This window comes from Hibiscus syriacus, unplaced genomic scaffold, assembly GCF_006381635.1.
Source record: "Hibiscus syriacus cultivar Baekdansim isolate YM2019G1 unplaced genomic scaffold, ASM638163v2 tig00010050_pilon, whole genome shotgun sequence".
Classification (NCBI taxonomy): Eukaryota; Viridiplantae; Streptophyta; class Magnoliopsida; order Malvales; family Malvaceae; genus Hibiscus; species Hibiscus syriacus.
This window is the reverse complement of record NW_024062206.1, coordinates 265,825-337,913: the sequence shown is the minus strand read 5'-3', so window position 1 is coordinate 337,913 and position 72,089 is coordinate 265,825. Positions and strand designations below refer to the sequence as shown.

Here is a 72,089-nt window from a genome sequence, read left to right as displayed (position 1 = left end):
CAAATGAATGTCTAATAAGTGATAACAACTGAACATATCATAGCAATGTTCAAACTCAAGTTACTAATACATGCCTAACTGAAAATGTTAAAAGTGCACACATAAAATACACATAATACAACGTTTGCATTTAAAAATCACCTAAGTTAACAGTCCCAAAATGTGAAGCCGGTTGTGATTGGGATTTTGAAGATGATTGTGATTTTCAGAATCTCGTTGCGAAAGTCAGAATCTCGTTGCGATTTTGTATTATCTCGTTGCGATAGTCAGTATCGCATTGCGATTTTCCAAATTCGCATTGCGATTTACTTATTCGCATTGCGAATTAGGAAAATCGTAACGCGATACTTACTTTCGCAACGAGATAATACAGAATCGCAATGCGATTTTCAAAGTTCGCAATAGGTTTTAGTTTCGCAACATAAATTTTTTGTGTATATATCTACGCAGAAACAACAACTCATAACCTAAATCCCTAAATCGCAACTCATTCCATCTCCATCTATCACTCTCTCCGGCGACATCCGTTCCTATATCCGTTCCTACATCCTTCCCCATCCGGCAACAGGTCTTAGTTTCGCAGCTCGTTTGTTTAGTAAATTAATTTACAACCATGAAATCATCTAATATTGATCATGTTTGGATAGATTTGTGTTTTGGAGGGTCATGGGAGAATGTTCATGGTGTTTTACAATATATGCCTTTACCCATGAATCTTCAACTAAAAATGTCATTAAAAAAGTTAACTTATGAAACTCTAATGTTACGTGTTTCAAAGAAATTGAATTTAGAGCCCCTAAGTGGATTTAGGCTATCTTATCAGAGGAATGATAAAGTTTATTTGTTAACCGACAATGAAGATGTTGAACGATTCATTGCTTACATTAGCGTTTCAAGTGATGATGTTACATTATATGTTGTTGAACCTAGAAGTAGTATTGTTGGGTCAGTAGCGGGTAGTAATCAACTAAGTTTTTCTCAAAACCCACAACCTTTCTCTAATCCAAATCCCAATCAACTTTCAGCACCAAATTCCGGTTTTCGTATTGACCAATTAGACGATGATGAGCCAAGAGAAAAAATTATGAGTACTAGTCAATATTCGAAATTTGATCTTGGTCAATACCCGGACTTTGATATTGGTCAATACTCAGATTTTGATGATGTTTCAGAAGAAGAAACAGACCATGCGTGTAATGATTTTGATATTGGTCAATACCCAAATTTTGATGATGAAACAACCGTTGCCGAGGAAGATGTTGTTGATGATAATGAGGAGGAAGTGGAGGCTGTGAATGAACATGTTGAACATCCATTCTGTAATTCATATAATCCTGAAGAAGAAAAAGAAGAAGAAAAAGAAGAAGAAAAAGTCCCCGAAGAAAAGAAAATGCCACGGGAGTATAACTGGAATATGCCAGAATTACTTCAGATACCGGAAGAAGAGTTGGTAAAGAAAGCAGTTGATTATTACACAAAAGTTATTCGTATCAAGAAAGATGATTGTTTTGATACAAAGGAAGACTTGAAGATAGCTTTGTATACGAAATGTGTGGAAGATGGCTATCAACTAAAAGTTAACAAATCAAGCTAAGATCGTTTCGAAACAAGGTGTATGATTGACAAAAACTGTACGTGGCGTATGATTGCAAAGAGGATAAAAGATTGCGAAATGTTTCAAGTTAGGACTTTTATTGATAAACATACATGTTCAAGAACCCAAGTTTTTCCTAACCATAGACAGGCAAACAAAAAGGTGTTGGGTGGTTTTCTGGCTGAGTTAATGTTTTTGAATGGCAGGGTATATCGGGGACATGAAATTTTGACTGACATGAATGCTCGGTTCAAGATTAGTATATCATATTCTCAAGCTTGGAGAGCCAAATGTTATGCCTTGGAATTGTTGAGGGGGTCGCCAGAAGCATCGTTTGCCCAACTGCCGGCTTATTGTCACAATTTAAAGCTGAAAAATCCTGGGTGGGTAACTCATATCAAAACAGATAGAGATGAACGCTTTGAGTTGCTGTTTATCGCCATTGGTGCTGCGGTTAGTAAATCAATATAATTCTGTTGACTTATTTCTGTTAGTTACATGCATTTCACATTTAAATGATTATATTTCTTGTGTATATTATTTTGTAGATTCGTTCGTTTATTACTTGCATGCGCCCAGTTATTATAGTTGACGGAGCACATTTGAAAGGTCGATACCTTGGAGTAAACTTATTAGCAGTAGCCATGGATGCTAACAATGGGATATTGCCAATAGCTTACGGGGTTGGCAAATCTGAAACCTCTGATTCATGGACATGGTTTATGGGGCATCTTAGGGATTGCATAGGTCCTATTAGCAATCTGACAATCATATCCGATAAGGAAAACTCAATTGACAACGCTGTTAGAAGGTGTTTCCCAGATGCTTTTCATGGACTTTGTGGTGTTCATTTGTATAGAAATCTAAAATCAAGGTCTGCTGGTATAAAAAAACACAAATGGACATACTGGAAGGCTGTAAAAGCTTATCGGGAAGTGGATTTCAATAAGCATATAAACTGTTTAAGACGTGTTTTGCCTCAGTGTGCTCAAACACTAGAAGATGTCGGGTTTGAAAGATGGTCAAGAGTACATCAACTTGGAGCAAGATATGGTTTCATGACGTCTAATAGTGCAGAATCAATCAACGCTCTAAGTCGTCATTCCCGGAAATTACCCATTACTATGTTAATGGAGTTTTTTTGAGCCTCTATTCAACAATGGTACTACAAGAAAAGAAACCATGCAGGTATTATTTCTTTGAATTCATAACTTATCATATATTTTACTAAGTATTATTTATTTAAATTTACAGGAACATTGGAACATCGTGTTACACCATGGACTGAAAAAAAGATAACGAAATATGTTGTGAAGTCAACGTCATGGAGAGTTGAACCATGTTCAAACACTTTGTTTGAAATACTGGATAATAACTTAAATGGGCTTGTCGATCTAAATGCAAGGACGTGTAGTTGTATGAAATGGAAAACATCTGGTTATCCATGTGGCCATGTTATAAAAGTTGCTCTTCATCTAAACCAAGATGATTCAAGCACATACGCTATGGATTGCTACACTACAGAAGTATATCGACAGACTTATGCCGAGATTGTCTACTCCACATCCTTCTGAGTGGGACATACCAGATGACTTACAAACAGTTTTGCCACCAGCCATGGACAGAAGGCTACCTGGCCGACCAAAAAGTCACGATCGTATACCGTCTAAGGGTGAAGAGAAGAAGAGATCGACATGTAGTCGGTGCAAGGAAAGTGGTCATACAAGGTTGACATGTGGATCACCAGTGCCATCACAATCATCTTTTCCTCTACCAAAATATGGATCATCATCAAAATCCAAAGCTCATATGGTGTCAAGAAAAAGGCAATCAAAATCGCAATCATCTTTAAAATCCCAATCACAACTGGCTTCACCTTTTGAGACTGTTAACTTAGGTGATTTTTAAATGCAAACGTTGTATTATGTAGATTTTATGTGTGAACTTTTAACATTTTCAGTTAGGCATGTATTAGTAACTTGAGTTTGAAAATTGCTATGATCTGTTCAGTTGTTATCACTTAATAGGCAATCATCTTAATGTCTATCGCAACGCGAAAATTACTATCGCAATGCGAAATGAAAATCGAAACGAGAGAATCGCAATGCGAAATGAAAATCGCAACGCGATTTTCATTTCGCGTTGCGATTCTCTCGTTGCGATTTTCATTTCGCATTGCGATAGTACTTTTTGCCTTCAACATAATGCAGATTGAAATCAACAAAATCAACCATTACATTTCAATCAATTAAACAAGCACAAATAAGAATTATGTTAACATCAATTAAACAAATCAACTTCTACAAATCACCTTTTACAAATCAATTAAACAATCAAAAAATAAGCAATAATTATTAGAGAAAATAACACTTCGACTATTAAATCAACTTTTGCAGCCATACATCATTTTCACGCAGCTCACTTCTGAGATTAACCTGCATAAACCAAACATTTTCTCAAACAACACTTTCTACACATCTAAAACCTACAAACATCAAATTATTGAATTCTAGGTACTTAACCAAACATTTTCAAACCACAAGCCTATAAACATACCAATTGTTTATGGATATTTTTATAACGCGGATGCAGGTAGGCAGCGTCTCGTATATATCGATCTAGCCATATAATGTCGAAACCACAAGCCTACTGCAGCTCTATCTATATCGGTGGGAGGTAGATACTTTATACTTCCTGTGATTAAACGGTCCAACGCCAAGCATACGAGAGGACCACAATCCCCTCTGGGTCCTTTCGTTTGTTGTGGTGCGGTCTCGCCTCTGCTAACTGTAATATTGAGCTTCTTTGGCTTCTTGTTTCCAGAATGAGTCCAATAATTTATCGCATCCAAGAATTTAGCCAAATAAGAGCTCCATCCCTTAATAATATCTCTTAAATCAGCCAATGATATGTAATTTATCATGCTGTCATATACTATTGCCTTAAGGGATAGGATCTGAAGCTCGACGAGAAGCCAATGGTTACGTTCCAAAACAGGGATAAACACCTGCAATCATAAGTAATAATTCATTCATTTGCGCACTTATTTATGAATACCTTTAAACTCAATCTAAAATAAACACTAACCTTATCGACCTCCCACCATGCAGGATAAAGTTTAGCTTGTCCATTGCCCAACGCAAATGATTCATCTCGTTGATTATTCAAGTGAACGGCGTTAAAAGACGTCGGCATAATTGTATATCGTGTATTTCTTTTATTTTCCTTAAGTTTCCTAATTATTAGAAGACGTGACACCCACGCATCAATATGCTGTTTTACAAAAAAAGACATATATTAGTAACTTACATAAATTTACAAAAAAAAATAATCAAATTAAAATATAAGAAAAATATAAGACTTACCCCTCCATCGAAATAGCCATTGTCTTCAACCCCTAATAATACGCCCCACCAAGACCGATCAAGCAACAAATATATATCATCATTGAGCTTGCATATGTCAGTGAAACACCCCTGGCTTCGCTCATGTAGATAAAAATCAACTGCGGTCTTAGCCCAAAGGGTGTTATCCAGAATTGTGTCCGGTAGTTGTTTCCTCTCCACTTCAGATACCGGTATGGTACTGTCCGGTAACTCATACGAGAGCCAACTTGAATCCATCATGTCCGGCACGTCAGAGGGTTTCTCAAGAATCCTACATATGACGCCATGTGAATCGGGCTCTTGAATGGTGGGAGGGACCTCTTCAACGATGACAGTGGCCTCTTGAACGGTGGGAGGGGACTCTCGAGGAATGATAGGGGCCTCTTCAACGATAGGAGTGGACTCTTGAGGGATGACAGTGGCCTCTTGAACGGTGGGAGGGGACTCTCGAGGAATGATAGGGGCCTCTTCAACGATAGGAGTGGACTCTTGAGGGATGGCAGGCGAGTCGGGCTTCTTCTTGCGGTGTCTTTGCACTATTGGGGTATACGGAGACTTAATAGCACGTGCACGTCGTCTGATGCGTGAACTCTATCGTGCAAGAAAAACCCAACGTAAAGCATCCACCTTATCGGTCCGCTAAATAATTAAATACAAATATCAGTAAATAAACAGACATGATATTTAAACAGTGAAAACAAAGACAAATATATTTCAAACTTTCAACCAAAAGACAAAACAAAGAGAAATACTAACTTCACAGTGTTAAAGAATACACAGTTTAGCAGAATTGGCAGCAACCGAATAAATTTACTTCAACCAAAAGACAAAACAAAAAGACAAATACTAACTTCACAGTGTTAATAAACAGTTTAGCAGTATTGGCAGCAACCGAATAAATTTACTAAGCAATCTAAGTGAAATGGTTAATTTAAGTGAAATTACGAGTAAATTTATCATCAAGTTAAATATGGAAAATCTTAAACTTACCTCGTTGCGTAGAGTATGAACCTCATTCTGCAACGATACTGCCATCTCACGTAGAGCGACAACCTCACCACGTAAAGTAGACACCTCCACACACCATGCACCATCGTTATCGAGTAGAGTACCGATCTCCTCACGCAAGGCATTGACCTCATCACGTAACTCTCTTGACTCATCCCGTGGAGGTGGAGGTGGAGAACAGGGAGATAGAAGTCGTGGCATCTTTGCCAGTCGCCTATCATGAGGTGATGGTGGAGAAGAGGCTCGATGATGTGACGGGATAGGTGCTGGTTCTCGTTGTAGAGGTGTATAGTCGGGTCGATCAGGTGATGGCTCTGGGTGAGGTGATGGCTCTCGAAGTGGAGGAAGTGGAGGCTGCTCATCATTCGTGCCATCAAGAAAACGCTGACCAGCTTGCCACCAATCAGTGGCAAGCTCAGCCTCCGTGGGTGTCAGTTTAATTAATGGAATGTTGGCCTCCTAAAAATATAAAAACTCAAACAAAGTTAAACGTCTACTATTAATAACTTGTTTATATATGATAGTATTTGTGTTAACTTACATTATTTATTGTCGCATATGGTATTAAGTCTTCCCAATCCAACAGACGTTTCCTCTTCCAGGAAATAGCCCTGGGAATATCATTTGAAGTTTTTATTGCATATGTCTTCATGGCGGGAAAGGCCTCGAATATCCAAATCTACAAACAATATAATAACAAACATTAGTAATTGTTAAATAATTAATTATAATTTTGAAAAAATTATATAGAAATTCTTACCTTAAAGGTCCAAACAAAGCCTGACAAAGTATATTTCGACCCATCGCCCCGCAAACTTTTGCGGTCATCAAAGGCAGACGACAACTTAGTCCAGGTAGTTTTCCATATATACGAACCCCACGGAAATAGATTCCATGCATTTAGGTCCTCTACCAATAATATTAGCTCCTGAGGAATAGGTTGGCTGGCCTCTCTGCCTAAAAAGCCGGCATACAAAAGTAGTAGAAGGCATACTCGGACAACATCGACGTCATTCATCCGAGTAAAACCATCTTTCTTATTAAACAATTTCTTAATGTCGTCGACGTGTAAGTTCGGCTTCTCTATTGACTCATCAGGAAAAACCCTGGATAACCATGATGGGCGGGTGATATGACGAGTGTACCGGCCTACATCATCGTGTCCGAATCGTAGACCAGTGATTAAGTAGAACTCCTTCCGCCCAAAACAAGTATACGCCGGTGAAAAATGAAACCATATCTCTTCCTCACCACGTTGTATACTGTCGGGTAGATCGCTAGTCATGGTCTGAAGCCACAAATGGGTCAAATTAGCATCTCCACCTGGATGTTGTACTCTCAGCCATGGCCCGAAGCAGGTTTCTTCAAACAATTTTCTTTGTGCAGGTGAAAGCTTCGAAGCAATTGTAGTGGCTAGGCTAACTTTATTCCTTAATGTCAATGAATCCGAAAAAAATTTCTACAAAAACAATAAACATACCAAGTTAGATATACCAAAAACTACACTGTCAAGATATACCAAAAAAATAAACATAAATAGTAGTTTATTCTTGAAACTAAAATTTGCAACACTGTTTTGTCTTTTGGTTGAAATGAAAATCGCAACGAGATAATGAGAATCGCAACGCGGAAATGACTATCGCAACGAGAGAATCGCAACGCAAAATGACTATCGCGACGAGAGAATCGCAACCCGAAATGAAAATCGCAACGCGAAATGAAAATCGCAATGCGATTTTGGTTTCGCGTGCGATTTTTATTTCGCGTTGCGATTCTCTTGTTGCGATAGTTATTTCCGCGTTGCGATTTTCATTCTCGAAACTATTCTTCTTCTGCATTACTTCAACCAAAAGACAAAACAAAGACAAATACTAACTTCACAGGCTAAACAGTTTAGCAGTATTGGCAGCAATCGAATGAATTTAATAAGAAATCTAAGTGAAATGGTTAATCTATTATTGAAATTACCAGTAAACTTATCATCAATCTCAATATGAAAAACCTAAAATAATGAAAAAATTTCAAAATAAAAATAAAAAAAAACTAACCCTCGGAGGTTGATTTTCCATTTCTGAATGATTGTGAGGGATTTTTGACTGTGAATGGTTGTGAGGGATTTCGCCGGCGATAGGGACGGAAATCTTCGGAGATGGGGACGGATTTCGCCGTAGAGAGTGAGAGATGGAGATGGGACTGAGTGTTGTGATTTTGGGTTTGAGGTTATGAGTTGCGATTACTGTGGACGGTTCAGTTTCCGATTTATTAAGAAAAAATTCGTGTTTGGAATTTGAAAAAAAAATACGCGTTAATACGAATGTCGCTATGTAAATCGCGTTGCGAAAGTCAGAATCACGTTGCGAAAGTCAGTATCTCGTTGCGATTTTGTATTATCGCATTGCGATAGTAAGTATCGCATTGCGATAGTCAGTATCGCATTGCGATTTTCCCAATTCGCGTTGCGATTTACTTATTCGCATTGCGAATTGGGAAAATCGCAACGACACTGTAGACCATCGCAACGTGATTTCCAACTATCGCAACGCGAAATGCAACGCGAATTTGCGATAATGGAGATCGCGTTGCGAATTAGCGATCGCTTTGCGATTTTGTTGGTCATTTTGGCAAATCCGGAAAAAGTTGGTTAAAATCGTATATTATAAGGCATTTTTGGTCACTGAGGCGATTTTCTCTTACTATAAAAGGACAACGAACGAGAAATGATAGGCTCTTTAAGAGGAAGTAGTTAATTGTGAGAAGGGATGAGAAGATTTTAAGATGCCGACACGATATGCAATCTTATAGGCTCTTCGTTTGAAAGTCTTTCATGAGTGGCCAAGGTAGGGTCTAATAACAGTGGAATAATCATTAATTTGGTGAATAAAAGAAGCCTGATATTTAGGGTGTTCATTTTTTTCCAGTTTTAACTGCTGATCATATTAAATTAGTTTGGTTAATTCAGTCGGTCATTAAATTAGTTCGATCGGAGAACGATTAATATTTTTTTAATATTCGGGGTATCGGTTAATTCAGTTTGATATCGGTTAATTAATCGAACTAACTGAAATTATTAAATATGAAATATATTATATATATTAAATACATATTTTAGGCTCAAAGTCATTAAGAATTAAGACTCAATTATTTTTTAACCACACTAAACTCATTAAATTATTAATACCTAATTAAAATTTTAACCCAAATAAAAAATATTTTTATTATAGTCAAATTAATCTAATTAAATAAATTATAAAAAATTTCGGTTAATTCGGTTAACCGACCGAAATAACCGAACTTTGTTTGGTTCGGTTAATATTTAAAAAAGTTTGGTTCAGTTAACGGTTAAATAAAAAAAAGTTCGATTTGATTAATGGTTAAAAAAAAATTCAATTAAATCGGTTAATAAAAATTTGGTTTGGTCGATGGCCGAATTAACCGTTTGAACAACCCTATTGATATATGTAAGAAGCTATCTGGACTTAGAACTGATTCAGTTAATAATGCCAGTTTAGGAGTTATTTGTGCCACAATTGGCAGAGGTAGCTGACTATGAGCATGACTATACTCACTTAAAAATGAATCAAAACACTTCAACTTTTAGGTCTGGCTGTACATAAAGCTCTGACATAGTAATTTCAGTGTAAGCTACAAATATCAGTAACTTGTTAAATAGCTTTTTTCTTTCGAAAGAGAGAGCTAGTTGTACTCTAAAGCAACGTTTGGTATATAAAAAAGAAGATAAATATGAGATATGAACTAAAAATTGTAACATAATCATTATGTAATGTATGTGTTGAAAAATCGGGTAAAGAAACAAAAAGAACACAAGAATTTTAACGAGGTTAAACAATGTGCTTACGTCCTCGGTGCCCTAGGCGGCGCTAGAATTTTTTATTCAATGTCTCATAGGTTTTTGTTACATCTCATTTTATAATAAATAAACTCTGGTATATATTTACAAAAATAACCATGTACCGTACCGCGGGGCTACGCCCCTGCACCCTCAACCCACATAATCGTAACCCCCACTACGAGACTTTCTTTGTAAGGACATATGATGTTCGCTTCGCTCACTCCGCTCCATCCTATATCCTCTTTTCCGATATATTTATGAGTCATACCTAACAAATCTCTACCTTGGCGAATATCATGCCCCTTAGGAAACATTCAATGTGGGTTGGATTACCTTATTTCTTTAACAACTCGAAACATTGAACAAGTCCAAGCAATGCATGAACTTGTTTGTCGTAATTGGCTTGGTGAACATATCAGCGGTATTCTCATCAGTATGTACCTTCTGAAACAAAATATCTCCAGATGCAACCAACTCTATGATCTTGTGAAACCTTACATCAATATGCTTAGTTCTAGCATGATATACCTGATTCTTAGCCAAGTGAATAGTACTTTGATTGTCACAAAGCAACTGAACTCCACCTTGTTGAACACCCAACTCTTTCACTAAACCAGTAAGCCATAAAGCTTCTTTTGCAGCTTCAACCGCTGTCATGTATCTAGCTTCAGTTGTAGATAATGCCACAACAGATTGAACAGTAGACTTCCAACAAATAGGCCCTTCACCAAGAGTAAATACATACCCTATCGTAGATCTTCTATTATCCAAATCACCATCATAGTTTGAATCCACATATCCTACAACCAAAGGATTATCCCGCTGATTACCAAAAATAATTAAATGTCCCATAGTACCCTTTAAGTACCTAAAGATCCACTTGACTGCTTCCCAATGTTGTTTAGCAGGTTTAGACATGTACTTACAAACTTGAATAACAATATGAGCTAAATCAGGATGAGTACATACCATTGCATACATCAAGCAACCAACAACATTAGAATACGGAACCTTTGCCATATCTTCAGCTTCCTTACCTGTCTTAGGGCATTGTTCTAATGAAAACTTAAAGTGATTCGCCAATGGAGTGCTCACTGGTTTTGCGCTGCTCATCGCAAACATTTCTAGCATTTTCTCAACATAACCCCGTTGAGATAGCCACCGTTTCCTTGAGTCTCTATCCCTGTAAATTTCCATTCCAATAATTTTCTTTGCAGCACCTAAATCTTTCATGTCAAATTCCTGACTCAATAAAGTTTTCAAACCGATAACATCATCCATGTTATTTGCACCAATTAACATATCACCAACATACAATAATAGAAAAATAAAAGAACCATCATCAAGGCTCTTAACATAGACACAACAATCATACTCACATCGCTTGTAGCCAATCTTGATCATATAGGAGTCAAACCGTTTGTACCAATGTCTCGGAGACTGTTTCACAAAGATTTCTTCAATCTGCAAACTAAATGCTTGTTTCCAGGTTGAGTGAAACCTTCAGGCTGCTGCATGTAGATATGCTCCTCTAAATCACCATGCAAAAAAGCAATTTTAACATCCATCTGCTATAAATGCAAATCCCAACTAGCCACCAATGAAAGTACTGCTCGGATTAAAGTGTGTCTGACCACAGGAGAAAAAATTTCATCATAATTAACTCCTTTCTGCTATAAAAACCCTTTGCTACCAAACAAGCCTTGAACTTATCTCACTCTTTTTCTGTTACAGCTAGTTTTTTCTTATACACTCATTTGCAACCAATAGGCTTCTTACCATCAAGAAGGCGAACTAACTCCCATGTACGATTGTGATTCAAATACTCTATCTCCTCAACCATGACAGCCATCCACTTGTTGTTTTTCGGACTAGTAACAGCACCATGAAAAGTAACTGGATCATCACTGCTACAGTAAGTGCAAAAGAGACCAAGTCTTCAAAACCCAATCTGTTCGAAGGCTTTATATTCGTCCGTCTCACTCTGTCTCTAGAGAGACTATAATCCTACAAATCAACCGTAGCGGAACCACCAGAAGTTGGTTGAGAAGTTTCTGTTTTTTCAACTGGAAACTGTTCGAAATCCACCACTGTTGTGTCTTTCTTCTGCTGCAACATGGGATGTTCATCAAAAATAACATCTCTACTGATCACAATTTTCTTCGCAACTGGATCCCAGAACTTAAATCCTTTGACACCTGCCTTGTAACCCAGAAAAATGAACTCCTTCAATTTTACATCAAGTTTGGATCTCTCATCAGCAGGTACATGCACATAAGCAGGACAACCAAAAATCTGTAAGTGATCAAAAGTAACATCATGACTTATCCATACCTCTTCTGCAACTTTCCCAGCCAATGATGCCCTTTGCGATCTATTGATAAGATAACACGCCATATTAACAGCCTCAGCTCAGAAGTGTTTAAGAATCACCTCATTCAACCATAAACATCTGGCTCTTTCATTCAACGACCTGTTCATCTGTTCCGCAACACCATTCTGTTTTGGTGTCTTGTGCACTGTAAAATATCTCTTAATCTCATGAACCTTACAGAAGTTTAGAAACTGTGAATCTATGCACTTTGTACCATTGTCAGACCGCAAACACTTGATTTTTTGTCGTGTTTTATTTTCTACCTTAGCTTTCCACAGCTTGAACTTCTCAAAAACCTCAGACTTTTGTTTCAAAAAATACACCCAAACTTTCAGTGAAAAATCGTCAATAAAAGTAACATAATACCTAGATCCACCCAAAGACGATGTCGTGGAAGGCCCCCATACATCATAATACACATAATCAAGAATCCCTTCAGTTGTGTGCTTCTCAGTCTTGAAACAAACTTTAGTCTGTTTACTAAGAACACAATACTTGCAAAAATCGAACTTACAACTTTTAACACCATGCAACAAATTTCTTTTATTTAATTCAACCATACCACGTTCATTAAGATGAGCAAGACGTATATGCCACAGTTTGGTAGTATCATCACAGGACTCAACAGAATGAACTCCACCTACAACGGTACTCTCTAACAATCTGTAAATATTCCTTGTAGTCATCTTTCCTTTCATCACAATCAAAGCTCATTTAACAATCCGAATGGTGTCCCTATCCTCATCAGCCTTAGGGATAAAACCATTCTTGTGCAAAGTGCCCAAAGAAATCAAATTCTTCTTCAAATCTGGGATATGTCGAACACCACACAACGTCCAAACAAAACTATCATACATATGAATTCTGACATCACCAATACCAACAATATTGCAATATCGATCATCAGCCAAATAAACAGAACCATAATTAACCGACTTGTATGTCGAAAACCATTCCCTATTTGGCGTGGTGTGATAAGAACATCCATAATCAAGAATCCAAGCATCCGTCAATTGAGTCGTTGAAAGAGAGAGCATATCACCCTCACTACAATCAGAATTGTCATCGAGACTTGGATGAGTCATCACGATTCTCATCAGTCTACTTTTTCAACTTCGGACGGTCTCGCTTCATATGTCCCACCTCCTTGCACTTGTAACAGTGAATTATTTTCTTATCCCTTGATTTGGATCTAAAATTCAGCTTCCCAGACCTTGCCTTCTTTGGCTTCCGTCCACGGTCTCGATTACCTTGACATATAAGCTATCAACTTGAGAGCTTCCCCTGCATTCTACTTCCGCTAGTTGTAAGCCAACAAGGCTGCAATAATCTTCTCAACTTTGATAGTCTCTTTCCCATATGTAAGAGTAATCACCATGTGTTCGTAAGAGGGATGCAACGAACATAATAGAATCATCGCTTTGTCTTCATCCTCAATTTTCACATCAAGCCGAGCCAAATCAGAAACGATTTGATTGAAGATATTCACGTGTTGCGTCAAATCATGATCATCCTTTTATGTAGAACTTTATAACTTTCATTATAAAAATCTATAAACAAAATTCATTTACAACTTATAAGGAGACGGGAAAAGTATGATATTTTAGCATTCCTTGTAACCCCATAACCTGGTCTAAGAGTTACAACATGTGTTTTAAAGTATAAACATGTATCGATACCAAACATATATATTAGGATCAACAGGTAAGTATAACAACAGAGCAGATAAGTAAATTAGTAGGTATAATCGCCCATCACCTGAACATCATAACAAGATGTTTCTAAAACCTCACGTCTCCTTACAACCATACGAGACGAAAATCTTACTTTCTAAAGAGAAATTTGGGACCTTCAAAGAAAGATTCCTAAAAGAAAAAACATGATGAAAACTAATATTCTCAAGTGGAGCCCGAAGGTTATTAACCTTCGTAGAGGAACTCAAAACAGTAAACATGACGGAGACAAACCCTCGGAAGAGTAGTTTGAGTTAACCTTCATAGATGAACTCAAAATAGTAAACAAGAGTTATTTTATTGCTAAAATACCAAGAACACCAATGATGCAGAAACAACCAATTACAATAATAAAAAAAACCTAAACAAGAAACCTAGGACCCATACAACCAAACAACCAAAATTAGCCTATCCCTGACTTGGCAAACGCATCGGCTTCCCAATTTTCGGATCTCTTAATATGCCTAACAGTAATACCCTTATCTACCACAATCGAAACTCTCTCTTTCACCACTGACTCAAACAACATAGTACATGAACCAAGGTTTTTAATCCACTCCAAAGCCACAGAACAGTCCAATTTTAAAATAAGCCTTCCCCTTGACGCCCTATTCGACTCCAAAAAGAGCAGAAAACCCCTTCTGATGGCCAACAATTCTGCTAAAATAGAAGGACCGGACCCAATCCTCTCTGAAAAGTATCCCAACACCATTCCAGTCTCTTCCCTAAGCAAACTACCAATACCACCTCTTTGCCACTTATTATCCATAGCACTATCCATATTTACTTTAACAAAACCCGGATGAGGAGGAGGAGACCAGCTCTCAGGGACAGTAGAAGCTCTTTTTGAACACTGAACACCATCTGCTAAAGTTAGATCTCCCACAAGGCTATTAAACAGAATTGACAAATTCAAAAATTTGGAATAAAACCACGATGCCACCCTATACGTAGTGAGAAACAATAACAAAGCAGGATCGAACTTCCCTTTGTTCAAAACAATTTCATTTCTCATCTTCCAAACCAACCACAAAAGAGCGGGGGAATAAACCTCTAAATAATCGACCTTGACACAAGATCACTCCAAGCAGATAATACAGCGGCTGGGCTCTCAGGAACGACAAAAGAAACTTTCCATAATCTCATAAAGCTCACCCATAGACCCCACAAAACCTTACAAGATACAAACAAATGATAAACTGATTTCGAAAATAAACCACAAAATGAACAATCCAAATCTTCTATCCCTGAAACCCCGCATTTAATCAACTTCACTTTAACAGCCACCTGCCAGTCAAACGATTCCCTCCCAAGGGGGAGCCACACCAATCCACACATTCTTTAACCACAGATAATCGACCTCGAACTTGCTGAACATAAGACTTAGAAAAGACTTAACCGAGAAGCACCCATCCCCTTCACCTGTCCAAACAAAGCTATCTCCAAGACCATGAGATGAAGTAAAACTATACAGCATCAAATTAAGATTAAACCATTTTTCTATTTCCCAATCAGCTAAATTCTTTCTCATTGGAATGTTCCAAAACCATCCTAAAGAATTCGACTTTTTGAAATATGCGATCTTGCTTTATGAGACAATGGTTTCTCTATGTCTAATTATTTTAGCATCAAATTAAGATTAAACCATTGTTCCATTTATTAGTCGACAGAATGAATAATCTTGGAAAATTTGTGGCATGTCTAATTGTTTTGTTTGGATGGATATGAGGTTAAACACTTATTCCAACCATGCTTCTCTATGTCTCTTTCGCTTCTCTCTGTTGCTATAACACGAATTTTGTGTTTAGCAGTACTGGATGGATGAATCCGAGAATTCAATTGATTCGGTTTTAAAGCATAAACCTCTATGGGCTAGTTACAACTCGAAATTTGGCAAGGATAAGAAAAGGAAAAATAGAAGAAAAAAGGGGATATGTACCCAACTTATGAAACTAGAGTTATTCCCGTGTGAGTAGACCAACTCGTCTAGCATTTTTATATTGCCATCATGCCAAAGTTGCTTGATAAGATATTTCAATACTGGAAACATGCATCACAAACTGAGTTTGGAAGGCATGGATAATCATTTATAACATCAATAAAATTGTGGCCTTATGGTTAACGGTGATGATTTTAATTGTTATTTCTTCATGATTTAATGAAGGATTGTTAACTGGAACATTGATGGTGGAATATTTTAACTCCACAAGTAGGGTTAACAGATAGTCGTGCTTCATTTATTTTTAAAAGAGAAAATAACCTCAGTGACCAAAAATCCTATATAATATACGATTTTAACCAACTTTTTCCGGATTTGCCAAAATGACCAACAAAATCGCAATGCGATCGCTAATTCGCAACGCGATCTCCATTATCGCAAATCAGTTTCCAGATTCGCAACGCGATTATTACTATCGCAATGCGATTTTCCAATTTTACGTTGCGATTTTCCCAATTCGCAATACGAATAAGTAAATCGCAATGCGAATTTGGAAAATTGCAATGCGATACTGACTATCGCAATGCAATTTTCCTAATTCGCATTGCGATTTACGTATTCGCGTTGCGATTTTCATAATTCGCAATGCGAATACGTAAATCGCAACGCGATTAAGTAAATCGCAATGCGAATTAGGAAAATCGCAATGCGAATACGTAAATCGCAATGCAAATCTGACTATCACAATGCGAATCTGACTATCGCAATGCGATTTACATAGCGCCATTCGTATTAACGCGTATTTTTTTTTCAAATTCCAAACACGAATTTTTTCTTAATATATCGGAAACTGAACCGTCCACAGTAATCGCAACTCATAACCTCAAACCTAAAATCACAACACTCAGTCCCATCTCTATCTCTCACTCTCTACGGCGAAATCTGTCCCCATCTCCGAAGATTTTCGTCCCCATCGCCGGCGAAATCCCTCACAACCATTCACGGTCAGAAATCCCTCACAATCATTCAGAAATGGAAAATCAACATCCGAGGGTTAGTTTTTTAATTATTTTTTATTTTGAAATTTTTGCATTATTTTAGGTTTTTCATATTGAAATTGATGATAAGTTTACTGGTAATTTCAATAATAGATTAACCATTTCACTTAGATTTCTTATTAAATTCATTCGATTGTTGCCAATACTGCTAAACTGTTTAGTATTTAACCCTGTGAAGTTAGTATTTGTCTTTGTTTTGCCTTTTGGTTGAAGTAATGCAGAAGAAGAATAGTTTTGAGAATGAAAATCGCAACGCGGAAATGACTATCGCAACGAGAGAATCGCAACGAGATAATCGCAACGCGAAACCAAAATCGCATTGCGATTTTCATTTCTCATTGCGATTTTCATTTCGCGTTGCGATTCTCTCGTTGCGATTTTCATTTCGCATTGCGATTCTCTCGTTGCGATAGTCATTTCCGCGTTGCGATTTTCATTTCAACCAAAAGACAAAACAGTGTTGCAAATTTTAGTTTCAAGAATAAACTACTATTATGTTATTGTTTTTGGTATATCTTCACAGTGTAGTTTTTGGTATATCTAACTTGGTATGTTATTGTTTTTGTAGAAATTTTTTCGGCTTCATTGACATTAAGGAATAAAGTTAGCCTAGCCACTACAATTGCTTCGAAGCTTTCACCTGCACAAAGAAAATTGTTTAAGGAAACCTGCTTCGGGCCATGGCTGAGAGTACAACATCCGGGTGGAGATGCTAATTTGACCCATTTGTGGCTTCAGACCATGACTAGCGATCTACCCGACAGTATACAACGTGGTGAGGAAGAGATATGGTTTCATTTTCCACCGGCGTATACTTGTTTTGGGCGGAAGGAGTTCTGCTTAATCACTGGTCTACGATTCAGACACGATGATGTAGGCCGGTACACTCGTCATATCACCCGCCCATCATGGTTATCCAGGGTTTTTCCTGATGAGTCAATAGAGAAGCCGAACTTACACGTCGACGACATGAAGAAATTGTTTAATAAGAAAGATGGTTTTACTCGGATGAATGACGTCGATGTTGTTCGAGTATGCTTTCTACTACTTTCGTATGCCGGCTTTTTAGGCAGAGAGGCCAGACAACCTATTCCTCAGGAGCTAATATTATTGGTAGAGGACCTAAATGCATGGAATCTGTTTCCGTGGGGTTCGTATATATGGAAAGCTACCTGGACTAAGTTGTCGTCTGCCTTTGATGACCGCAAAAGTTTGCGGGGTGATGGGTCGAAATACACTTTGTCAGGCTTTGTTTGGGCCTTTAAGGTAAGAATTTCTATATAATGTTTTCAAAATTATAATTAATTATTTAACAATTACTAATGTTTGTTATTATATTGTTTGTAGATTTGGATATTCGAGGCTTTCCCCAGCATGCGGACATATGCATTAAAAACCTCAAATGATATTCCTAGGGCTATTTCCTAGAAGAGGAAACGTCTGTTGGATTGGGAAGACTTAATACCATATGCGACAATAAATAATGTAAGTTAACACAAATACTATCATATATAAACAAGTTATTAATAGTAGACGTTTAACATTGTTTGAGTTTTTATATTTTTAGGAGGCCAACACTCCATTAATGAGACTGACACCCACGGAGGCTGAGCTTGCCACTGATTGGTGGCAAGCTAGTCAGCGTTTTCTTGATGGCACGAATGATGAGCAGCCTCCACTTCCTCCACTTCGAGAGCCATCACCTCACCCAGGGCCATCACCTGATCGACCCTACTATACACCTCTACAACGAGAGCCATCACCTATCCCGTCACATCATCGAGCCTCTTCTCCACCATCACCTCATGATAGGCGACCGACAAAGATGCCACGACTTCTATCTCCCTGTTCTCCACCTCCACGGGATGAGTCAAGGGAGTTACGTGATGAGGTCAATGCCTTGCGTGAGGAGATCGGTACTCTACGCGATAACGATGGTGCATGGCGTGTGGAGGTGTCTACTTTACGTGGTGAGGTTACCGCTCTACGTGAGATGGTAGTATCGTTGCAGAATGAGGTTCATACTCTACGCAACGAGGTAAGTTTAAGATTTTCCATATTTAACTTGATGATAAATTTACTCGTAATTTCACTTATATTAACCATTTCACTTAGATTGCTTAGTAAATTTATTCGGTTGCTGCCAATACTGCTAAACTGTTTATTAACACTGTGAAGTTAGTATTTGTCTTTTGTTTTGTCTTTTGGTTGAAGTAAATTTATTCGGTTGCTGTCAATTCTGCTAAACTGTGTATTCTTTAACACTGTGAAGTTTGTATTTGTCTTTGTTTTGTCTTTTGGTTGAAAGTAAATTTATTCGGTTGCTGCCAATTCTGCTAAACTGTGTATTCTTTAACACTGTGAAGTTAGTATTTGTCTTTGTTTTGTCTTTTGGTTGAAAGTAAATTTGTTCGTTTGCTGCCAATTGAAACTATTCTTCTTCTGCAAATTGAAACTTGAATGAATTGCATTACTTCAACCAATAGACAAAGACAAATACTAAGTTGACAGTGTTGCAAGTTTGAAACATATTTGCCTTTGTTATCTGATGCATTTTGTGAACTATGATAGAATAATGACTTGGGTGAATTCAATGCAAGTTTGAAACATATTTGTCTTTGTTTTCACTATTTAAATATCATGTCTGTTTATTTACTGATATTTGTATTTAATTATTTAGCGGACCGATAAGGTGGATGCTTTAGGTCGGGTTTTTCTTGTACGACAGAGTTCACACATCAGACGGCGTGCACATGCTATTAAGTCTCCGTACACCCCAATAGTGCGAAGACACCGCAAGAAGAAGCCCGACTCGCCTGTCATCCCTCAAGAGTCCACTCCTATCGTTGAAGAGGCCCCTATCATTCCTCGAGAGTCCCCTCCCACCGTTCAAGAGGCCACTGTCATCGTTGAAGAGGTCCCTCCCACCATTCAAGAGCCTGATTCACATTGCGTCGTATGTAGGATTCTTGAGAAACCCTCTGACGTGCCGGACATGATGGATTCAAGTTGGCTCTCGTATGAGTTACCGGACAGTACCATACCGGTATCTGAAGTGGAGAGGAAACAACTACCGGACACAATTCTGGATAACACCCTTTGGGCTAAGACCGCAGTTGATTTTTATCTACATGAGCGAAGCCAGGGGTGTTTCACTGACATATGCAAGCTCAATGATGATATATATTTGTTGCTTGATCGGTCTTGGTGGGGCGTATTATTAGGGGTCGAAGACAATGGCTATTTAGATGGAGGGGTAAGTCTTATATTTTTCTTATATTTTAATTTGATTATTTTTTTTTGTAAATTTATGTAAGTTACTAATATATGTCTTTTTTTGTAAAATAGCATATCGATGCGTGGGTGTCACGTCTTCTAATAATTAGGAAACTTAAGGAAAATAAAAGAAATACACGATATACAATTATGCCGACGTCTTTTAACGTCGTTCACTTGAAGAATCAACGAGATGAATCATTTGCGTTGGGCAATGGACAAGCTAAACTTTATCCTGCATGGTGGGAGGTCGATAAGGTTAGTGTTTATTTTAGATTGAGTTTAAAGGTATTCATAAATAAGTGCGCAAATGAATGAATTATTACTTATGATTGCAGGTGTTTATCCCTGTTTTGGAACGTAACCATTGGCTTCTCGTCGAGCTTCAGATCCCATCCCTTAAGGCAATAGTATATGACAGCATGATAAATTACATATCATTGGCTGATTTAAGAGATATTATTAAGGGATGGAGCTCTTATTTGGCTAAATTCTTGGATGCGATAAATTATTGGACTCGTTCTGAAAACAAGAAGCCAAAGAAGCTCAATATTACAGTTAGCAGAGGCGAGACCGCACCACAACAAACGAAAGGACCCAGAGGGGATTGTGGTCCTCTCGTATGCTTGGCGTTGGACCGTTTGATCACAGGAAGTATAAAGTATCTACCTCCCACCGATATAGATAGAGCTGCAGTAGGCTTGTGGTTTCGACATTATATGGCTAGATCGATATATACGAGACACTGCCTACCTGCATCCGCGTTATAAAAATATCCATAAACAATTGGTAAGTTTATAGGCTTGTGATTTGAAAATGTTTGGTTAAGTACCTAGAATTCAATAATTTGTTGTTTGTAGGTTTTAGATGTGTAGAAAGTGTTGTTTGAGTAAATGTTTGGTTTATGCAGGTTAATCTCAGAAGTGAGCTGCGTGAAAATGATGTATGGCTGCAAAATTTGATTCAATAGTAGATGAGGAAATAAGAATTATTGCTTATTTTTTGATTGTTTAATTGATTTGTAAAAGATGATTTGTAAAAGTTGATTTGTTTAATTGATGTGAACATAATTCTTATTTGTGCTTGTTTAATTGATTGAAATGTAATGGTTGATTTTGTTGATTTCAATCTGCATTATGTTGAAGGCAAAAATGACTATCGCAATGCGAAATGAAAATAGCAACGAGCGAATCGCAACGCGAAACGAAAATCGCAACGCGAAACTAAATTCGCGTTACAATTTTCATTTCGCTTTGTGATTCCCTCGTTACGATTTTCATTTCGCATTGCGATTCTCTCGTTGCGATTTTCATTTCGCATTGCGATAGTCATTTCCGCGTTGCGATAGACATTAAGATGATTGCGAACGTCATTTCCGTGTTGCGATAGTCAAATGATTGCCTAATAAGTGATAACAACTGAACAGGTCATAGCAATTTTCAAACTCAAGTTACTAATACATGCCTAACTGAAAATGTTAAAAGTTCACACATAAAATCTACATAATACAACGTTTGCATTTAAAAATCACCTAAGTTAACAGTCCCAAAAGGTGAAGCCAGTTGTGATTGGGATTTTAAAGATGATTGCGATTTTGATTTCCTTTTTCTTGACACCATATGAGCTTTGGATTTTGATGAGGATCCATATTTTGGTAGAGGAAAAGATGATTGTGATGGCACTGGTGATCCACATGTCAACCTTGTATGACCACTTTCCTTGCACTGACTACATGTCGATCTCTTCTTCTCTTCACCCTTAGACGGTATACGATCGTGACTTTTTGGTCGGTCAGGTAGCCTTCTGTCCATGGCTGATGGCAAAACTGTTTGTAAGTCATCTGGTATGTCCCACTCAGAAGGATGTGGAATAGGGTAGACAATCTCGCCATAAGTCTGTCGATATACTTCTGTAGTGTAGCAATCCATAGCGTATGTGCTTGAATCATCTTGGTTTAGATGAAGAGAAACTTTTATAACATGGCCACACGGATAACCAAATGTTTTCCATTTCATACAACTACACGTCTTTTCATTTAGATCGACAAGCCCATTTAAGTTATTATCCAGTACTTCAAACAAAGTGTTTGAACATGGTTCAACTCTCCATGACGTTGACTTCACAACACGTTTCGTTATCTTTTTTTCTGTCCATGGTGTAACACGATGTTCCAATGTTCCTGTAAATTTAAATAAATAATACTTAGTAAAATATATGATAAGTTAAGAATTTAAAGAAATAATACTTGCATGGTTTCTTTTCTTGTAGTACCACTGTTGAATAGAGGCTCGAAAAAACTCCATTAACATAGTAATGGGTAATTTCCGGGAATGACGACTTAGAGCGTTGATTGATTCTGCACTATTAGACGTCATGAAACCATATCTTGCTCCAAGTTAATGTACTCTTGACCATCTTTCAAACCCGACATCTTCTAGTGTTTGAGCACACTGAGGCAAAACACGTCTTAAACAGTTTATATGCTTATTAAAATCCACTTCCCGATAAGCTTTTACAGCCTTCCAGTATGTCCATTTGTGATTTTTTATACAAGCAGACCTTGATTTTAGATTTCTATACAAATGAACACCACAAAGTCCATGAAAAACATCTGGGAAACACCTTCTAACAGCGTTGTCAATTGAGTTTGCCCTATCGGATATGATTGTCATATTGCTAATAGGACCTATACAATCCCTAAGATGCCCCATAAACCATGTCCATGAATCAGAGGTTTCAGATTTGCCAACCCCGTAAGCTATTGGCAATATCCCATTGTTAGCATCCATGGCTACTGCTAATAAGTTTACTCCAAGGTATCGACCTTTCAAATGTGCTCCGTCAACTATAATAACTGGGTTCATGCAAGTAATAAACGAACGAATCTACAAAAATAATATACACAAGAAATATAATCATTTAAATGTGAAATGCATGTAACTAAAAAAAATGAGTCAACATAATTATATTGATTTACTAACCGCAGCACCAATGGCGATAAACAGCAACTCAAAGTGTCCATCTCTATCTGTTTTGATATGAGTTACCGACCCAGGATTTTTCAGCTTTAAATTGTGACAATAAGCCGGCAGTTGGGCAAACGATGCTTCTGGCGACCCCCTCAACAATTCCAAGGCATAACATTTGGCTCTCCAAGCTTGAGAATATGATATACTAATCTTGAACCGAGCATTCATGTCAGTCATAATTTCATGTCCCCGATATACCCTGCCATTCAAAAACATTAACTCAGCCAGAAAACCACCCAACACCTTTTTGTTTGCCTGTCTATGGTGAGGAAAAACTTGGGTTCTTGAACATGTATGTTTATCAATAAAAGTCCTAACTTGAAACATTTCGCAATCTTTTATCCTCTTTGCAATCATACGCCACGTACAGTTTTTGTCAATCATACACCTTGTTTCGAAACGATCTTTGCTTGATTTGTTAACTTTTAGTTGATAGCCATCTTCCACACATTTTCGTATACAAAGATATCTTCAAGTCTTCCTTTGTATCAAAACAATCATCTTTCTTGATACGAATAACTTTTGTGTAACAATCAACTGCTTTCTTTACCAACTCTTCTTCCGGTAGCTGAAGTAATTCTGGCATATTCCAGTTATACTCCCGTGGCATTTTCTTTTCTTCGGGGACTTTTTCTTCTTCTTTTTCTTCTTCAGGATTATATGAATTACAAAATGGATGTTCAACATGTTCATTCACAGTCGTAACTTCCTCATCATTATCATCAACAACATCTTCCTCGGCAACGGTTGTTTCATCATCAAAATTCGGGTATTGACCAATATCAAAATCATTACACGCAGGGTCTGTTTCTTCTTCTGAAACATCATCAAAATCCGAGTATTGACCAATATCAAAGTCCGGGTATTGACCAAGATCAAATTTCGAATACTGACTAGTACTCACAATTTTTTCTCTTGGCTCATCATCGTCTAATTGGTCAATACGAAAATCAAAATTTGGTGCTGAAAGTTGATTGGGATTTGGATTAGAGAAAGGTTGTGGGTTTTTAGAAAAACTTAGTTGATTACTACCCGCTACTGACCCAACAATACTACTTCTAGGTTCAACAACATACAATGTAACATCATCACTTGAAACACTAATGTAAGCAATGAATCGTTCAACATCTTCATTGTCGGTTAACAAATAAACTTTACCATTTCTCTGATAAGATAGCCTAAATCCACTTAGGGGCTCTAAATTCAATTTCTTTGAAACACGTAACATTAGAGTTTCATAAGTTAACTTTTTTTAATGACAGTTTTAGTTGAAGATTCATGGGTAAAGGCATATATTGTAAAACACCATGAACATTCTCCCATGACCCTCCAAAACACAAATCTATCCAAACATGATCAACATTAGATGATTTCATGGTTGTAAATTAATTTACTAAACAAACGAGCTGCGAAAACTAAGAACTGTTACCGGATGGGGAAGGATGTCGTTGGATATAGGAACGGATGTCGTCGGAGAGAGTGATAGATGGAGATGGAATGAGTTGCGATTTAGGGATTTAGGTTATGAGTTGTTGCTGCTGCGTAGATATATACACAAAAAATTTGTGTTGTGAAACTAAAACCTGTTGCGAACTTTGAAAATCGCATTGTGATTCTGTATTATCTCGTAGCGATTGTCAGAATCTCGTTGCGAAAGTCAGAATCGCGTTGCGAAAGTCAGTATCGCGTTGCGAAAGTCAGTATCGCGTTGCGATTTTTTATTATCGCGTTGCGATAGTCAATATCGCATTGCGATTTTCCAAATTCGCATTGCGATTTTGTATTATCGCGTTGCGATAGTCAGTATCGCATTGCGATTTTCCAAATTCGCATTGCGATTTACTTATTCGCATTGCGAATTGGGAAAATCGCAACGCGAAATTGGAAAATCGCATTGCGATAGTAATAATCGCGTTGTGAATCTGGAAACTGATTTGCAATAATGGAGACCGCGTTGCGAATTAGCGATCGCATTGTGATTTTGTTGGTCATTTTGGCAAATCCGAAAAAAATTGATTAAAATCGTATATTATATGAGATTTTTGGTCACTGAGGTTATTTTCTCTTTTTAAAATATCAATTGAGGTCATGTGACAATTTCTTACTGCCACTTTTTGAATTAAAAAAACTCCGCATCATTATCCGTAATCAAATTGCTTAACCATTTTATCATTCCAGAGATTAATCAGCAAATCGGTTTTGTATCTTTTTCTACTAAATATTGGAGAATGCTCCAGTTTGTATAGTAGTATTTGGAGGATTCATATTTATTTTAATTTTGACATGTCACAAAATTAGAACATTTGTTGCTTAGTTCAGTAATACAACTTTAGGTGATTTTTTATTTTCATAAGTTTAAAGCCGCAAAATATATTTCTGGCATGTTTTTGGATCAACTCGTGTTATATTATTGTAATGAATGCCCAAAAAGTAATATCCTGGAGTCTGGACCATCCTGTAGATTGTGTAATGGGAATTAGAGCTATTCGAAAGACATAAATCTGTTCTTTTTCTGCAGCTTTGTGCTATCATTGGCTGATGTGGATCCACAGCTTGTGATGGAAGATGAAAGCTTTGTTTGGATCGGAAATGATGTTGTCATAGTGCTTGAGCACAAAAGTCAAAATATACCTCCGAGGTGAGAGTAACTTTTTCTCGATCCCATTAAAAATTCCCTAGCACCATAATTTTGATTTTGAGCTATCTTATACATTTTATTTTGCTAGACCGAAAAGCTTTCTATTGTCTATTCATTTTTAACTCTTTCCTCGTGCTTTGCCATGGCTTGTTGACTAGTTATGTTTCTGAAACGGAGAGAAGATATGGTATTCCATCACAAGCACAACGCTATTTTTAGGTGAAACAATTATTTATTATTTAAAAAACAGTTACGACTTTAATTTAAAAAATTTAATGATTTTGAATTAAATTGAATAGAGTCGCCATCGACCTTTGGGTTAGGTAAGTCGAATACCTAAAAACATCTTTAAAAATAATTTTAAGAAAAAATATTTTTAAGACAAAAGCTAGTATGCGTTTACAAAGATTCAATTAAAACGAGTACGGGAGTCGTTTACGCATAGGGAAGGATTAGCACCCTGCAGCGCCTAAAATTAGTACTGTGTCGCTTACACGTTGTCGTAATGGTGGAGATCCTGAATCAAATATAAAGTTAAAATATGATCCAATTATTGAACATTAATTTACTTCAAATTAATTAATTTAAAAGAGGAAATTCAAAGGACTAAAATGAAAACAAATAAATATTACAAACCTAAATACAAATAACAAAAAATAAGTATTTAAATTTATAAAGACTAAAATAGATAAAAACAAAAACCTTAAGGATCGAAATAGCAAAATAACAAGTTAAAGAACTAAAATGGAACAAACATAAATTTTAAGTTCTAAAAAAGTAATTACATAAATTTTAAAGACCAAATAAAACAAACTGAAATTTAACGGACTACAATACAAATTACAGATATTTAATGTACTAAAATAGAAAAGATAGACATTTAAGGGATTAAGCTATAAAAATAAAAACTTAAATGACTAAAAGAATAAAAATCAAAATTTAAGAGACTAAATGACAAAAACAAAAAAATTAAAATATTAACCACAAATAAAAATGAACTAAGTTCTCAAAATTAAAAATACTAAATAATAAAAGTATTAGAAATGAAAATAACCCAAAAAATGAGACTTAGGATTAAAATGCAATAAATCAGAAACATGAGGGTTGAATCATAATGAACCTAAATATAAAACAGGGATTAAAACGATAGATTTATAAACATCATAGCCAAATTCAAATAACATTAAAAATACACAAATACATTAATTTAATGACTAACATATAATATTTATAACTATTATGCCCAAATTCAAATATTAATAGGAATTACATAACACATAAAAATGGGACTAAAACGTAACTAATGAAACATAATTACTCAAAAATAAATAAAACAAACTTTCATAAATGACCATAATAAAAACTTACAAACTACGAAGAACTTAAACTGATATAATACCTAAGCCTAAAACACGGAGAGGAAAAGAGCCAAAACTATGTCGTTTTGGCCAGTCTATTTAAGCCTCAAAACAGGCTATTATTTTCCTCAAATATTCATTTGCTTCTTTGCTAAAATGATAGGAGAGAGAGAGAGTTCATAACTCACTCAACTCTCTCAACTGGAGAGAGCAAGGCCACGGTGGTCGGAGTCTCCTACGACGGGGCCAACGGCGATGCACGGCGTCGCACGGCGGCCGAAGCTACACAAACAATCCCAATCGAAACCTCTAACCCCCATAAATTTCGATATACAAACCCCTTTTCCAAAACACCACACAAAAAGTCCTAGATCTAGGATGAGACCATTCGAAAAATTAAGATCTAGTGACACACTTTCGCCTCCGACGAACTTATACTCGGTGAGTTTTCTCTTCCCTTCCTCTCTATTTTTTTTTAGTTTCGAATTTTTTTTATTGTTGTTCCAATCTCTTTTTTTGCTGAAATCTCCCCCTAAAAAATGCCTTTGTCTCTTCGAATCACCTCCTTTTTATCTGATTGCATGCGTGATTGGTGAATACTAATGGGTTTAGGTAAGGGTTTGGTATTTTTCTTTTTGACTTTGGTGGCCATTTAGCACGTTTAGGTGATTTGTATTTGTTTGGCAGATTTCGGTGGATTAATGATGGAGTGGGGTATGGGAAATGGCACATCATAGGGGACAAAAATTGGTGTTTACAACTACCCCTCTTTGCTCATTGTTGTGAAACAGGAAAAGGGCAAAGACGAAAAAGATAACCAGTTTTTGTCCGATTATCTTTTTTAGACTTGATATACTTGTGGTCGTCTAAGGGTTGACACGGCTCCTACGTGATGAGGAAATCAGGTTGAGGGATGACACGGTTCCTACGTGATGAGGACGGCTGGCCATCTTTAGGGATGATAACATGGTTCCTACGTGATGAGGACGACTGATTATCTAAGATTAACATAACTCCTACGTGATGTGGAGATCTGGTCGGTGGGATGACACGGTTCATACGTGATGAGGATGATATGTCATCTTTAGGGATGATAACACGGTTCTTACGTAATGAGGACGGTTGTTTATCTAAGGTTGGCACGGCTCCTACGTGATGAGGAGATCTGGTTAAATGATGACACAGTTCCTACGTGATGAGGATGGCAGGCCATCATTAGGGATGATAACACGATTCCTACGTGATGAGGACGACTGATTATCTAAGGTTGGCACGGCTCCTACGTGATGAAGAGACCTGGTCAAGAGAAATGGTCTCAAGTGAGACAAAATATGTTTCAAGGGAAACTTCCTCAAAAGAGACAAAATTTGTTTCAAGAAAACTGTCTCAAGAGAGACGAAATTTATTTCGGGGAAACAGATTCAACGATTTTGTTTCAAGAGAAACTGTCTCAAGAGAGACATGGAAACAGTCTCAAGGGAGATAATTTTTTTCAAGAGAAATGTTTTCAAATTTTATGTTTCAAGAGAAACTGTCTCAAGGGAGACAAAATTTGAAATCGTGGATGACCCATTCGTCGTGAAGTCGAGCCTCGAATTAGATATTCTTCATCGTGAAGTTGAAATCCAATTTAAAGATGAATGTTGCTGATGGACAGGATATCCTTCGTCGTGAAGTTAGAATCGTGGATGACCCATTCGTTGTGAAGTTGAGCCTTGGAATTGTATATCCTTCGTCGTGAAGTTGAAATCCAATGTAAGTTGCGCTGTTTCGAGGCCAATATCCTTCGCCATGAAGTTGAAATTGACTCTGAAACTAGAAAGTTTATTGACAAACACTCATTCTTTGAGTTGGATATCATTCGTCATGAAGTTAAAATCCAAACAGAGATGGATGCTGCTTGTGTGTACGATTTCCTTCGTCGTGAAGTTGAAACCGTGGATGTGTGGGCAATATATCCTCTGTTAGGAAGTTGAAATCGCGGATCCATGGGTACGATATCCTCCGTCGTGGAGTTGAAATTGCTGATGAACCATTCGTCGTGAAGTTGATCCTTGACTTGAATATCCTTCGTCGTGAAGTTGAAATCCAAGCTTGTGCTGTTTCGAGTCCAATATCCTTTGCCATGAAGTTGAAATTGGCTCTGAAACTGGAAAGTTTATTGACAAACACTCTTTCTTTGAGTTGGATATCCTTCGTCGTGAAGTTGAAATCCAATCTAGACATGGATGTTGCTTGTGTGTACGATTCCCTTCGTCGTGAAGTTGAAACCGTGGATGTGTAGGCACGATATCCTCTGTCGTGGAATTGAAATCGTGGATCCGTTGGTACGATATCCTCCGTCGTGGAGTTAAAATCGTGGATGGCCCCTTCGTCGTGAAGTTAAGCCTTGACTTGAATATCCTTCGTTGTGAAGTTGAAATCCAAGCTTGTGTTGTTTCGAGTCCAATATCCTTCGTCGTGAAGTTGAAATTGGCTATGAAGCTGAAAAGTTTATTGACAGACACTCCTTCTTTGAGTTGGATATCCTTCGTCGTGAAGTTGAAATCCAGTCTAGAGATGGATGCTGCTTTTGAATCAAGTATCTTTTTTCTTGAAGTTGAAACTTGACTCTAAAAGTTGCAAAAAAATTTGTATAAAAAATGATGAATGTGATGATATTAAGTATGTCTAAGATGCATGCAACATGAATTAGTTTTATCTCCTCGTGCTTTGTCTGCATGTTCCTACATGTGGAGGAAATGCCTTCAGAAGATTTGATCGTTTGTATCAGGATGTTGAATCCCCAAATATGCCCCAATATTCAATATTGAATCTCCAAATATGCCCCAACATTTATTGTTGAATCTTTAAAGATGCCCCATTATTCCTCATTGCTTGTTTCAACACTGATTCTAAGCATGAGCTTTGTTTCTGAGAGCCACATGTTAAATACCAAGATCCACTCTAGAGAGATTGTCTTATTTGAAAAGTGTTTTTCTTCTTCTTTTATTTTCAAAAGTTCTGAAAATATATTAGAAGAGTTTTGAAAAATGTTTAATCAAAAGTTTTGAAAATATTGCCTCTTTCTAGGTTTCACAATTGAGACGAATCATAAAACTAGAGTTCATTGGACATCAAAGAATTAATTACACTGTTAATCCTTCAATAAATTATAGCTATTTGACAAGTGTCAAGATCAAAGCTATCTTCGGGAAATGGTTAAGAAATGAAACAATAAGAAAGTCTCAGGTTATTGTGTTTGGTTAATGGTTTGGCCTTCTTATTTCTTTGATGTTCACTGATCTGATGGGGTAGTTTGTATGCTCATCTACTGGAAGTGTTCGCCGGCTCCCAACTCTTATGGTCACGCATTGTGCAACGCCTTATCAAGGAATTTGTGCGATTGCCTTAGCTGCACAATTTTTTACATTCGAGCTGCCTTTTCAGGTTTTCAACTCGAATCCTCCTTTAGTTTCAAACCGTAATCAGAATTTACATCTTGAACCCCTTTTTTTATTTTCTCTATCATGCATTAAAGATTTTAGAAAACTTTTTGCAAATAAAAATTAATTCTGATGGGTGGGATGAAATCTAAAGATATTCTCTTCTGTTCAGAAATCCATGTATGATTAGAAGGGACTTTTAAGGCACGTAACGTAAGCCAAGGTTCATGGTTACTAAAGAAAATGATAAATAGGCCTAAACAAATGTTTCAAGGTATTGAACCAATGATCAATTCATTTTGATGCATTCAATCCTGTCTTGCTCAATTTGAATCTACTCGTATGTGTTTCTCTCATGATGCTCTATGATTTTCGAGTGAAGTGATTCTGGAATAATTGTGCTTGATCAATCTCATAGCTTGAAGCTTGATGCATCATTTGACTCAAGGGAATCTTTACATGTGCATCTTGTTCTTTTTTCTTTGCTTTTTATTTTTCTTCTTTTCCTTTGCTTTTTTGTTTCTTTTTTTTTCTCTTTGTTCTGATTGGATCTTCACATTTGGTATTTGATTCAGCTTTTGATATCTCCTCTGGATTGATGTATTCACTCATGTGAGCAGATTTCTTCCACCTTGCCCCCCAGTGTGGCGGTGATCCTTGGTTAAGGTTGAATTAGAAAAAATATTATAGGCTCAAAAGGAGACAACAAGGGATATATATATATACATATATGGATAAATGAAACAAAGACGCTTATCATCTCATATACAAAATTCTTCACAGAAAAGGTATCCCCAAGGGGATAGATTTTCAGGATTAATTTTATTCACATGAGAATAATGTAATTAATTCATGATAGAATAATTTCGAATTAATTCTCCTTTTAGGCTTCTTGTTCCCAGAATGTCTCAATTGTACAAGCTCGACTTCAGAAGATTGCTTCGAGATGCCCCACATTGTTTATTCTGGTATGAAGGTTCATGTTCAAGTGACCATTTAACGTCTGCAGGTTTTATTGGTAAAAATGTTGGTTTTGGTGGAAGAAGACAATGGTGTGACTTTATTGACTCAAAGGTATCGGTATGACTCTCCATGGATTATTTTGGGTAAAGAATTGAGATTTTTTTAACAGGATAAGAAAGGTATGATCTTGCCATATGCCAAAAATCTATAATTCTTGAAGAATTAAAAGAATATTTAATTCATTTAATATTCGAAGAACTAAAGATTAAAACTCGTTCAATTATTTCACCTAAGAAGGTAGCATAAATTCAGGCGTTTTAGAGATTAAACAAACATGAAAGATCAAAAATGTGCTCAAACAAAACAATGCTCTCAGTATAAATGGTAGATGCAATGCTCTTCGATTGTTCATGCCCCTGAATCCATCAGGTTTTGAATCTTGCGCTTCAGTGCCTTACAATTTTCAGAGGAATGTCTGGAGCTTCCTATGTGGTAAATGTACACAACTTCAACATTGTTACTCTTATGATATGGGGACTCTTTTCTCAAATCATCCTGGCAGGCTTTGCCCTACAATCAACTAATCAGGCTGCCACTATATTGATTTCATTTTTAATTGTTAAAATCTTTCTTCCATGTGGTGTCACGTGTTTAAGAACACTGCATTGAATCATTCATGAAGAAATTTCATGTTTATGAAAATACTTAAAAATGAAATGTAAATGTAAAAATGCATGAAATGCTCGAGGCATTAATCTGAAAACATGCATGTTATTATAAATAATCTTTATTGGGGACAAAAGTGTTTTATCTTTTAAGAGACAAAAATATCATGATAGCTTCTAACATGTTGACTAGTCTTCTGCCTTCGTCTGTCACCAGTTGAATAACCTGTCGGATCGCTCCGGCTTCTCTGGATGAACCATGAAAATGTTGAGCTATTTTTGTACTGGTCCAAGAAGTCTCAAATGACTGCATCTCTGGCATTCATCTTTTGTTGAACCTGTTCCCAACGAATACATCATTGGAGCCTTCCATCGAAAGAAGTATATGAACCTTATTTGCTTGCTTCTTGAATTCATCAACAATGACCTCCAATTTCAGCTATCGTTTTGTCATTGTTGTCTTTGAAGGGACTCTCAAGATCAATAACCTTCATCTTGAATCTGCAACCTCTGTCAGTTAGTTCTTCAAAGGTTGACTTTCGTTGTGCTTGATGTAGACCCGGTTCATTCTGATTCTCTCGCAATGTAGTATACTCTTCGATTGTGGGCACCACGTCTTCTGGATTGAATGTGACACATAGTCGCCTTGTAGAATGTCCTCTGCATTTTTCATCTCTTGTATTACAACCCCTTTGTCCATTAATGCAAACTATTCATGTTTAACAAACATATTTTTGTGGATCAACACCTCTTACATTATGTTATAACAATGCAAATGCAATGCAGAGAATAATGAAAAATGACACAAACAAAAGAAGTGAGATAAGTTAGTGTACGCACAAAAATTGAAATTGGTTAGTATATGTAAAACAATCAGTATAGATAAAAATGTCATTTAAAGATGAATATAACACCTACCCAGTCATGATATCTATCCGAGCATGCTTTTATTAGATAGTAATCCTACCCAAACATGCTTTCTACCCACAAAGATGTATTTACAAGAACTTAATCATAACTGCATGATATCTAGTTTGCATGCTGTCATTCAACAAAATTTAAAGCCAAAAGAAAAGGTTCAGAAACGATCCTCTTTGGTGTACACTTAATTTGGCTACCTATTGACAAACAAATGTTCAACATGACTATACCTATGGTGACCGTTCTACGGTTCACTATATGCATGGTTTCAGCTCTAATGAGGAAAAAGGTACTCGAATTATCCTTGATGTCGGTGCCCCCTTGGGCTGCCAAACCCTCGATCCTCACCCATTACAAGTTTCGAGCGGAACGAGTTCAATTCGAGAGGATACATTCCCTTATGCCCATACGGAGAATAAATTCACACGAAAGTATAAGGTATATGAATCCCGAAGGTTACTTGCTAGGCCCATACGGAGAATTAATTCCCACAAATGCGTCGCTTTCACCCTTACTTAAAAGGGTTCGGAGCTCGGGTATATAGCTTATGTTATGCAAATGCCCGTGATGTGTGTGAGGAGGAACATTCAACCCTTTGACTCAAAAGTAAAACAAAACCACTCGATAAAACGTGGACAGATCTGAAAGCAAAAAAATCAAAATGTTAGTATAACAAAAAATGAAGCAATTACAAACTTCAATAAATGGATCATAACTTAACTAAATATTTGAACTCATAATTTCCACCAAACGACAATGTGTAAGCGACTTATAGCCTGACTCTCTAAAAGTCCCCAGTAGAGTCGCCAAGTTGTCATAACTATTTTTAGGTGAAACAATTATTTATTATTTAAAAACAGTTACGACTTTAATTTGAAAAATTCAATGATTTTGAATTAAATTGAATAGAGTCATCATCGACATTTGAGTTAGGTAAGTCGAATACCTAAAAACATCTTTTAAAAATAATTTTAAGAAAAATTATTTTTAAGACAAAAGCTAGTATGCGTTTACAAAGATTAAATTAAAACGAGTTCGAGAGTCGTTTATGCGTGGGGAAGGATTAGCACGTGGCAGCGTCCAAAATTAGTACTGTGTCGCTTACACGTTATCGTAATGGTGGAAATCCTGAATCAAATATAAAGTTAAAATATGATCCAATTATTGAACATTAATTTACTTCGAATTAATTAATTTAAAAGAGGAAATTCAAATGACTAAAATGAAAACAAATAAATATTATAAACCTAAATACAAATAAAAAAAATAAGTATTTAAATTTATAAAGACTAAAATAGATAAAAACAAAAACCTTAAGGATCGAAATAGAAAAATAACAAGTTAAAGAACTGAAAACGAACAAACAGAAATTTTCAGTTCTAAAAAAGTAATTACAGAAATTTTAAAGACCAAATAACACAAACTGAAATTTAATGAACTAAAATACAAATTACATACATTTAATGTACTAAAATAGCAAAGATAGACATTTAAGGGATTAAGCTATAAAAATAAAAACTTAATGACTAAAATAATAAAAATCAACATTTAAGAGACTAAATGACAAAAACAAAAAAAACTTAAAATATTAACCACAAATAAAAATGAACTAAGTTCTCAAAATTAAAAATACTAAATAATAAAAGTATTAGAAATGAAAATAACCCAAAAAGGAGACTTAGGATTAAAATGCAATAAATCAGAAACATGAGGGCTGAATCATAATGAACCTAAATATAAAACAGGGATTAAAACGATAGATTTATAAACATCATAGCCAAATTCAAATAACATTAAAAATACACAAATATATTAATTTAATGACTAACATATAATATTTATAACTATTATGCCCAAATTCAAATATTAATAGGAATTACATAACATATAAAATTGGGACTGAAACGTAACTGATGAAACATAATTACTCAAAAATAAATAAAACAAACTTTCATAAATGACCATAATAAAAACTTACAAACTACGAAGAACTTAAACTGATATAATACTCAAGCCCAAAACACGGAGAGAAAAGAGTCAAAACTATGTCGTTTTGGCCAGTCTATTTAAGCCTCAAAACAGGCTATTATTCTCCTCAAATGTTCATTTGCTTCTTTGCTAAAATGAGAGGAGAGAGAGGGAGAGTTCAGAACTCTCTCAACTGGAGAGAGCAAGGCCATGGTAGCCGGAGTCTCCAACGGCGGGGCCAACTGCGATGCACGGCGTCTCACGGCGGCCGGAGCTACACAAACAACCCCAATTGAAACCTCTAAACCCCCTAAACTTCTATATACAAACCCCTTTTCCAAAAAAACCACACAGAAAGTCCTAGATCTAGGATGAGACCATTCGAAAAATTAAGATCTAGTGACACACTTTCGCCTCCGACGAACTTATACTCAGTGAGTTTTCTCTTCCCTTCCTCTCTATTTTTTTAGTTTCGAATCTCTTTTTTTTATTGTTGTTCCAATCTCTTTTTTTGCTGAAATCTCCCCCTAAAAAAATGCCCTTGTCTCTTCGAATTACCTCCTTTTTATATGATTGCATGCGTGATTGGTGGATGCTAATGGGTTTAGGTAAGGGTTTGGTATTTTTCTTTTTGACTTTGGTGGTCATTTAGCACGTTTAGGTGATTTGTATTTGTTTGGCAGATTTCGGTGGATTAATGATGGAGTAGGGTATGGGAAATGGCACATCATAGGGGACAAAAATTGGTATATACACTTCTGCTGTGGGTGGGTTGAGTGCACCGTACAAAAAAGCTTCTCATGTACATGAAAGGCCTTTGGTGAATTGGCTCTGGGCTGCGGGTTGTCACCCGTTTGGACCGTTCTCAAATACATCACAAATCAGCCGAATGCTTCAGGATGTTGCATTGGTAAGCGAATTTCATTGTCTTAAAGTTATTTGTATCACATACGAGAACATGCTTACTGAGGCATGAAGAGTGCACTTTGCAACTTGGTATATATTTGGTTGAAACAACCCATGAAGCACGGACACTCGAGAACACATCAAAAAAATAAAAATAAAATTGGACACATACAGAACAAGATTGAGACATGATTGGACACATTTAGACGCACGATCAAAGTTCTTCTTATTGCTGTGTCCCGCTGTACCCGTTTCCTAAATTTTCTAAACTTCCCATAACATCGTGTCGTGTTGTACCCGTATTGCTTGTCTGAGCTTCCCAGGTAACAACATTACAAATTCAATTGAATTTTTAGAAGTTTTACTTTCAACACATCTAAGTCTCTTTCTCTTAAATTTTCAGATTCGATGACAAATCCTTTTGAAGAGTGGGGGAATGATACATGCACCAGAGTCCATAATACATGCTTCTTTGGACTAATGTTTCTACTCGAACTTATTAGAAGAATAAAGTCTCGAAGATTCAAAGCATATCTATTCGGTAAGTATAATGTGAATGAATCATTAAACGATTCTAATGTTGCTTCCTTTAATGTTTCAGATTCGAGGTCGAATCTTTTTGAAGAAAGGGAGGATGATAGATGCATCACAAGGCTCACATCAAAGGAAGAAGTAATAACTCTTCCTAATGATCCACTCGTCCAAGCATTGGAAAAGAAAATCAGAACAGAAGCAGACTTACGATGACTTTTTGAATGGGATCCTGATCTTATTTAGTCAAGATGTCTTCTGGAGATACGACCGTTTGTCTCTTATTTTTCCAACGGTTCTTGAATCGTATCAATCCGATATCGGGAACTCAAGATATGACTATTTTATTGAAGACGATGCATACAGAAAATCCTATACGAGATTAATACGGGATTTTGTAAATATTACGAATTTTTAATATTTTTATTAATTATTTGTAATATAATTTAATATAGGATGATGCATTATCTTTTAAGATTAGATTTACTATTTTATTAGGAATTAAAGTTGGGTTAAAAATATTATCTTTATTTATTATTATTTTATTAGGAATTAGAGTTAATATATGTTTAGTTTATTATTATTTTATTTATTATTTATTTAAGACCTTTAGAACTTAGTCCCTATATAAAGGAGTCTTCATTAAATTTTGTAATTCAAGATTTCTTTGATTAATAATACAACGAGAGTTCGTTTTTGCAAGTGCTGATTGTCTTGTGTTTTCGAAGTTTCTTCTTCTTGAGTTCTTTCAAGTTCTTGTGAGGGAGATTAATATTCACACTCCAATTTGTCTTTTCATCGCGACTAGGAGGGTTGGTTAGAGCCATATTATCGTGTTTGCCTTTTCATTGCGACTAGGAGGGCTCGATAGGACACTATCCATCGATTTTTCACATATCCATCCACGTCATCAATCATCTTTATAGTTCACCTTCATAAAGGAGATTTTTTGATTTCTTTGTTATCTTATTTTATTTGCAATTCCTTTTTCTTTTCTTTATCTTGTTTTAATCTTATTTCTTATCTTGTTTCCAGTACCAAAAAAAAACCCTAAAGAACCATATCTATTGTCGCTACCTTCCTCATTCATCCTTTATTGTTCTTTATCGAATCTTAGATCTTTTCTATGTTTGATTCTTCAATAAGAGTAACGTTCATCAATCCGCCACCGCTTCTCTATCACTTCTTTATAGTCATTCCTTGTCCTAGTTGGTAATCTTTAGTGTTTATATTATTTATCGAGTCTTTCCCGTTTTCTTCTGGCTGTCCAATCTTTTCCTGCTGAATATTTGAAGACCCCACTCTGTGAACCCGTGAAAGGAAAGAAGAACAAGTCAACTACCGAGCTATGGGTGGAGAAGTTTTACAAGAAAACAACAAACCTGCCCGAACCTTTCCCACACGAATTAGTCGAGCGAATAGAGAAATACTTGGATGTAAGTCGCAGCTAATCTAGCTAACCAATCGAATTATTTGAACTTGTGCAGTTTTTTTTTTTAATTCGGGTCCATTCCTTGATTAAAAAACAGAACCTCGAGGAACAACTTGTTGATCTTTCATCTTTGTTATATGACCATCGGCTGCAAGAGGCACATTTGAATAGTTCGGACATCCTTCAAAGCACCACGTTTACACAGCAGTAAGTGAACCTGCAATATAGCTATATTCAAACTACTTGTCATTCTTCCTCCGTTTTTAGCGTATCACGTAACATTTTTAGTATATATTTATCGTTCTGTTCAAAACCTTTACAATGCAGATACGTTGAGAACGTTTTGACTAGTGACTAGTGAGAGGGAGAGGATGAGATGCTGTAATATCGAATTCAAGTATCCTGTCCATTCTTCTCAAACTTTCGTATATGGTGGAATTCTTCTTGCTGGGTTCTTGGTATATTTCATGGTCATTTTCTTTTCATCACCCCCTGGTCAATGATAAAAAGTCCCAAGAAATTGCACGAATTCCAAGGTAAGCTTGCTCTCTTATCTTTAGGAAACCCATCATAGGTCGATGATATACATTTCAAAAAGAAGAAAGTTTTGTAAACTTGGGTTTCTCTGCTTGCCAAACCACATGGCGTAAATCTTTGCTAAAATATGTGTTTCTTTTGATAACCATGAACCGAAATACAGAACTTTTGAATGAGCAAATCAAAATTTGATAGTTTATCTTATTCTATCCATGACCATGTAGTGAGTAGAGGAAAGGGGAATATATATATATCAGCTAGGGGTTAGCGTTTGATCGACTCGAGTCGAGTCAAAACACTTTGAGTTATTCGAGTTGATGAATCTTGTTTTATAACTCAAACTTTATTTGAAATTATTTCTAGTTGAGCTTATAATCTTCGAGCCCAGTTTATAAAATTTGAATTAAGTCAAGTTGTTCCAATTTCTGTTAAATTTAATTGTAAATATTTTAATATATGATACTATTTGATTTCAAATTTAAACCGTTTTTATAACCATATATATTCATATTTTTGCATCTGATATATATATATCATACAGAGTTGAGGAACTTGACTCAAATATGAAAATTAATCTATTAATTATTAAAATTTTTGAGTTATTTAGGTTCTATTTTATAAGTTGATTCATATTTAAATTTTATCCAAGTTGAAATTATGATATTTCAAGTCGAGTCAATTCGAGTTAAGGTTTTTTGAGTTGAGTATAGTAAAAAAGATTGATTGTTTTGAGTCAAGTTAAATTGTGTTTACTCCTAAATTTAACGGTTGAATTGTTAAAATATTTATTAGAAAAAAGGTTAATGTAGAAAATTATTTTAATTTCAATTTCATAGTAATATATCATTTGCACACGTTTTGTATTCAGAAGTTAGAACTGAAACTTGTTAACTTGATTGACGTGTTTTCACATATGGTTGGGTTGATTTCATCTCTGTGATAAACTAAAGAAAAGGGAAAGCCTACCCCTTTTCAAACCTTTATAATAAAAAACGGTTTCTGCTAATGAATGTTTCAACTATGCTTTTTATTGTAAATTTTTTAAGGACGATTTTAACTATTATGATAAATTTCATCTCAATTTTTAACGATAATGTTTTATCTAATTTATCTAAAATATATTATTTTCTTAAATTAATGAGAAAAAACTATGAACCTTTCTTTTTTAACTTTGGCCTTCTAATTTTTAAGACAAATAGTTTCCGTAGAATTATCAATTCCAAAATAATGTATTATGATTTTTACATCCATACTATTATACATAGTTCCTTTGAACCCTTTACATCCAAAATAATGTACTACTGATTTTTAAAATTGTTTCAATTTTTTTTCTTATTCAATTTAAATATTAAAAGAAACAAATTATAAAGATAATTTAATAAAATATAATTTTAGAGAATTTTATATTTTATGAATTAAACAATAAAACTTTTACATTCCAATCTAATAATATAATCTAATGTGCATATGTTCAATAATCTTATATTTCAATTAGTGGTAAAATTCAATGATTGAGTATAGAACTTTTACATTTTATATGTTTTACAATTATTGAATTAATAAATATAAAGAAAATTTTACGAAAAAAATGAACTACCTCAATTTAAAAACTTCAATCTCAATCGTTAAACTTAGGAATGGCAAACGGGTACAGTTTCGTGGATTCAACACCATATTCGCTTCAATTGGAGCGGAGATGGGTATAATTTTAGCGTGTAGTGGGCGGATGTGGATTTATAAAGTGGTACCCGTCGTGGGTGGTGGGCAGGTAATGGGTTTGAGACATTACCCGCCCCGCATCCGCCCGCCCCACATCCGCCCACCCAGCTAAATATCTATTAAATTTTGGACCATTATGAATTTAGGTGTAATTTTAAAGACTAATTTATAAATTTTAATATTGTATAATATATAACATATAATTTATCCAAATATTAAGGATATTTAGTCTTTAATCTGGTCTTTAATCAGGGAAATATTCGGCTCTTTGATTAAACCTATAATCTCACTAACCACGTCACTTTCCATGTTCTTTAGTTCATGTTGGTCATCTAAACACAAATTAGCCGTACTATAAGCATTAACACCAAAAGCAGCAGTTTTCATATTCTTTAACCCCTCAAAACCCATATTAAGCGCACTATGAACATTAACATCGAAAGCAACACAACAATCCAACTTTGTGACTACATACTCCCTACAATCTGTCTCCATAACATTCGTAGAGCTACTCCTCTGACAAATTGAAGCATGCACTGCTACCCCATCACGAACTGTCTGGGAACCAACTCCAACATCCCATTAGTTTGCTGTCAGGTGGATCTAGATGGGTATGTCGCTAGTGGGTGTGGGGATGGATTTGAAAATGTACCCGAGTGGGCGGATGTAGATTTGAAAATTTATACCCATCATGGGTGGTGGGCGGGTGTAGATTAAAAAATATTAGGTGGATATGGGGATGGGGGAGGGAGTATCCGCACCCGACCCGCCCGTTTGCCATCTCTAGTTAAACTTACTTAATACAACAATTTGAAAAATATATAAAACTTACAATTTTACACTGAATAAACAAACCAAACTCTTTTAACTATTTTATTTATCGAATAAATAAACTAAAAGTACGTAAAATGCATGTTATAGGATCCACACAATATCTCAAATGCATGCACGTTAAAACACAATATACAAACATTTTCATCATTCTATGTTTGATGCCATTAAAGTTTTTTTACTTTTTTACTTCTTTACTTCAAAATTAAAAGTACACAAACTGAATTACTCACTTCTATAACAGAAAGATTTTGATAGTTTAACCCTGTGGCAAGCTACCAAGTACCCCAAATGCAGAACAAATTCTTATTTACAAATTGTAAAAGTCAGAGAATAGATTTTGTTACCATCTTTATGTTGCTGATAATTGCTACAAATTAGGTAGGCTCTCAAACTAAACTGATATTTCCACTCATCAATTCTTCCTGAAATGGCCTGTAACGTAGAATGCATAGATCTCCCGGTACCATTAGAAAGTGGTCATCCCTGCCCGATGAATGATACAGATTTGTTAGCAAGTAACCTGGAAAAGAGAATATTTACTATTTTTTACGAGCTTTAAGCTGTGAACGAAGTGAGAATATAGAATTGCCTGCTGTCAAACCCAGTAGATTGCCTGCTGCCATCAAGGTACAATGGTCTCGTTGTTCTCTCGCATTTGGCGACAACAAATGTGTCTAGCAGTGGCTCTGGAACTGAAAATCGTTGACATAAATCAATCATCGGCAAGCAAGATGTACACATGACAAAATTGCAGTTGCAGGCAATGAGTATTTGAATCCAAATCACTTGAGAAAAACAAATTAACTCCTGTTAAGGTGTAAAGCTAATAAAGAAAATACAGTTTATATATCAATCTCTTTCTACTTGTGATACAAGTCTACAAGTCTTTGGCACGAGTATATTCAATCTTTTTTCCCACATATTTTGAAGATCATATCGCCGTATGTACTCGACATGATCATTCAAGAAAAATGAAGCATCAAAACAACCATGCTGGATGCTACTAACTTCAAATTACATGACCATGCAGAGAAACAAGATAATTCCTCTTAATATTGAAGTGTAAAAGTTGGAGGGAAAAAAGATATATTAGAATTACCCATATCATCTTCTTCACTTATAACAGACTGGTTTAATACAGACTGATAATTATCAGGCAAATTTGACAGAACGGTTTCTTCAAGATGTTTCCCAATGTCACGGATACACCTGCAACCATGAAATCAAATTTTAAAGATAACTTTTCAGATTCATTAAGGTGTCCATCCATCTCCAGAATAAGGTGTTCTAAACCAAGTTTTCCAAATAAACAACAAACAAAACCCAAATCCCATATGCAATGGGGTAAGGGAGAGGTAAGGTAGTAGGCTGCCCCCAACGCCAAGTTGAGAGTAGCTTCCGTAGAAGACCTCCAGCAGTCAGAAAATTAAAAATATAGATAAAATGCAATGCATGTATAAATAAATACATAAATACATAGTTGAACAGTATTCATATACAGACATTAATATCATTAATATCATATGCGCGTTTGTACTTGGGCAATAATCCCTGCAAATAAATTCATACGAAAAAATCTCTACATATAGACAGAAACGTAAGACCCGACTAAATTTAAAACTAAAGAGAATGTTACACAGAAGTCAACGAAAGCAAGCCCAGTTCTAAGCCTTCATAAATACCAATAACAGAAACGTATAAAAAGTAGAAGTTACCCACACTACTCGACTACCCTAGTTTTGAGTCTTCATACTTTCCTATCAGAGGTCGTGTTCTCGGTAAGGCCTTTACCTTTCAGTAAACTTCTCTTCTTCCATTGAAAGACGGTTCCGATAAGTATCCGTTTTCCAGATATAAAACATGAACTTCTCAATCTGTATTAATAACATCACCAAATAATCAATGCTAAAGTATAAGAATTTCAGGATGCAGATCATACAGGAAATGCAGAAAATGGATCTCACGGCAAAACCAGAAGGATTCCTTGGTCTATTCTTCCATCATAAAGAGATATCATCAATTTTCAGCTTCCCTGGAAACATCACAATATGAAGAGACAAAGAAAAGAAATGAAATTTAGAGGATCTTTTATACCTTCTGAAGCCGAACCCGAAGGTATGATCTTAACAAGAATTGAGCCCTATCCAGGTCCATCTGATAGAGTGATGCAATGAGAGGATCATGACCACTTTCCACAAAGTCATCTACCGTTTCCTCCTGCAAATTGAGCAACAATTATGTCTCATAGAAAAGATATATTAACAAAGTAACTAGCAGTGAGGATTAATATTAATCTAGCATATGCTTAGCAGAACCCTCCTTTGCAAACAGGGATTACAATATGTTATTATTTTGATTTGTCATCTGGTTCAAATCTTGAGAACTATTGAGCACTAAATTACCATAATCCTTCAGGAAGTATTTTCAATTTTTTGGAAAGGACAAGTCATAGTAATTCATCAAATAATAGAGTCAATTGCATCATTTATACATAATTATGGATTTCCGAGGAATAATCCTCACTTTTAAAAAAGCTAAAATTGCACGTATGTAATTAAATTCTACCTATGGAGAAAAATTTAAACCATAATTGACAGATTATAATTGTTTAATTTTCAACTTAATCTCAAAATCAGTTTGTAGAAGTATTCACTTAAGATTAACTTCTCTTCAATATTTTTTTTTTAAAAATTGCAGATCTAATTTTTTTTTTTGGCATTTCAGTAACGATTGTATAGAAGCAGAATATTAGATGTATATCCAAACGGAAACCTGGAATTGAGATTAATCACAGTTTTATCTTTCTTTCTTTTTTACTGAAGTACATTTTTCTCGAGAAAAAAAAACAAAGGGTGGAGGTTAAATTATGAGATAGACAAATAGTACCATTAACTGGATCTGCTCTTTAGCTCTCTTAACTAAAGCCTCCTCGAAAGGAAGGATCTCAGGAGACACCTTCTCGTTACGCCATGCTTTCTTCAAGAGCTCCACATCGGTCGTCGAAATTAACGTCTCGTAATCGTCGATCTGCTCCGCCGACCACTCTCCGGCACTGGACCCCATATCTCTCTCTCCTAGGGTTTGAAGCAAATCTAAAAATGAGTACTTAACGTGGGAAAGTTTTCAATTTTGGCAGAAAAAAATGAGAGTTGGCGCCAAAAGAAAAGCAAATGATCCGGTGTTTCCAAGAGGAATGGATCACAAGTTTGCTCGTATCCAAAACCGTTGGATGTCCTGGTTATTAACAGACGGCTTTGATGGCGTTCTATTCGCGCATAACTACAAGACCGTGCACTATGCATTCTCAAACTATTATTCCTATTTCGAATTGGTGCTTACATTTTTTGACATTCCAATTTTATTCCCAAACTATGAATTTCAATCTAAATTAATCCTCAAACTTTTAGACGTTCCAATTTCATCTCCAAACTATAACCCTTATTTTAAATTGGTCTCAAATTTTTGAACATTTTAGTTTCATCTCAGATTATAACTGCATGCTAACCACATCTCATGTTAATAAAATCATTAAGCTAGATTATATTATTATGTGTTTGAAAAGAAATAAAATTCAATTTAAATTATAGTTGAAACGAATTATATATTTGGATTAATTTAAGAATAAAATTGAAATATTCAAAAAATTAGGGATTAATTTAAAACGTGAGTGTACAAATTTAGGTTTGAAGGACATTTTAGAATTAGCTCAATCTTCCTTAATCAGTATCTCACAATCTTTTCGGTGTTGTTTTTTTGGCTATGTATTTACTTCCGGGTTAAACGTATTCTTTTCTTTTGTTTAGATTTAAGGAGATTTTTAACGAGACATTTTTTCTTTATTTTATTAATAATTTTTTTGTCTTACCAAGTAAAAAAAATATCTCACAATCTATCATCAAAACGTTAGTTGGATAATCCTCTCGCTGTATGATTCCGTTTAAGGGATCGACAACTCAGTTAGCATTGATTTCAACTATCAACTGTTGAATGTTGAACTCTTTGCCTAGGATTAGTCTTTGTCCAACTCTCCATGATCCAGCTAATAAATTATTCGTATTATCAATCTTCATCATGAAACCATGCATCCAACTACCGTTTGTGTCGCGGATCAGACCACCTGCTAATTAAGGCGATGTTTGAGTTAACTTTTTAGCTCCGTCTGTGTTCAAAACCAACGTCCTAGACGCAGGGGAAAACCATTGCACTCGTATAGTCTTTCTTATCGTTTTTTTCAACGCACAAATTCGTTGTCGTCTTTGTATCACGGGCTAGCCTAGTCGCATGAAGTAATATCTAGCTTTCATAACTTTTTTAGCTTATTGATAAAGCGCACATATCTTGAAAAGATAATTGATTGAACTCGAGTTCTCTATAAAGAAAAATATACTCTTTTATTATTAAAGTCACTTAATAAATATTATTAAATCATATTATTTTAATAAAAGATATTAATATTAAAGCGATACTGAAATAAAATAAAAAGGAGTAAATTGACTGAAAAAATAAGACTTAAGGGTCACATTTGCCCCTATAGTAGATCAAATTTATCATTTCCTCTCTTATCGTATTTCCACATCAATTTAATCCTCAAAGTTATTCAATTGAATCATTATATGCCATTCCCTTAACTTAAAAGCTTGAGTTAGTGTTTAGAGGTAATAGGGTTTAGGGTTTATAGATTATAATTTAGGGTTTTAAGTTAGGGATAGGGTTATAAAAATGATGTAATTAAATAACTTTGATTGTTAAATTGATGTGAAAATACGATAGGGGCAAAAGTGATAAATTAAGTCTACTCCATGACGAAAATTACCCTTTTACCAAAAAATAATACAAAAGTTAAGGTGGAAAATCCAGTGTAGTATAGAGGCAAAACAAGTATTTATAAACCCTTAACATTAATAGAAAAGAAAAGAAAATATATTGAAGTGGTAGTAAACGGGACATATTCCAGAAATGGCGGCTTTGGGAGGTGGTTCATATAATTACATGTCAGAACTTGTTTGACTTATAATATGGTGCCCTCAAATCAGATTTCGTCCCAATGAGATTTTTATTATTTTTAGGTATGAAAAATTCTACAATAGCACGTCGTATACCACCACCTATCATTAAAGTGGAATATCAAAATATATCACAAACAAATTTATATTTATTATGTAAATGTTAAAAAGTATAAAAATTTGTTTAAAATTAATCATTAATTAAAACTTAGTTTTAATTTTAATAGAATTATATTTAAATTATGATTTTTTATTAAAAATAATAATTAATTTAAGTAATTTAATTTATTTAGCATTAAGATTTGTAAATTATTTTAAGTTAAGAATTGTCATCAGCAGTCGTCATTGTGAGAGACCTTAATTCGTCAAAAAACTTGTCAAAAAATATTATATTACAAATCTAATGCTGTCTTTTTTCATCACTCGGTTCACCATCGCCTAATAATCACCTAACAATCGCCCTACAATCGAACACCCAGAAGAACCCGCAGAAAAGTGACCGGCGCCCCTCTCTGTTTCATTGATTTCACGAGGGTGGAAGGAATCTTTTAGGCAAAATTATAATTACTAGAACATGTCCTCGTTACATTTATAGAAATTAAAATTATAATTACTTGAAAATGTTCTCATTTATATTCTTCAAATCAAATCTAAATGAATGCATTTACATGTATAAAAGCTTATCCTAAAACTTATCAATTATTTATGTCGAACACGAATAATATTTTACGAAAAGCCTAAAAGAAATAAACTATTTTATGATAAATTGTTATTTGGTGGAAAATGTAACACCCCCAACCCATATCCGACCCGGATACGAGTCTGAAGTGTCACATTGACTTTTCAAACATTTATTCGTATAAAATAGTGAGTAATTTAAAAACTTTTATAACATTTAACTTATTCAAAACGTTTACAAAATATATCAGAGTTCATACAATTTATATCTTTAGACTACATGCCAACTACACTCTATATACAGTACATATATTTTCTGATCTGACATTTGGTAAGGAGAACTGACCTGTCTTGCTCCGCATTACTCTTCTCGAAACCTACGTGTGAAACAATCACACGCTAAGTCGTTGACTTAGTGAGACATATAAAATATATACTATTTCATATAACATAAATCATACATAAACATATACCATCATTATCATTAAGAAACACACATAACATCATATGGTTCATGTAACACATTTCAAACCACTTACCTTTGATAACCATTTATAAACCCATCGTATACATATCACATTCAATATTGTTTGTTTGATCTCTTTATTAGCCCATGTACACTATTGAGAACTTAAGGTATGTGAGTACATTGAGGTTGTGCACTAATGCTGTCACCACATCTCGTATCAATTCCCTCATGGGGCACCGAACCTTAGTTCAGTATTCGTCCCGAAGGACCAGTCCATAGATCCCGAAGAACCTAGGTAAACAGTCCATATGCCCCGAAGAACATAGTTAAACCCTCGACCCTTGGCATGCCAACTATACCACTAGCTCTCTTATCACATAACATGGGCATTAACATTCATAACAGTTCAATTTACTTATTCATATCATTTCTGTTATGAACATATATCTTTTCTTTTCAGTCACGTACCAAATGTACGTGTAATCATTGATCTTATAATCACATGTTCATTCTCTTCGGTCACATACCATATGTATGTGTAAACATATATCTAATATCATATAACACGCATCACAAATGCATGTATTCACATAAATCATTTCTTATAGCTTTATTCATATCACATATTCATATAAGATCATATCTTATTATCACACAAATCATAACATTGATCACCAATCAAATAACATTTTAGGAGTTACTTCTTACCATAGTAACTCCATCACTGGCTCATCGCAAGCCAAATGTTTATTCAATAATATAAGTACAAATAAAATTGCACTCACCTTAGCTTTGCTTTGATTCGATTCTAATCCTTCAGTTGATTCGGAACGGGATCACGTTCTATATCTACATAATCATACATAGATCTATATCAGTATCATAACTAATATACTCTAATGGTTCACTCTTTAGACCAAGAGAAAAGTCAATTTCATCTTTTAATGAAGGTATGCATCGATGCACTACTGATGCATCGGTGCATAAAATGTATTCGATGTTGTATTATTGCTGAGATGCATCGATGCACTCCTTATGCATCGATGCACCAATTGCATTCGATGTTTCATTATTAATGGGATGCATCGATGCACTACTTATGCATCGATGCATGAATTGCATTCGATGTCTTTATTTTAAAAGAGTGCATCGATGCACTACCAATGCATCGGTGCACAATCAAACAATTTCTGGGTTTTAACCTTGATGCATCGATGCACAATGAATATGCATCGATGCACTCTGCCCAGAATCCTCTTTTTGAACCCGAAAATCATTCATTTTGGATTAAATTCTTCATGTTTCATCCCCTTTTTCATTCTTAACTCTAGTACACATACTTAAACCAATCTATATTTATTTATTTCATCTTAAACCTCAAAATCCTATCTTCCATATGTAATTCAATAATTACATCAATTTTGCAACATTTTCAAATCCAATTCTATTACTTCATATCTCTTACTTAGATTGATGACAAGTCAAATTCCTTCTCAAATTCACTTACTAACTCTTTTCCAGAATTTCCTTAAGAAACTCATTTTCTTTAATCTTTCATAACTTCTTTATCTTTTGATTTTAGGACAAATTAAGCTTTCCATAAGCTTAAGTATTACCTAATGATCAGAACCCACTCTTAAAATTAACAAATAATTAATCAGCTAACAAGGAATCTTACCTTTGCAAGCTTGGCTCTTTCTTCTCTACATGAAGAAGAAGAAGAAGAAGAAGAAGAGAATCTATCTCTTCATTATTAATCCTCTACTTCATTTGATAATTACTAACAACTTTTAGGATTTATTCCAGAAAATCATTGAACTAATTCATTCTTCTACTTAATCACAAATTCTGAAACTTTATCATTTAGTCACTAACCCATAGTTGGGATGTTACAACTCTCCCTTCCTTATAAGAAAATTCGTCTCGAATTTTCACTGCACATCTTAATAAGAACATATCTTCTAATGTTCTTATGTGCTTCCCTGACTTATTCTTTCTTGTCATCATCAGAAACTTACTTTTCAATCCTTTAGTTTTCCAATTATCTTTTTCGTTTATACATTCATCTTCTGTTGCTATCATATAAACACAAACAGTAATACCAATCTATTTTTGTCTCTCATTCGATATGCATTTTTCCTTTGACCTTTCTAAAATTCCATATAATGTCACTCATCACATTGACAGTAACATCCATCTCATCACTCTAATCAAAATCCATCTATTTCTTCATAACTCTCTAATACCTATACCATACCAAACTTGTATTTCGTCATCATTGACCAAAACACAACTTTAAATCTTCTTCAATTGTGATTAAACATATACTTTAAGGAGTCAAACAATATTTTCACATCACCTTGCACACTTTTCGTGTTTCTATATCGAACTTATCATTTACACTTCCATACGAATCCTCACTTCATTCACTATATCACATTACGTAATCAAAATATCAACTATATCCAATACAATTTCATCACAAAATCTGTTAGTCAACGCTAACTCTTTCATTCTAAAGTACAAATCCTTATCATCTCCACACTCTTTCTATACATACTATCCCTTGTTTCAAATTCATAACTCTGATTTCATTCATAAATGTTACTTATTCCTGTAGACAGTAACATCAATTCTTATCACTCAAAATCAAAATCAATCCATTGATTTATTTCCTCATTTTCTAATTAATTCACCACAATCCAAACTTTTACTCATTCTTTCATCCTTGTCTGTATTACGATACACATAATCTCTTCATATAAACTTACATACTTTTCTTACTTATAATCAAACTTATAATCTGCACTTCCTTATAATCCTTTATCATTTTTAATCATTTCATTATCAAATCTTCTTATAACATAACTAACTATCTTTTCATAACTTTGATAATCAACTTTACTTGTACAGAACCTCATTCTTATCATCCATTATACTTATATTTCCTTCAAACATACAAATCTTTATCTTCTTCACCACAACACCTTACTATGATCAAACTATACAACTGTATCCAAATCCTCTTCATATTTGGTTATCATAACCTGTCATATTATAATTCCATTACATTTCATCACATACTCTTGTTAGCCAATGCTAACTCTTTCCATCTAGAATACAAACTCTTTTACAAACAATAACCGCGTCACTTGATCTTTTAACATCCTTATGGTGACACTCGTTCACCATATTCCATCTTATCCACATAATAACAAACTTCTCAATTTAATTTCTCTACTATGGAGAAATGAACATCTTCTAGCATTATCTTCATATCATTTATCCAAAGGTCTGTAACAACAGAGCCTTCCTCAAATTCACCCTTGAGATCGGGTGCTCATAACTCTTTTAACTATTTCGATACATTCATTATATGAGTTAACGAAGTATACAATTAAAAACACATCGGAATATCATTCAACATCATGAATCATTCTCTAATCTTATACAGACATTCCCTGAGGTTTTCGCTCTTCTCCCTGCCTGGCCAGGGCAGGTGAATGCTATTACCTTCAGGTCTATCGTCTTGTATTTCACTTTAAAAACTCTCATATCATTTCTTCTATCACATATCACGTGAATGCTATTATCTTCAGGTCTATCATCTTGTATTTCACTTTAAAAACTCTCATATCATTTCTTCTATCACATATCACGTGTGCATATGATCATCCAATTCATATCATATACATGTCATTTGCATATGTTCATATATCATCATATCATATACATATATATCTCATAAATCATTCTCAGTATTCACTTATCTTATATAACATAACAATTTAACTCTATTAACAAGACATCACACTCCTTACCCTATCATATCAGAATTTTTTTTCCATTTTGTGTTGGCATATACACTTTTTAAAACACTTTTGATTTCGTTTATAGCCTAGAATCGGCTAAACAGTAGCTCTGATACCATTAATTGTAACACCCCCAACCCATATCCGACCCGGATACGAGTCCGAAGTGTCACATTGACTTTTCAAACATTTATTCGTATAAAACAATGAGTAATTTAAAAACTTTTATAACATTTAACTTATTCAAAACGTTTACAAAATATATCAGAGTTCATACAATTTATATCTTTAGACTAAATGCCAACTACACTCTATATACAGTACATATATTTTCTGATCTGACATTTGGTAAGGAGAACAGACTTGTCTTGCTCCGCATTACTCTTTACTCTTCTCGAAACCTACGTGTGAAACAATCACACGCTAAGTCATTGACTTAGTGAGGCATATAAAACATATACTATTTCATATAACATAATCACATAAACATATACCATCATATCATTAAGAAAACACACATAACATCATATGGTTCATGTAACACATTTCAAACCACTTACCTTTGATAACCATAAACCCATCGTATACATATCACATTCAATATGTTTGTTTGATCTCTTTATTAGCCCATGTAAACTATTGAGAACTTAAGGTATGTGAGTACATTGAGGTTGTGCACTAATGCTGTCACCACAGCTCGTATCAATTCCCTCATGGGGCACCGAACCTTAGTTCAGTATTCGTCCCGAAGGACCAGTCCATAGATCCCGAAGAACCTAGGTAAACAGTCCATATGTCCCGAAGAACATAGGTAAACAGTCCATATGTCCCGAAGAACATAGGTAAACAGTCCATATGTCCCGAAGAACATAGGTAAACCTCGACCCTTGGCATGCCAACTATACCACTAGCTCTCTTATCATAACATGGGCATTAACATTCATAACAGTTCAATTTACTTATTCATATCCTTTCTCTTATGAACATATATCTTTTCTTTTCAGTCACATACCAAATGTACGTGTAATCATTGATCTTATAATCACATGTTCATTCTCTTCGGTCACATACCATATGTATGTGTAAACATATATCTAATATCATATAACATGCATCACAAATGTATGTATTCACATAAATCATTTCTTATAGCTTTATTCATATCACATATTCATATAGCTCATATCTTATTATCACAAATCATAACATTGATCACCAATCAAATAACATTTTAGGAGTTACTTCTTACCATAGTAACTCCATCATTGGCTCATCGCAAGCAAATGTTTATTCAATAATATAAGTACAAATAAAATTGCACTCACCTTAGCTTTGCTTTGATTCGATTCTAATCCTTCAGTTGATTCGGAACGGGATCACGTTCTATATCTACATAATCATACATAGATCTATATCAGTATCATAACTAATATACTCTAATGGTTCACTCTTTAGACCAAGAGAAAAGTCAATTTCATCTTTTAATGAAGGTATGCATCGATGCACTACTGATGCATCGGTGCATAAATATTCGATGTTGTATTATTGCTGAGATGCATCGATGCACTCCTTATGCATCGATGCACCAATTGCATTCGATGTTTCATTATTAATGGGATGCATCGATGCACTACTTATGCATCGATGCATGAATTGCATTCGATGTCTTTATTTTAAAAGAGTGCATCGATGCACTACCAATGCATCGGTGCACAATCAAACAATTTCTGGGTTTTAACCTTGATGCATCGATGCACAATGAATATGCATCGATGCACTCTGCCCAGAATCCTCTTTTTGAACCCGAAAATCATTCATTTTGGATTAAATCTTCATGTTTCATCCCCTTTTTCATTCTTAACTCTAGTACACATACTTAAACCAATCTATATTCATTTATTTCATCTTAAACCTCAAAATCCTATCTTCCATATGTAATTCAATAATTACATCAATTTTGCAACATGTTTCAAATCCAATTCTATTACTTCATATCTCTTACTTAGATTGATGACAAGTCAAATTCCTTCTCAAAATTCACTACTAACTCTTTTCCAGAATTTCCTTAAGAAACTCATTTTCTTTAATCTTTCATAACTTCTTTATCTTTTGATTTTAGGACAACTTAAGCTTTCCATAAACTTAAGTATTACCTAATGATCAGAACCCACTCTTAAAATTAACAAATAATCAGCTAACAAGGAATCTTACCTTTGCAAGCTTGGCTCTTTCTTTCTCTCGTACATGAAGAAGAAGAAGAAGAAGATGAAGAGAATATCTCTTCATCCTTATCCCTCTAACATATATATCCTTATCATATTTATTTTAATTCATTTATTAGTTAATGACCATTTTGTCCTCTACTTCATTTGATAATTACTAACAACTTTTAGGATTTATTTCCAGATAAATCATTGAACTAATCCATTCTTCTACTTTAATCACCAAATTCTAAAACTTTACCATTTAGTCACTAACCCATAGTTTGGGATGTTACAGAAAATATTTTAGCTTATGTTTACTCTATGTTAACAAGTTTATACAATCCGAATTCACACACTATATTACTGATTGGTTTTGTCATTATTGTTCACATCTGCATTTAATCAATCAAACAAATAGGGGCGCCGGTCATTTTTCTGCGGCATTATCCTAGACGTTCGACTGTTGAACGATTGTTGGGTGATTATTAGACGATGGTAAATCGACCGATAGAAAACAACAACGTTAGATTTGTAATATAATATTTTTCAACGAATTTTTCACCCACTGTTAAACGATTGTTGGGTGATTATTAGACGATGGTAAACCGACCGGTAGAAAACAACAACATTAGATTTATAATATAATATTTTTCAACAAATTTTTTAGCGAGTTAAGGTCTTCGATGGTAATTGCTACTGATGAGTCATTCTTAACTTAAAATAATTTACAAATCTTAATGCTAACAAATTAAATTACTTAAATTAATTATTATTTTTAATTAAAAAAATATAATTTCAATATAGTTCTATTAAAATTAAAACTAAATTTTAATTAATGATTAATTTTAAATAAATCCTTATACTTTTTAATATTTATATAATAAAGAGAAATTCACTTGTGGTACGTTTCGGTACACCACTTTAGTAGTACATTACGGTATGCGACGTGTACTGTAGACTCTTCCTTTTAGGTATAATATAAAGCTATGTTTAACAAATAAAGGAAAGATAAGCTATGTTAAAGTGGTTTGCATGATATTGGAAGATAAAGGCAAAACATTTTGCGAAATACTCGTAATTTCAAACCCGCATGGATCATTATCTAGGATAAAATTGATATTGTTGTAATTGTTTGAATCCAATACTTTTAGATAGAATAATATTCCATTTTATCACTAAGATCGTTTGATGAATTCATCATATTCTTTTTTTAGAAACATAATATGATATTCAAATAAGTATATTTGTTAAGTATTTCTTTTATGCACATGAAATAATAACCCCTCAACACAAATATAATTTTATTGCCCTAATTCGATTTTAATTTATTTTAAATGTAATTGTTATAATAATCTCATAAAGGAACAATGTACCAAATTTTAGTACCCTGCTTTGATAAAATATCCATTTTGATATTTATACTTAAATTGATAAATGTGGTACATGTACTTTAAAAATATGTTTAATATGATATTTATACTTTTAAAATGTTTAAAGTGATATTTGTATTTTAATAAAACATTTAACTTGAATCTTGAACTATTATTATTATATGGTTAAGTTTTTTATTGATTGATTTGATACTTATTATCACCATGAATCTAATTATCTAAGTATCATAATAATATACAAAATGTTAGTTCAAGTATGACACTTATTAAAGGTTTCTTTAAACAATTAAAGGTGCTAATTCATGTACAGCAATAACATACAAAATTATAATTCAAGTATCATATTCAGCATTTAGCCAAAGTATAGATACCGTATTTATTATTTTAAATGTATATGTGTCATATTAGATATTTTATCAAAGTAGAGGTACTTTGTTAAAAAAAATCATGAAAATATATCACATTATATGTTTTAAAAGTACAAAATCAAATATTATGTTAAAGTATAGATACCGAAAATAATATTATCCCTTTTATAAATGAAAAAAAAATTATCAAAACCAATTGAAATAATCATTTTATTACTTAACAAAACCAAAAGAAACTTACAAAGTTAAAACATTCTTAAAACCAACTACAAAAATACTCATTAAATCCAATGTTCTTTTTTTTTCTCTATTTGTAATATTTTTGAAGCATGACATAGTTCTAAAAATATAGTTACTCTGATATTGCTTTAAAAAAAAGAAGCAAAATAAATATATTTATAAAAATATGAAGTTAATTACAGGCGAAAAGCATTTGATGTCCCTCTATTTTTTTAAATAATATACCCTCGAATTATTTTTCACCCAATGTGACCTTAAAACTCATAAAACAAATCTAATATGACCTTTTAACCAACGTTTTCTATTGTTGATTGTTACGGTGTTGATATAATGATCCACGATTATTGTTGACATGACAGATGAAATTGCATATGATTTGAATTGGCTTTTTGGTCTTTTTCAAGGGTCAAATTAATTTTTTCTTAAAAAGTTAAGGGCTTCTTTAATTTTTTTAAAAAAATTAAAATTGTCTTAAAGTTAAAATATAAAAATAGTATATTAAAAAATAATTATAAAATATTAAAATTAAAAATTAAATTACTAAAATATATATATTTAAGATAATCTTATTTTTTTTAAAATGAATAATTTCTACATGGGAGAAGAAGATAGAAAATTTAGCTCTTAATGGGTATTGAAGCCACATTAATATAGTGGAAAGAGAAGATATCAGCTTAGAAGTATTAATCACTTGCTCTAGAGATTGTTGATAATTTTTAAGATATTAAATATATATTATAAACTATAAAATGATAAATTATTAATTATTAAAAAAAATCAAAATATTTTTTAAAATATATTATACATTATATATATATATATATATATATATATATATATATATATATATATATATATTCATATCATCAACATTTATACAAAGTGCTATAATTGGATTAGTTGGGACTTACAAATTTTATATCAAAATATAGTTAGAAAACATTGTAAGTTACTCACATTAATACACTAATCTAACTATATTTTGATACAAAATTTGTAAGCATTAACTAATCATCAAGTCATAGTACTTTATATAAGGGTCTGTTTGTTTCTCTCTAATTAGTTTTCCAAAAAATGTTTTCCTCATTTTTTCGTGTTTTTTTTTTTGCGGAAAACAGATGATCAATGTAATTTATTTTCCTGGTAAATTGAATTTCATTTATATTTTCTGGAAAATTATTTACGGTCTGATTTTATGTAAGTCATTTTACGAACTTTTCACTTTAAAACATAAACACTCAAAATATTATTATTTTATATATTTAATATTAATATATGATTTTACTATCATTTTAATAAAAATATTAATTATTCAATTATATTTATTGATACTTTTTTAATATAATATTATATTTTTATTGATATAATTATATAATTATAATATATATAATATAATATTTTTATTTTTATAATATATAATAAATTATTAATAAAATTAATATTATTTATTAATTTATAAAATTAAAATGATTGAATTGTTAAATATTTAAAATATACTCCTTAAAATATAATATAATATTTTTATTTTAATAATATAATTTTAATATTTTAATAATAATATTTTTTAATATTTTAATAAGTAATTAATATAATTAATAATATATTATTTTTATTTTATAAAATAACTAATATAGTTTATAATAATTTTATATTTTAATAAAATATTATAATCTTAATATTTTTATTTATAAAATTTGTAGATATAATATTTATAATAACATTGAAATAAATGATCATATTAAATAAATTATTCTAATATTTTTTAAAAATATTATTTTTTAATAAAACAATATTACTATTGTATTTGATGTTTATTATAAATAATTTTAAAAAATTTACCAACCAGTGGAAAATGAATTACACAACATCATCCAAACACCGTAAAATGATTTCGAAAAAATACTTTCCAGGAAATGTAATTTATTTTACGGAATTCATTTTTTGGATTTTGTTTTTCGTGAAACAAACGGACTCTAAGTGTTAATGATATGACTATATATTATGTATAATATATATTTTAAAAATTATGTTTGATTTTTAATAATTTATTATTTATCATTTTATAGCTTATGATATATATTTAATTTTTAAAAAGTAATAGTATTTTTAATATGTATTTATTTTTTGTAATTTAATTTTTATATTTAATTTTTTCAATATTTAAATATTTTTATATTTGAAATTTAAGATATCTTTTAATTTTTTAAAAAATATATATAAACCCATGATCTTTTTGGGAAAAAATCAGTTTGACCCTCAAACAATGGCAAAAATCGTGAGATAATGGTGTGGAGAAAAAAATTATTGAGATAATGTTGTTGGAGAATTATTTGCTGAGATAGGGCGTTTGCTACAGTTCGAACGTTGGTCGCCAAGTAATCCGGGCGATGAAGGAGGTCGCCAAGCCATCCCTGCGACCTGTGCATGCGCCATGCACGCCAACTACCTGCATATTCATGCTTGAATCTTTAGAATTTCAACATCTTTAATATAATATTCATGCCATGGCTTCCACGTGCATGGCTTATTATTTTATTAGATTTATTTTTTATAGTATTATTTTTATTATTAAATGATATATGTTTTTATTTTATTATTATATTAACATTGATATTTTTTATAGTATTGATATATGTTTTTTTACTTTTTAAAATTTTTGAATTATTTAATCAGATTTGTTTTATATAATATTATTTTTATTATTAAATGATTAATTTTTATTATCTAATGATTTAAAAAATAGCCTATTAATATATTATTATGTGTTATTAATCTTAGATTGACTACCAAAACTGTGATGGTTTGTATAAAATAAGATTGCCTATTAGATTGGGCAAAATTCTTGAGATAATGATGTGAAAAAAATTATTGAGATAATGTTGTTGAAGAATTAATTGCTGAGATAGGGCAATGGTATGTTGAGGGCAATGAAAGGAGTAGAGGATGGTGATATCTACCATGATGGTGGTTACATATTTGTTTTTATAAGAAGAAATTGATTGGAGGGAGAATGTTTAGATTTAAATTTTAGGTTTTAGGGTTTAAATTTTAGGTTTTAGGGTTTTTAATAACAACTAAAATATTTTAGGGTTTAAGGTTTGCAAAATCAATAATTACTGATATTATTTGTTGTATATTGATTTTGGAAGCCTAAACCCTAAAATATTTTGGTTGTTGCTGAAAACCTTTATAAGTTCATGGTATGTTGAGGGTAATGAAAGGGGTAGAGGATGGTGATATCTACCATGATGGTGGTTACAAATTTGTTTTTTATAAGAAGACATTGATTGGAGGGATAATGGTTAGGATTTAGTGTTTAGGGTTTAGAATTTAGGGTTTAGCGTTTAGAGTTTTCAACAATAAGCAAAATATTTTAGGGTTTAGGGTTTAGGGTTCACAAAATCAATAGTTCCTCATATTATTTATTGTATATTTATTTTGGAACCTTAAACCCTAAAATATTTTGATTATTGCTGAAAACCTTTATAAATTCATGATATGTTGAGGGCAATGAAGGGGGTAGAGGATGGTGATATCTACCATGATAGTGGTTACATATTGTTTTTATAAGAAGAAATTGATTGGAGGGAGAATGGTTAGGGTTTAGGGTTTAAGGTTTAGGGTTTTTAGCAACAACCAAAATATTTTTAAGGTTTAGGGTTTAAGGTTTAAGGTTCACAAAATCAATAGTTACCTATATTATTTGTTGTATATTGATTTTGTGAACCCTAAACCTAAAATATTTTAGTTGTTGCTAAAAACCCTAAACCCTAAATCCTAATCATTCTCCCTCCAATCAATTTTTTCTTATAAAAAACAAATCTGTAACCACCATCATGATAGATATCACCATCCTCTACCCCTTTCATTGCCCTCAACATACCATTGTCATATCTCAGCAATTAATTCTTCAATAACATTATCTCAAGAATTTTTTTTTCACATCATTATCTCAAGAATTTTACCCAATCTAATAGGCAATCTTATTTTATACAAACCATCACAGTTTTGGTAGTCAATCTAAGATTAATATCACATAATAATATATTAATAGGCTATTTTTAAATCATTAGATAATAAAAGTTAATCATTTAATAAAATAATAATATTATATAAAACAAATCTGATTAAATAATTCAAAAATTTTAAAAAATAAAAAAACATATATCAATACTATAAAAAAATATTAATGTTAATATAATAATAAAATAAAAACATATATCATTTAATAATAAAAATAATACTATATAAAACAAATCTAATAAAATAATAAGCCATGCACGTGGAAGCCATGGCATGAATATTATATTAAAGATGTTGAAATTCTAAAGATTCAAGCATGAATATGCAGGTAGTTGGCGTGCATGGCGACCATGGCGCATGCACAAGTCGCAGGGATGGCTTGGCGACCTCCTTTATCGCCCGGACCACTTGGCGACCCAACGTTCGAACTGTAGCAAACACCCTATCTCAGCAAATAATTCTCCAACAACATTATCTCAGGAATTTTTTTTCTCCACACCATTATCTCACGATTTTTGCCCTCAAACAATACCAAAAAACCAATTTAGCTCATCGACCATGTCATCAAACACATCATCATCCAACTATATATATATAGTATTAAATTTCGACAGAATTAAGGAAATCAGTTAGGGTTTTATCATGCCGTTTCTCTTGTCCGAGCAACAAAGGGTTTGTCGAAGACTACAATATGTAAGAAATTAAACTGCATCAATTAAGCTAAGCTTGATCTTTTTTACTTCATGCAAACTATATAGAAATACACTGCAAAACCAGATTTTCACATACATATATAGTTCATATAACTGAACTCAGCACACTTATTTTGTTATGGAAACTTAACATGTTAATACGCATATACAGATACATATATATATGCTTTTGGTTTATTCTAACATGTTAAATCTCGGTTTTATTATCTGGCACAGACCATATTTGGTAAAGCTAGCTCAGACCAAGCTGCACATAGCAACTAGCAAGACTCATCAGCTTCAAGGCCTGCGAGGTTTGATGTTATGGTTGTCTTCGTTCGAGCTGAAGAAATGGTGACGTGAAGAATCGGTCTCGGCCTTTCTCTCAGTAGCGGCGACCGGGCTCGCATCTGGGTTATTTTCTTCGGCTGAACGACGGTGGTTTGCGGTCGGATCTTTCTCTAGGATCATTCGCTTTCCATCAGCTTCCAGGGTTGCCAAAAACAGCAGGATGGCGAAAAGAATAGCAACAAAGTTCTTCATCATGAAAAAACACCGTAAGACCTGAAACGAAAATTTAAATATATATATATAAATGATAAAGAGAAAGTAAAACTAAATAATGATAAAGAAAAAGTAAAACTAAAATAATGATAAAGAGAAAGTAAAAGTAGGTTAAGTACCAGGCTCAACTTTGGTGGGAATATTGTATGATGAAGATGGGAAAGGAGGGGTTAGGGTTTTATAGCCATAGGTGGTTCACTATTGATACGATATTTCTATTATTTAGATTTTATTTTTATTATTTAGGGTTTAATATTCATAGCTTTTTTAGAATCAATAATAAATTGAAGGTGACATGGAGGTATCATCACTTTGTCGCAAAGGCATTGGCTTTGGGTTGGCCACAAACCAACAAAATTGTATCTACATTATGATCAAAGGAATCATGGAAGAATTATGACAAGTCAGCATCATTATTTCGCACAGTTAAATTATAAATTTTAAATCAATAATTTATTAGTAATTGTTTTCAAATTAAATATTAAAAATTAATTAAGCATCTTGAATTACTTGGGTTTTTAAATTAAATATTATGGTCACCGAAGGGTGGTGAGAACTAAATTTGAAGTTTGAGGAAATTAATAAAACATACTCTCGATGAAGACATTTGGAGGAAAGAGACAGACCAGGGCAGTTGCTGTTGTTTGTTTTGGTTTTTATTTTAATAATAATTGTGTATATATTTATTATATTTTTGGATATATAATATTTTTATTAGTTCATTAAGACTACTTTTGAAGGGATTGTTTTATAAAGAATTTTTTTATCAGTAAAAAATTCTCAACAATTACTTTGATAAATTCAAGAGATTTATCAATGTTAAATCCATTAATTGAAATTGTATTTATACACTTGTTAGTTTATAGATAACAATAATGATCCTAGAGCTATAAATCATGTACAAACTAAAGAATGAGCTTCTTTTTTTTCCTTCATTTTTATTCTCTTTAAGATCTTTCATCTCTTCATCACCAATATCATCAATCAACAGTCGTATCATTATCTATTGGTGGCATAGAAATTGTAAAACGAAATCGTTAACATTGATTGTATAATAATAAAACAAATAAACAATAAAACAAGCAATTGTGTCGTGGTATTAATTGTTATAAAATAGTATTGTTGCAAGATAAAACAGTTATCATTGACTAACAAATAATGATAAAATAATAAAGATAAATATTATGATTTAATGTGTCATGATACGGAAGTTACTGCCTTAAAAGCAATTTCGCTTAGATTGGTACAATCCTGAAATGAATGTTTCCCCCAAGGTTAACACAATCTTTCAAATCTCGTACACCCGAAATAAAAAAGTGAAACCCGCTTGTGTTGCACTCTTCGAATAAGAAATTTCTGAGAGAAAATAGTAAAACTATAAGTTTTTATGTATTCTAATTAGGGAGAGGGGCTTCCCTTTTATAGGAGTAATAGAGGGGTAAATTGTCAAATAACAACTACCCACTCCAACTACTTCCTAAAAATAGTAACATACTCCCTAAAATATCTCTCCATTCTTTGCATTACCAACAATCCCCCACTAATGCAAATAAATAGGAAATTTTGAATACGAAAAGAACAACTAAACTAGTCGCTTAAATACTAGTGAACGTATCTGGAACTAATACATAGTGGAATGAGTGATTCTTCTCTTAATAAGTGAACAAATCTGAAACTTGTTAAAATAATGGTAAACTCACAACACATGACCAACTTCTTCACCAAGTGAGTTCTGCAATATCTAAATTGGCGATTGGAATGTATTAAGTTCACCGGTATCGATACCCCTCCTGTGAGTATCGATACTTTTAGCACAAAACACCTTTATTTTAACCATCAGATGAACAATTTCAATATTGTTCTTTTAGTACCGATACCCAAACCTAGAATTACTGTGCTTAGGCATGAAATGACACCCTACACTACCCTAAGTGCCCTACTAAGGTTCCCAAACATTATTAAAGTTTTATGAGTGATAAAAGGGGGTCATAATAGGTCTTTAAACATGCTGAAAAACACCAAATGCTTAATCTACTGTGGATGTTTATTCATGCTTCACAAACTAAATGCTCACTAGCTATGTGCATTCTAATGACTAACAAATCTTATGAAGAAGTTGAGAAGGAGTTACCTTATATCCCTAGCTACTAGAAATTTCCTCAAGTAAATCAATAACCAATTTCTCATTGCCCTTGGTTTTGGAACATTCTCTAACCTTTCTCACTAATTTAACATGGGAAGAGGAATTACTAACTTGATAAAGAGACCAAAATAAAACTAAGAACACTCTCTTAAACTCAAATTTACCAAAAATGAGCTAAAAATCCATAGTTTTATAAACCCCCACCTATGGCCATTATGGGCAAACTTTGAGATTGAAAGCTTAAATGAAAGCTTGGGGTGAGGACATTATGATTCCTACCTTAGAAATTTCGTACTAAGCTTAAAGTGCTACCAAAATTTCACCTTTACACTTGCTTGGGGAAGGAAAAAACTATGAAAATAAGGGGAATAGTGTACGGGACAAGGAAGGATAAAAATGAGGGGAAATAGAGGAGTGGGTAAGCATAATACATCATCATCATTAAAACAAAATCAACTGTTGAAATATAAGAGGGTATAATAGTCCCTTTAGTCCTTCTTCTTCCACCTGAATATTAAAAATGCCATTTTCCCCTCATTTGGGCTTAACCAGACCCAAATATAACCTTAATTTGATTAAGCTCTTCTATAAGTCTATTTGGGCTTATTTAAATCTTTTCGGATTTACCTAAAACTACTAATCTAAGATTTAGAGTGTTACACTAATTAACAAATCATGGTTGTGGTAGTGACCACCATTAATCCGATTCATCAGTGGTAGTGACCGCCATTAATCCGATTCATCAACGGCCTTTCCTTGGAGATCCAAGCATCTGTCCAATTCCTCGTACTATAACCATCACCTATGGACCAATAAACGTTGTCCTGAACGAAACACCAAACTTTGTATTTATTTATTAGTTTCTAGTAACTTTATTTTTATGGTATTTTTTATGATAATTTTTTTTTTATCTTTTGACATATTTTTGGTTTTTTTATCAGTTGTTTGTTTGCTTGTCACTTCGACTAGTAAATATAGCATTTATTTATTATCATATTGATATGTCCCTTTTTATATCATTAGATTAGATTTGAATATACGGTTTGTATTTCGAGATAGTTCTCACGATGCTTGACTCTAATTTGTGATTATTAGTGATCTTTTAGTAGTTTATCCCCTATTGTGATTCATTTTTCAATGTAGTTATATCTATTCGTATATCTATTTTGTTTAATTTTTTTGAGTCCGCAAAATAATTTTTATTTAATACGATCGAACACGAACCAAATTGTATAATTTGTTAAAATTAAACTTCTCTAATCGTAGATGGGGAAAGAGTACATACAATTTGGACACTAAACCAGAAAAAATAGTACAAACATCGACACTGTACAAAAAAAAACTCCTCGATCAAGCACCAAACAAACAAAACTTAATGGTAACTAGCAGCACAGAACGTCGCACAGGCCTTAAAGCAACCAGACAGACAAGCGGAAACCATTCTCTAAATAGAGCAGCCCCAACCAAACGAGACAAATGAACAATCTGCCGGCAAAGTTGAAGATTATAATCATTTTTGGCTTGGAGTTTCTTAGGGTACTAAGCAAAAACTCTTAAATCCGCAACAAGCTTCCTCAATCATGATACGACTTCTTTATGTATCGACTAAACACATCTTCAATACTGAAAGCAGACTGACACGACCAGATGGCGAGAACATGAAGAGAGCAATTTTGATATCACCACGGATCGACAGCTCATAAGCTTTCTTGATCTCAAGTTTTGAATGGATTTTTAACTTTTTCTTTGTATGATTTTATATGATTTTTATATGATATCAAGTTGTTAGTTTTTTGTGTCGATGGATATAAAAAATTTAATAATTATGTATGTGTTTAATTTTAATTTATACGAACTTTTATTACAATTTTGAATTTTGGTATTTTTTATAAAATTAGTTGATTCTGTTTGTATATAAAAAACACTCCATTAATTTAGCTAAGCTTGGTCATTTTATTCCATACAAACTATATGAAAGTACACTGCAAACATATTTTCACATACTTTATATAACTAAACAGAAGACACTTTATTTTACACTAGTTTTGTTATGGAAACCTAACATGTTCATATGCATATACATATATGCTTTTGGGTTATTCCAACATGTTAAATTCCAACGCACGCCGTATTTGGTAAAGCTAACTCAGACCAAGCTGCATCAGTTTTCAAGGCATCCGGTCATAGAAATGGTGACGTGAATCGGTTCTATACTCGGAAGCGACGGCCGTTTCATTGGAATCATCTTCGGTTCTTCGAGAACCTCCGACGACGGCGTTCTGGCCAAGCTGATGTTCCTCCAGTGTTATTCGTTTTCCATCAGATTCCAGGCTTGCAAAAAACAGCAGTAGGGCAAAAAAGATGATAGCGAAGTTCTTCATCATCGAAAAAACTCAAAGGAAAAAGAATATATAGTTTCAATCAGAGTATATTCAGTAGGAGATAAAATTTCTAAAGGAAAAAAAATATCAATTTAAACTTGTAGGAGTTGCTAGGGTTTTCATAGATCTAGTAGGCTTACTGTTTAGGGTTTAATGCCAAAGATTTTTTAGCATCGAAGGTGGGGTTGGCGTCTGATCACATTGTCCCGAAGCCATTGGCTTTGGGTTGGCCATAAACCCAGAATATTGTATTTAAATCATTGGTTTTGTACTATTTAAGCACAAAAACCTCCAATTTTACCTTCACTAAACCTAAAATTAAAGGCAAAAAAAAACCCCAGAACACCAAACTGCACAGTAGATAGCATTAAGGGAATACAGCAAGCAAGCAATGATACCACCATTCTCGCATAATCTCCCTAGTCATCAAAGCAACATGGGTTGAATAACCAGACAGCAATCAACACATTTGATATGATCGTATAGCAAATCTTTAGAAGAACTCTCCTTTTCAAACAAGAATTTCAATTGGTTATATTTTTATTCGTACAATTATTCAATTAAGATTATAGACCTACTATAAGCACTCCCTTTCCTTCTCTAAAGTCCCCCTTCCCCTCCTCTTTTATGGACTCTTTGTGCATGTTGATGTCCAGACATAAGATCACAGTTGCCATCCTCAAGCAAATATAGAATGTATGAATGTAGTCTCCTGATAATAGATCTGGTGTTGGTAGATCTCTCGATTCTGTCAACGATCATGATCGAACATAAGATCTGTCTTGTGGAAGAGTTCCTTCGAAGATGGCCTTAATAAGAGGAGTTGTCAACAGAGGTAAAATATTTCCGAAGGTATAATAATTTTCAATATTGCAGCAAATAATGTTTCATACATAATTAGTATAAAAATACCTAATAACAATGAACAAGCACATTTGGTTGATTCGATGAGTTACTCATCTTTTTTCTTTATATTTCTTTAGATTATGAGTTATAAATTCACTAGAAGCACTTTTCCCTAGAGACTGACTTCTTTTCCCTCCCCTCTAGATATGACTTGGATTAGATTTAGAATTTGTCAAAAAATACCTAATGACAATTTTTTTAATAATAAATAGTATAGTGTACTTATACACGTATTAAATAATGTATACAATTACATTCTATAACAGTTATAATGAAAGAAAAGAAAATGAAGTGGTAAACGAGACATAATCCAGAAATGGCGGCTTTGGGGGTTGAATTTCGGATTCTTCAAATAATTACATATCAGACTGACTTTTTCAACTTTTAAGTCTTATCTCTTCCTACATCTCCTTCCTTGATATCATTCCATTATCAGCACTGAAGCATCTTCTCGTTTAATTGCACGCGGCTGCATAGGAAGGGATGGACCGGAAGCAGGTGGACAGGAGGAGGACGGAGCAATCGTTCTTGAAATTTTAAATTATCATACATTTTAGATTTTTATACTTTTTATTGATAATTTGTTTTTTCTCATAGCTTAAATTTGGTCTTCTAAAATTTTAGAAGGTAAAATTATGGGTCCATCTAACTTAGGTTCCTTGATAACCAGCAGTTTATTCTTTCAGTAACTTTTTTATTTGACTGTTGGAATCCTTTATGTTAAGTCTTTTGGCCATTAGAGGTACACCAAAATACCTGACAGGGAGTTAGCCTATCTTAAACCCTAGAATCCTTTTAATAAACTCCATCTCTGCATAAAAAATTCATGCACAACAGATCTCACTTTTTGCAGCGTTGAGCTTCAATCCCAAAAGATTATAGAAAATTTGTAATATGCACCAAATGCCAATCACAAAATCCACTTTTCCCTAGGAAAAAATTAGAAAGTCATCAGCAAATGATCATAAATGTGGCAACTTGATCTTGCTACACGTAGTAACTTGAAAATGCCATCAACAGCTGCAATATGAATGGTAGATTAAAAAATATTTTGAAAGTGAGTGTACATACCTTAAGAATATAAAACTTTTATATGCAAGTGCACACAAATAAAATTTAAAAATGTACACAATAAATAAAATAGATAATAATTATAAAAAAACACAATTGAAGTATGAATCTGCCCGTGGACCAACATCCAATATCATTTAAAGAACATACATTGCAATGACACATAGGGAGGAAGACAATGGATCTCATTGCCTAATTCCTTTAGCACCCTTAAAGTAGCCAATGGAGCAACAAGATATGAGCATAAAATCTTTCATTTGTCTTGGATTCTAACTTTTAGGGATCAACACTACTATGGTAGAGCTAAATGCAGGGAGCATATACGATTTATTGAAAAAAAGTCTTTCATCGTCTCTGTTATGCATTCTCTTTTTACTTCTAATTGAAGGGATTTTTAATGAGGCATAATGTAATCTTGTATGATAATTTTTCTTCAATAAAGTCACATTGTTGAGAAATAAAGTTAATTACAATTAAATTTTTATAGAAATTCGAACAACTCGACTTGAGAAAAATTGTAAATTAAGTTTGAATCATAAAATACGACTAGTCAACTCAAATAATTCAATTTCTTTTTATTCGATTCGATTCAATCAAATATTCACCCCTAACTAGACATGTAAATTGATATGATAGTGGACGTCCTAGTATGAGATTGAAGCCTATATTATAAGCTATCATGTTTGGAATTCATGGTTAAAGAGCGCTTATGAGATGAGAATATGTTTATGTAGGTGTCTCTTCTGTAACCTTGATCATCATTATGTGCTCATTTTCCCTTCTAATTAGATGGAATTTTTAATGAGACATAAGGTGATCTTATATGACCATTTTCCTTCAATAAAAGTCAGACATTGTTGAGAAAAAAAAATGGTTGACTGTAATATGAAATGACCTTGTTCATAAATGTAGTCATGTAGAAGATGCGGTGCAAGCATGCTTGATACGAATTATGAACTAGAATTGCACAATTTATCATGAATTATGATGCTTACACATAGTATGTCACGAATGAGGATTGCATAATGTTTCAATTGAACTAGAGCCGTACAAATGACGAGAAGGTGACCTAGATGTTCTTTCTTGATGGGTTCACAATTTTGCAAGCTATTTTACAAGGTGATGAACAAAAATATCTGTCGAGCAAAATGAACATTAAAAATGATCTGCTCACTTTTGTGTACTTGGATATGTTCTTATTGGAAACTAATTGCCTCACGATGTTCTTCGGATGCTTATGAGCTCGAGCAGCAACGGGTCCGGATGAATTTTCATGGATTCGATCAGAAGGTTTATTGATAACTATCACTCCGGCAAAGATGAAAGACCAACAATAATAACAACAACAATGATGATGATGTCATTGTTATAAATAAAAAGAAAGAAAAAAAAGGGAATCCCCATGGGAAAGTAAAGGATTTTGGCGATGGTTCATACAGTATCCTTTTCTTTATTGATCGTTGGAGGACGTGTTTGTCGCACACACCTCTCGTCATTACCAAGCATACCAGCGCAGAGTTTGACACATATCAGATGTATATTTCTAAAATTTTAAAATTCAGAAAGGAAGAATTTATCTTATATTTATAGGCTGCTTTTGGAGTGAACATTTCAGTATCTTAAGTGCCTATTACTAAAATTATGGAGTGTTGGTTAACTGTTGATTTCCAATCGTTGTCTGAGTTGTCAATGTAACTTCGTAGTGATTATTCTTACCGTTAAAAACAGTTAACTCGTATCTAATGTGTTATTTCCGGGTGTATTTAGCTTATCTTTTCAGCATATAGATAAAGAGTTCGTAGTGATTATTCTTACCGTTAAAAACAGTTAACTCGTATCTAATGTGTTATTTCCGGGTGTATTTAGCTTATCTTTTCAGCATATAGATAAAGAGTCTCGAACACAATTCTTTCCATATATTTCTCTCTCTGAGATTTCTCTATCATTCTCTATTTTCTTTAAAAAAAATTCCCTTCTTTTCTGAGAAGAGCAATATCATCAATTTCCAATTCAAAATTTGTGTGTACACAATTTTGTAGGATCGTGTTAATTTCATAGGACCCCCATTTTTATAGGCTCCTGTTTTATTTCTATATTACTTGTTAGTCATTAATTTTTTTTAATCTCATATTTACTTTTATAATTGAAGTCTCTATTTTTTGCAAAACATACAAAGACAAAACTAATGATCGAAACCTCGTTAAAAAAACCTTTCTAAATTTAATTGGAGGAAAAAGAATTAAAAATGTTTTAAACATAACTCGATAAAATGAGTATGATTTGAAGACAAATATTCATTAAAACTTTTTAGATATATAAAGATATGTTAAAAACAGGAATATTGTGAAAATAAAGAGAGGCAAACGTATGAAGTGGCTTGAATTATTATGTTGTAATATAAAGGGGTGACATTTTGCGAGAAACTCGTAATTTCAAACCCACAAGCATATGCTTCACCACATTTTTCTTCAAAGCTTTTCTTGGGAACATTGTTTGAGACAGTGAATTTAACAGTGCGTATCATCGTGCTGCTTGATTTGATTTAAGGAGAATAATTACATAGAGCCAAGTCCTTTTTTCTCTTCTTTTCTGCAAAAAAAACCAAGTTTTTTTTCTTTTAAAAAAAAGGAGATATGACGAATCTTTAAGCACACAAATTCGAGATTTATTTTATATAAGAAATTCTTGTAGTATGTTATATAAATTAGTTATATACGTAATTTTGATTATAATTTTATAAAGAAAAATTAAATTACACTGGGAATGAACAAAAGTATCAAACCAATTTAAAATGATAAATTTCGTTTTGATATTTCTCTAGTTTTTTTTTTCAGATTACAAACATTCTTAAATTCAATGAAAAATATGTTTTATAAATTCATCAAATCAAAATCTCTCGTACTGTAATACAACTCCATATTCCACGTAAAATGTAAAATATCAAAGCAAAGTTGTTAAAATATAGTCATATATATTAGTAAAAAAATACTTTTCTACAATTTAAAAAAAAATATATAGTAAATTGAGTTTTAACTCCATTAACATAATTATTATTTAATATTTAAAAATATATGAGTTTAAACATACTTAAATATATATTATTCTCTAATTTATGAGTATAATGAGATTAGAAGAATTTAGACATTATATTAAAAGAACCAATGTAAAAATATAGTACCAAAATAAAACAAAAATAAATATGAATATGATTGAACTCATCAAGTAATCTTAATGGTCCCAGAAATAAATGTTCTTATTAGAGGTATGAGTTCGAATAGCTGCATTTATAGGATGCGTGCGCGTTATCAATTATTAAGAAATATTCTAAACGGATAAAATTTCACTCCAAACCAACCCATCCATTTGGTTTTTGTGATTTTAATCGAACAATGCTATCGAGTCTAAAAATAATTGTTTGGATTTAATTTTTAGAGTAAACTACACTAAATAACACTACATTTTAAGATTTGATTTATTTTTACCATTAATTTTTTATTATTGATTTTTTATAATTCAATATAACAATAAACTTTTATTAGTTACAATGTAACTATTAAGTATTAAATCGTTTTGATTTGCATTTCTAACTCTCTTTTTTTTTTACAAATTATATAGAGATGTTACTATATTTTATATCTTCATATCTATAAAAGAATTTTTTGGTTTTCTTATTAATTTTCTTGGCTACATCAAGAGGGTTCGAGTAATCGCGTGAAAGGGTTTTCTTATTAATTGAGTTCTTTTTCTTTTATGTTTTTAATCAACTTCTAATTAGCTGATTTGAGAACAATTTTTTCAGTGATGAGTTTGCTTTAGTTTTATAGTTATGAAATTACCTAAAAATAATTATTTTGTTACTGAATAGTTCAACAACGTGTGTTTTTCTACGGGAAATTGCAAAAAGGAAACAATGAAACATTTGGCAATGGTAATAATGACTGTTCTAATCGGTAGAAGAAGGTAAAAGAGAATAATTTTTTTTATATCATACACAAATAAATAAATTAAATTATATATATATATATATATATATATATATATATATATATTATGTTATTTAAATAATAATAATAAAATGATATTTATGTCATCATTATGATATAATCATATTATCACTTCGTTTAAATTTTAACGATCTAGTGCTTACATTAAAAAATAAAATGTTATATTATAATTAAATTAATTTAAAATTTATTGATAAAATGATTTAAATAGTAAAATCTAGTTTATGAAAAAATCCTAAAATTTAATTATATTTAATATAATTTAACTTTTTTTATCATTGTTTTGCGTACGTTACTAGGGACCAATGAATTTCAAATTCACCATTTAACCAATTAAATATTAAAATTAAGATGTTGGCTGCAGTAAAACTAGTAGAATACAATTACTATTTTCTTTTGCTATAAATAGGTAGTAGTTACTTTTAGGTAAGAATAATAAATGATTAAGATTAGTAATAGAAAATGAAAAATATTTACTAAAATAACCACAGTCGTCCTTAAAAGAAGTAAAGTTAAAAGTTTTATAATGGATGAGAGTGGATCACAATTCATATATATATATATATATATCCAACATATATCAGAAAACCAGATAGGGTTTCCATTGTTCCACTTCTCTTGTCCGAGCAACATAAAGGTTTGTCGATGACTATATATAATCTCCATTAATTTAAGCTAAGCTTGGTCCTTTATTCCATCCAAACTGTATAGAAATACACTGCAAACCCATATTTTCACAGACTTCATATAACCGAACCGAACACACTTGTTTCAACACTGATTTCAACACTGATTTTGTTATGGAAACTTAACATGTCCATATGCATATACGTATACATATATGCTTTTGGGGTATTTAACATGTTAAATTCCAGTTTATTCTCAAACACATCATATTTTTTTGGTAAACCTAACTAGCTCAGACCAAGCGGTAGAGTCATTCGCGAGCTGATCAGTTATGAGGCATAGGCATGCGGTCATAATAATGGTGTCTCG

The 72,089-nt window shown here is 33.4% G+C and overlaps 1 protein-coding gene and 3 long non-coding RNA genes across 4 annotated transcripts; 3 read left to right on the top strand and 1 right to left on the bottom strand.

Annotated features, from left to right (window-relative positions):
- The first annotated feature begins 15,877 nt into the window (after nucleotides 1–15,877).
- LOC120203595 lies at nucleotides 15,878–26,096 on the top strand. Its single transcript, XR_005523843.1, has 3 exons — nucleotides 15,878–16,069; nucleotides 25,766–25,885; nucleotides 26,044–26,096. It is a non-coding gene; the product is annotated as an uncharacterized LOC120203595 (long non-coding RNA).
- Nucleotides 26,097–35,327: 9,231 nt separating this feature from the next.
- Nucleotides 35,328–36,577, top strand: LOC120203597. The gene is made up of 3 exons (XR_005523844.1): nucleotides 35,328–35,619; nucleotides 35,869–36,095; nucleotides 36,495–36,577. It is a non-coding gene; the product is annotated as an uncharacterized LOC120203597 (long non-coding RNA).
- A 1,322-nt stretch (nucleotides 36,578–37,899) lies between these two features.
- LOC120203594 lies at nucleotides 37,900–44,027 on the top strand. Its single transcript, XR_005523842.1, has 4 exons — nucleotides 37,900–38,058; nucleotides 38,152–38,261; nucleotides 38,382–38,700; nucleotides 44,016–44,027. It is a non-coding gene; the product is annotated as an uncharacterized LOC120203594 (long non-coding RNA).
- LOC120203593 (DNA replication complex GINS protein SLD5-like) lies at nucleotides 41,454–44,210 on the bottom strand. Its single transcript, XM_039203842.1, has 6 exons — nucleotides 44,031–44,210; nucleotides 43,239–43,361; nucleotides 42,936–43,018; nucleotides 42,244–42,353; nucleotides 41,734–41,836; nucleotides 41,454–41,627 (listed from the first exon to the last, which is right to left on the bottom strand). Exons 1-6 carry the CDS (start codon nucleotides 44,205–44,207, stop codon nucleotides 41,531–41,533), a joined length of 693 nt encoding a protein of 230 aa, XP_039059773.1. The 5' UTR covers nucleotides 44,208–44,210; the 3' UTR covers nucleotides 41,454–41,530.
- Nucleotides 44,211–72,089: the final 27,879 nt, after the last annotated feature.

Excerpts from the sequence above, each read along its gene's own strand:
- LOC120203593 (XM_039203842.1), bottom strand. The coding sequence starts at position 44,207 with ATGGGGTCCAGTGCCGGAGAGTGGTCGGCGGAGCAGATCGACGATTAC. Across the intron at positions 43,362-44,030 it reads AAGAGCAGATCCAGTTAATG|GAGGAAACGGTAGATGACTT; the intron begins GTACTATTTGTC and ends CTCAATTTGCAG. Across the intron at positions 43,019-43,238 it reads TTCGGGTTCGGCTTCAGAAG|ATTGAGAAGTTCATGTTTTA; the intron begins GTATAAAAGATC and ends TTATTAATACAG.